At 39.5% G+C, this 72089-nt stretch overlaps 2 protein-coding genes across 4 annotated transcripts; one reads left to right on the forward strand and one right to left on the reverse strand.

Moving 5' to 3' along the window:
• Positions 1-4653: 4653 nt before the first annotated feature.
• On the reverse strand, positions 4654-27203 carry pnpla3 (patatin-like phospholipase domain containing 3). The gene is made up of 9 exons (XM_012876784.3): positions 26904-27203; positions 26131-26363; positions 25986-26051; positions 15638-15847; positions 9503-9563; positions 9237-9407; positions 8951-9083; positions 7845-7952; positions 4654-6623 (listed from the first exon to the last, which is right to left on the reverse strand). The coding sequence occupies exons 1-9, from the start codon at positions 27088-27090 to the stop codon at positions 6377-6379; spliced, it is 1416 nt and encodes a 471-aa protein (XP_012732238.2). The 5' UTR covers positions 27091-27203; the 3' UTR covers positions 4654-6376.
• Positions 27204-32272: 5069 nt separating this feature from the next.
• On the forward strand, positions 32273-58859 carry sult4a1 (sulfotransferase family 4A, member 1). Of its 3 annotated transcripts, XR_001166840.3 has the most exons (8): positions 32273-32669; positions 46179-46309; positions 49091-49171; positions 49779-49905; positions 50021-50115; positions 52114-52252; positions 57607-57667; positions 58358-58443. XR_001166840.3 is itself a non-coding variant. In XM_012876794.3 (7 exons), exons 1-7 carry the CDS (start codon positions 32501-32503, stop codon positions 58468-58470), a joined length of 855 nt encoding a protein of 284 aa, XP_012732248.2. In that variant the 5' UTR covers positions 32273-32500; the 3' UTR covers positions 58471-58859. The 3 variants fall into 3 exon arrangements, 2 of the variants coding, with proteins under 2 accessions (XP_012732248.2, XP_036004967.1); XM_012876794.3 differs by lacking the exon at positions 57607-57667 and having other exon boundaries at positions 58358-58859; XM_036149074.1 differs by lacking the exon at positions 58358-58443 and having other exon boundaries at positions 57607-57789.
• The last annotated feature ends 13230 nt before the right edge of the window (positions 58860-72089 follow it).

Genomic DNA, 72089 nt, shown 5'->3' on the forward strand with positions numbered 1-72089 from the left:
ATGTTTCATGATTTGGCGCTCTATAAATAAAATTGAATTGAATTGAATTGAAGTAGGAGAGTAAAAGAAAAACAAGAAGAGAAAAAAAAGAAAGAAGAGGTGAAATAAAGAAGAGATAAAAGGAAGAGAATGATAAAACGTCCTCTGTCTGCTCCATCACCTGGAAAGAGACACAAAAAGAACAGCACAACCAACAGACATAAAGCAACAGATACAATCGAGTAACACCTTGATACCATTGCTAAATCATATGTATTATTATTTAAGCTGACGTGTGTAATGTGATACCTAAAAAAGAAAGTAAAAGAAAATAAATAAATAAATTATAGCCTTTCTGTATATAAGTGAACATTTAATACCTGGGACCCAGCACCTGTGGGAGATGTGAGAGTGCAAGGAAAAATCTGACACAAAATATACCTGAAATAAAAGGTGCTCTTTTGTGCTTAAGACATATAAATCTGTAAATTAAAAATGTGACAATCCCAAAAACAAAAGCTTGTATTGTGACTATAAAATCAACTGACCAGTCGCAGCTACATATTCAGAGCATCTCCAAAATATTTCTGTTGCTCTTTAGGTGCTGGGAAACTTTAAAGAAACATTTTTTTTCTGTCATATGGGATTTAGCAAAAGAAGACGCCAGTCTCAACAGTTCTATGGCTGATTTAATTAAAGTTCCCCTCGGTCGGTGTGTGTGTGTGTGTGTGTGTGCGTGTGTGTGTGTGTGTGTGGGGGGGGGTTGACACACGGAGTTTACAAGAGTTGCACTGGATAACTTTTTAGGTGGAACAAATTAGTGCTACTGCTACCTTTTGTGGCAATGGTGTTACGGCATGTTTTGCAAATTACCGCGTTTTGTTCAACCTCCTTCTTGTGAAATCCAAACCACTGCCTGAAACGCCCGCTCGTTGTTGTGTGCGCTTTCTTGCACGGAGGCGGAACCAATGATGCGTTCACAGAATGTGGAAGAAACTAAACTCACAGTGAATTAAATACGGCGGCTCAATCTTGCCGTGAAAATTTGCACGCAATGGTCATTTTCAACATCGCGGCAAGGAAAACTCGAGATACATCAAGTATATTTGATATATTGCCCACCCCTAACATCAGGGTAATTGACTCTGGACGCAGGCACACCAAGGCCGCTTGGACTTTTCCCCATATCTTCATCCTGACCATCTCCAAGCACAGGTCCCCACCACGCTCTCACGCTACCACAACCTGGGGGACAAACGTCATAGTGTTTACACTGAAAAACGCACATTGCTTTTTTCTTAGCAGAAAAAGCAGACATTATTGCTACTGCTGCTAACACAATATAATGTATTAAACATTAGAGTAATATAGCATTCATCATTTGACCTTTATTACACGCTTGCTACTTGTAGTCGTGTGGCACTTGCATGTGGGTTTCTGACAGTGTTGCCTTAATGAGAGCGATGGCAGGGGCCCTTTAGTTTGCACACTCTCTAACTTTTCCTGAGCCCGATCGTTTCCACATAGTTTGTTGTTCTTGTTTTGACCCAAGGAGGTGCACTTCAGCCTCCTTTCTACCAGATGACCAGTGGTGGGAAGCAGTACGTCAGAAATGGATATCGCCACATTACTTGCTCCATACAGCTGGAGAAAACGGCGGTCCCTGCTTCTCTGGCCGTCTCATTCTAAGGACTGGTGTCCAATCTTATAGATGCATACGTTGATGAATGCCATAACAGTTAACTTGCAGACACTGTAGACGTGGCCCTTGAGGTGAAACTGGGGCTCATGTGCTTGATTAAGGAAACCATGACAATATTCACTCTAAAACGCTGCACGCTTTCCCTACACGGGTCGCGTGGTGTGCTGCTGCTTCTCCAGCAGTCACTGGGCGACAGGCGGGATACACCCTGGACAGGTCACCAGTCTATCGCAGGGCAACACAGAGACAAACTGGAAACGAACATCTATTTATAATACTCAGATCAGTCACTAGTGCCAGATTATTACGAGCCACCGGTGAGTCGAATCCAATGTTCTGAATCCTGTCTGTTTGCCTGCCTGCTAGTCTGTTACCTGACCTGTTTCTGCCTTCTGACCCTCTGTGCCTGCCAAGCCCGTCGGCCCTAATTATTGTGTTTCTGTGCCCTGACTCTGTCCACAGATTCTGCTTTGGACTGTCTCTGGATTTCTGATCAGCCGGCACTGACTCTAGACCTGTTCTCGGATTTCGGATCATCCTGCCTGACTCTGCTATCACGGTACTTACCTTGTGCCTGATTCTCAACCACCGACTTCCTGCCAGTCCCAGGAGTAAAACCCTGGGAACTTCCCTGACCGGACTCCGGATCGCATTAGGGCATCACCAGCAACATACTCCAACATCAGGAGCCTGCACTCACCATCCCAGTCTGCTCTCAGATTGTGAGAAGTGGTTCCTGTCGCTGACGCTGGTGATTCACCCGCAACCTGCAGCGGTTTACTTCTCAACAAACTGTTTTCTTAAAATTATCTGATTTTGTGTGTCTGAATTCTGGGTCCTTTGTTTTTGGTCATTACAAGATTAGGGACTTTTGATTTATTCTTTTCTTAGATTTTCACAAAGCATTTGATTCTGTTTAACATACATTCATCTTTTAAAATACTCATTTAGGATTTGGAGAAAAAAATCAGTAATTTTATTAAGATGCTTTATACAGACACAGGCTCCTCTCCTGTGGAACCAACTCCCAGTTTTGGTCCGTGAGGCAGACACCCTGTCTACTTTTAAGACTAGGCTTAAAACTTTTCTTTTTGACAAAAATTATAACTAGTGACTCATGTTACTCTCAGCTACCTTTATAGTTTTACTGCTATAGGCTTAGGTTACTGGAGTATATCAGGATCTAATTTTCTCACTACATTGAGTTCTACTGTTCTTCAATTATGCATTATGTGTTGTCATTTCTGCTTTAACTTTCTGTTCTCTCTCTTTTCTCTTCATAGTAGGTACACCTGGTCTGGCGTTCTGTTAACTGTGACATCATCCAGAGAAGACGGCTCACCCACTACTACCATCTAATGTAGAACAGATTACTAGATCAATGTGTGCTTCTGTGCTTTTTTGTTTCTCTTGTTGTGTCTCTGTTCTGTCTTCTGTAACCCCAGTCGGTCGAGGCAGATGACCGTTCATACTGAGCCCGGTTCTGCCGGAGGTTTTTTTAAGATGCTTTATACAGACATAAATAGTTTTATAGCCCTAAGTCATGGAACGTGACTTAACATTAATAGCGGAATGCTGTGGACGTTTACCATTACTATTCAAAATGGTTGCAGAGATGCTGTCCATTCTAATTTAAAAAAGTTTATTAACTGGAATTGATGTAATGGGCAAGCAAATAAGTTGGTTGGCCGATGATACAACTTTTTTCTTGAAAAGGGAAAATCAAATCCCTTTAGCTCTTCAAACCATACATTTTTTTTCTAGGGCCACTGGGCTTCAACTAAATTTGAATAACTGAGCTTTTTTCCCCGAAAGATTACCCGGTACAATCAATTTTTATTCATAAACGTTAAAAAAGAAGCAAAATATTTGGGAGTAGTAATAAAGGATAAAGGTATTTCTGAGAACATAAATATTTGGAACAATATTTACAAATGTAAGTTGATTTTGAATAGGTGGCTACAGAGGGAGATGTAAATCTTTGGTAGGATTTTGTTAATGAAAATGGATAGTTTCCCTAGATTCATCTTCCCGGCGTATTCCCTCCCTGCATCACCAAGACGATTAAAGCTAACAACAAACTAAATTTTAATTCCATCTGGAGGAATAAGAACCACTATATACAGAAAGATGGTGGAAGAAATGCAAAAGATTTTGAAATTAAGAATGGTGTTTTGAAACTAAAATGGTTAAAGTTTTTTTCTTTTTTATAAATAATCTTTCAATTTGGTCATGTATACCCAATTTGGTATTTAATAAGATAGGACTTGATGTTGTTTTATGGTGTGATTTTGAGTTAAAGATTCAATTACCTGCTTTGACTTCAAAAGAAGTCCAATTTGGGATATTTAATAAGATTGCTTGATAGTGAATGAGGTGTCAATAATCTAATTATACTGGGAAAATATTATTTACATGAATGTTGTTTCTTTACCTGTAGAGCGAATATGACCCACTGGAAAAAATGATCTAAAGTCTTATGCACATTTCCTATATAATGCTTTACATAACACTGGCCCTTGTTTTTTTTTAAGTATTCTATATATTATTTTATTTTTAACTTTTGTCCCCCTTTTAATATGTTATAAATTGCCCTTTGTAATGCAAGGTTTTCATTGTAAATGGTTGGCACTTATTTGTACTGTAAAATGTTAAATAAAGGTTATATTAGGAAAAAAGATTCTTATAGGATTTCTCTGTCCAACTTCAAATTCAGTTACAATGCACAAATACTTTAGATTCAAATTTACCTTCATAGCTCCTTCCTGCCCGCAGCACACCTGTATAATATGAGTAATATTTAATTTCCCGTTGGGATTATTACTTGAATAAATTGAACGTAATTGAATTTAATGACGGAACTGAGTTCAGACCCTTAACTGACTGTGGAATAAATCCTTAAAGGGTCAAATGGAAAGGAAGAAAAGTTAAATTAGTGCTTGTTTCAAATAAGACGCACAATCATTCCCAACTCATAGGAAGACAGTATTGCAGAATTTTAATAGATTAAGGGAAATAATGCAATACAGCATTGTTAAATTGAAAAGTAGAAACAAATAAACCTAATTTATGAAAAGGTTTGACATTCTACTTCTCAGCCATCAGTATTTCAGACCGTAAAACCAGCTCTGATAAAACCTTTGCTCATTGTTCGGCTCATTCATAGCAGGGCCAGGCCAATGTTGCAGCCCTGCAGCTGCAAAATCATCAAGGTCAAACTATTTAACTTGATATTGTTATGCTGTGTTCTATCTAGTTAAATGTGCTGGGATCCCATCAGTTGTTTATTTGACATTTTTTAAAGGAGCACTTTTATCTTGTAGGCTGGGAATTTGATCAGCAATGGAAAGGCCGGGATGACAGGCACCAATGAGCTATAATCAATCACAAACAAATGTAACTATCTTACTTGGTATTTCTGAAACACAAAATTATTACTCATCAAGCACAATCTAATTGGCAAACAGCCATGTGGCCCATATAAAAAAACGCCCACTGAATTGAATGACATTGTATTGAAATGGTAATGCATTTGTGTGTGGGCTGGATGGGAATCGACTATAAGCAAACTGAAAAAAGACTGGATGGAAAACTCCAGTCTTACAGACTTTTGAGCCTTCAACAGCAAGTTTACAAATTCAAATAAAATAATAGGAATGAATACTGTGCCCTTATTTTAATAAAACAATAAGTAACGATGAGACCTGGTGTTTCAAATGGGAATAACAGCCTGCCACAGTCGGCCGTTTCCTCAGCGGTCCGTTGCTGCTATGAAAGTCCACAGAAGTTTAACTTACACAGAATAGGTATAAGATGATGTTCTGTTTCTGGCCCGCTTCTCTTACTGGCTTCCACGTTTGTAGGCTGCTGCTCTATTGCCAAGATAAAATACCAAATGCTGCGCTCTGTTTTGGGAACCCTTATATGATTGGCTCAGGGACCAGAAAGGAGAAGAACATGTGAAATACATTGTTGATAGAGAAGTCTGATAGTTTATAGGGAATGTTACTTCAATGCCAGGTGACAAATGAGAATGAATTAGGTTGATTTTACAGTCAATTTCTTACTTATTGCTCCTTTAAAGTAACTACAAAAACAAGCAGTGTTTAGTAACCAGCTTTAGAAATCCAGATCTGTTTTACATTTCAGAAAATGCAATGCAGTGGGGACACCAAACTATTTTCCCGTGTTTTTTTCCACACACAAAGTTGAAAACCACTGAAAGCAAACTTCCTATTTACCACATTTTTAAAGATTACAATCCACCTGGAACTTTCTATCACCTCCAAAACTTACACGGAAGCCATCTTAAGGCACCTGCTGAAATCTCATCACAGTGAAACCCTGTCTTGATGGAGAGACGGATCAGGTTATGGCCAGAGAAATAAAAGTCTTGATCGATAGAAGCACCGAAATAAATAGAACATAGCTGCAAATATACAGCTAACAGGTAGTTTTGCTTTCCTGACACCCTGGATGACACACACACACGTATGTTCCCCAGAGGGCTGTGCCAGGTCTTGCTGATTGCTCATAGAAATATATTTCCCGCAGTGCAGCTTGAGGTGTTCACTCTAACTGTGACCAACCGTGTTGGTTAGAATTTTTTTACCACCCATCAGTCCACCTTAACGTCATCCAGAGGGAGCAGAGTGTTAATGAAATCCAGACCATAGTCCAGGTTCTGAATGTCTTTCACTGCTGTGCTGGGCTCTGAGGTTCATCCTGCGAGCCCACAAAGAAGCAGACTTGCTGTGGAGAGGACGGGGCAGTGAGAGAGGGGTGGTGGGAGGAGGAGGAAGAGGAGGAGGTAGATGATGGGACTTCCCAGTAGTGGCTGTGGAGGTCAAGAGAAGAAAGAGCAGGCACAAAGGTCTGTCTGGGAGTTTCAGTCTCTGAAGGCAGCGGCGGGACACTCAAGCACTTCCTCAGGCACCGCTCACTGTAAAAGGCAGCACAAGGTCTATGAGAGACTTTCTTCAAACATTAGTCAAGCAATGTTTGGGGGGGGGGGGAGTGGTGGCCTAGTGGTAAGACAGTTGAAACAGTTGAAAGCAGATATTTACACTGCGTACAAAGACAGAGAACCTTTAATTCTCACGGTCTGGCCTTCAATCAGACTAACCCTTCTCTGTTTTAGCTCAGTTGGGATTGGCAAAATCATTTAAACACCAGAATAATGAGAGAACTTTCTTTAATGTCAGAAGTTTACATACCCTAAAATGACTATGCCTCTTGACAATTTGGGAAAACCCATATGGCCATACCGCCAGATGAGTTGATGAGCTGAAGGACAACAAAGCCTTGACCTCAGTCCTGTAGAACATTTGTAGTCAGAGCTAAAAAAGGTGTGTGTAAACAAGACGACCTCTGAACATGACCCAGAGACACTGGATCTGTGTGGACGCATGGACCAGAATTCCAGCAAATTGTTGTGAGAAGCTTCCTAAAGGAAACCTAAACCCATTTTGGGTAAAGCCAGGCAGTTTAAAAGGCAGTACAAATATTTTTGTAATTCCCAACGGAGCTTTAACAGGAAAGCTTTGGATCGATTTCATTTCAGATGGGGAGAAAAAAAGAAGTAGATTTTTTTTTTACAGTACAATCATATTCAATAAATTAGAATGTCGTTGAAAAGTTGTTCAATCTCAGTATCTTTATCATTAAATAAAACATCATATAAATTGTTTTAACACAGCTTAATGTTTTCAGACATTTCTTTTAATTATAATTTTCTTCTTGCAGCTTTTAAAAACACGACTTTTAAGACTATAAGACAGAAATTTGGGCTTAATAAAAAGCACATTTAAAATCTATTAAGTGGTTGTTATTCTCAAAAGGTACTTTTAATCTGACAAACGAGCCTCATCAGAATGCATTCTAATTTATTAAATATGACTGTAGATACAACTCTGCAGATATATAAATAGCACCAAAATTTTGTGTTTTTGTCAAAGTTGGTTTAATAACTACTCAAGCTTTAACTGGGTGAAAACCAGATGCAAGGAAATAATAAAAACACAGTCTGAGCAGCACAGATAAAATAGACTAATCAATAAAGGTGCATTAAACCTGGAGTTGGGAAAAAAGGACCTAATATGTATTTACTACAAAGTTTTACAGTTATTGAAATAATAATTTATGAGTAAATGTCCTCTTTCACCTGGTAGAGCCGGCTGGGTTAGTTTTCCAGGCCTGTCTATACACGTCACCTGCTACCCCAAACAGCCAGCGCACATCAGCAGGCACCTCTGGGATCCACTCCACAAACCTGACCAGGACAGAGCACAGTGTTTATCTTACACGCACAAATATTTAAGCATTGATATCCACTGGACTGATCACATTTTAAATTACAAATCTGTGTATTTAATGTGGATTTTAGGTCATAAGGTAGAGCATAAATCTGAATGTGAAGGAAAATCATATTTGTATTTCAAAGCTTTTATGATTTATAATGTTTTAATATATGTTTTAATATTTGTGTGTTTTACTCTTCTATATTTTTAACTGATTTATTTCTGCCTGTTTATATATACACATATAAAATTAAGCAATAAGATATTTTTATATTTATTGTTCTTATTTTTTACCTATTGTTAAGGCCTAGGAAGCCACAAATAGAAGCCTCTAGACCACAGGTGTCAAACTCAAGGGACGCGGGCTAAAACTGGCCCATCAAGGCAATTTATCTGGCCCTCAAGAGCCAATAAAGGCATATCGTGTCATAAAGTAGAGGCACATATCCTTTTTAAAGTGTATAAAGTGGCTAAAACTGTGCCTCCTGTAGCGAATGTTGATTTTTGTCTTAACTGTGTAGTAACAGCATCCTGCCACTAGATGTCAGTTTTCCCAAAACACATTCAAACAACCCAGAAATATCCAAAAAGAGAAAAAGTGATGCAGAATGATGAGTTTAAAGTGTAACTCACCACAATATCAACTTTTTTTTTCATATAAACCTGCATAAACTGGGCCTTTTGGTGCTACTTTTATGTTACTGTGCATTTTCTTTATACTTCTATGTGAACCGGAATGAAATTATGAAATTTAAAAGTATCATCTATACAGGTGCAACTGGCCCTTTTAATGACTCCATTATGCCAAAGTGGCCCCATAAAGAAATGAGTTTGACGCCCCTAGACCCATGGGTAGCTGACCACTGGTCTGTCTAATGAAATCCTACTAAATTACCCTGAAGGTTTTGGTTTTAACAGGATTAAATGAGAAAACAGTTCAGGTGCCTGGCTGAAGATAGGTCCACCTTACCTCTGGGCCGCGGAGTATGCAGACTGGACAGGAAGCGTGTATGGCATGAGCATGTAGGAAGCAACTCTTAATGGCAGCAACCCCGACACCTTGGCGTAAAGGCCTGATTTGTCTTGGCAGGCCTCACAGAACACTGTCAGACACAGTGAATGGGAGTATTTAGCTGCATGACATGTCCGTAGATACACCACCAACACACTTTGGAAGAGGCACCATGTTATCAGTAAAAAAAATCAACTTCAAACAGTTAGTATGAACTGTGAAAAAGTCGGAGAAAATGCCCCACCTTTCTTTATCTGGGTGGGCAGAACAATTTGTTCATCCAGCCACCAGTGCTTGTTGTGCAGCAGGCGGAGTCTGCGCAGCACCCACTCTTTAGTCGTTTCGGCAGGCTCTGAGCAGCAGCTGATGGAGCCGTCTGACAGGGTGGGACTGGGACACTCCGGGATCAGCAGGTCTGGGACCACAGAAACAAACGGGCCAGGGTCCCACATGAGAGGGATATGAATGATAGGATTTGAGCCAACAACATCAGAGCAATGAAGTACTCACTGTTGTCTTCGAGGAAGCGTAGAGCATCCTTATAACCACTCTGACACAGCTCTGCCAGGACCTGTGGAAAGGCATCATCACTAAATCTCGCTTTGCTTGGCTACATCAGTCTTTATTCACTGCACAGTTTATATCTTATGTCACCTATGTTTACCCTGGCGGTACTATTTCTGAGTACCCATAGGAAGCCAATTGCATTTGAAGCTTAAAACATATAAGACTTCAAGAAAAATATAAGTTTGTAATATAGATAATGTTATATAATTAACTTACTGGATCAGTTTGATAATGCTGAGCTTTCTGGCCATTTCACTTGTTAACAATTCACATTATGGCTCTCATTTATAAAGCTTGTGTAAGCACAAAATGGGGCCTGAATCGTGCGTACATTTCTTTCCACGCAAAAGTTGGGATCTAGAAAAAAAATTAATAAAAAAATTGGAGACAGGGAAACTTGTGACACAGTTGGTAAAGTGCTGAATCGCAGCCAAACTGCATCATGATTCCTTTCAAACTTCCATATCAGACTTTAATCATAGATCCACTTCATCATAAGGATTCAAAACCGCGGTGTTATGCATCCTGGAGCTGGTGATGCATAACCTAAAACATAAAAGGACCTTTGAAATAAATAAAAGTACATAAGCCATCTGAAATATTAAATATAAATATTAAGTCCACACATTTTATCAGGGTTTTCCACTATCACGTCTCCCGATGATCACCAGGGTGATGTGATCGACACATTAACAGATTACTTTAACTTCTGTTAACGGTCAAATAGGCTGAAAGACCTTGTGGGGGAAATTAGCAGGAAATGTGGTTTCAGGAAATCAAAGTATTTCCTGGCCAACGATGGCCAATATGCTGCTTCAGACTCCGAGCATTACGTTCTGCTATAACCAGCAGGGGAGGCCACGTGCTGAAAGGCCGCTCTCCAACCCCCAGAGCATAGATAAGACGTGAATTCAAAGTAGATAAACATGAATGATGAGGAAGAATAATGGCAAATCAAAACAATATCCCAATATGATTTTTTTAATAAAAATATTAAATGTATCAGGAACTTAACACAAAAAAGGATGTGCTGCAGGTTTCTTGAGAGAGGAATTAATTTCTGAACAAAAACTAAGAAATTACATGATTAGGCAGACACCCTATCTATTTTTAAGACTAATGTTAAAACTTTCCTTTTTGACAAAGCTTATAGTTAGAGTGGCTCATACCCTGAGCTATCTCTATAGTTGTGCTGTGATAGGCCTAGGCTGCTGGAGGACATCAGGGTCTAATTTTCTCACTCTACTGATTTCTACTGTTCTTCAGTCTACTGTTCTCCAGTTTTGCATTGTATTACATTGAAATGACTGTCGTCATTTCAGCTTTTAACTTTTTGCTCTCTCTCTTTCTCTTCATAGTAGGTACACCTGGTCTGGCGTTCTGTTAACTGTGACATCATCCAGAGAAGACGGCTCACCCGCTACTACCATCTAATGTAGAACAGATTACTAGATCAATGTGTGCTTCTGTGCTTGTTTGTCTGTCTTGTTGTGTCTCTGTTCTGTCTTCTGTAACCCCAGTCGGTCGAGGCAGATGACCGTTCATACTGAGCCCGGTTCTGCCGGAGGTTTTTCCTTCCCGTTAATGGGTGGTTTTTCTTCCCACTGTCGCTTCATGCTTGCTCAGTATGAGGGATTGCAGCAAAGCCATGTACAATGCAGACGACTCTCCCTGTGGCTCTACGCTTCCCCAGGAGTGAATGCTGCTTGTCGGGACTTTGATGCAATCAACTGGTTTCCTTATATAGGACATTTTTGACCAATCTGTATAATCTGACCCAATCTGTATAATATGATTGAACTTGACTTTGTAAAGTGCCTTGAGATGACATGTTTCATGATTTGGCGCTATATAAATAAATTGAATTGAATTGAATTGAATCCGCATTCATCAAACAAAGCCTGATCTGATTTTTGAAAATTTAAAGCAAAAAAAAAAATCCCAACATATCTCTTGATGGATCTAAGTACCAGTAAATGTGTCCATTTTTGGTTTCATCTAATGAACAGGAGGGAAAAAATTAGATATTTGAACATAGCCTGTTTTAAAGAATTCTGTGTACTAATGTCGGGTGGTTAAATGTCCCGACAAAGCACCCCACTTAGAGTTTACACAAAGATGTCACTAAGGTTTTGTAATCGATAAAAAAAAACAGCCAGCTCAGAGAGGTCAGAATGTTACCAAAGATCAGCTTCGTCATTCCAGCCCTGACCCGACATCAGCACATCCACTGCCAGCCAGTGGACTGCCAGGAATGATCGGACCACAGAGGTCATGGACACCAAACCGATGCGTCTGCACGGCGTGTTGGACAGAGACGGCCAGGCCAAGGTGAGCTGGACTTAGTTTTCAGACCGTGTTGTAAAATCCACTCCAACCTGTAGGGATGTGCTGTGTACAGACACGGCCCGGCCCGGACAGAAGGGCGTCCCAGCTCAGTGACGTCATTTATAGTGTACAGATAAAACACCTTGCTGGAGAACGCTGATAAAGGTAAAAGGTCAGCCAATGCTAAAAATCATCAGAAAAGCTTCATTGTTGCAGGGAAGGGTTTTACAAATTAACGTCTCCTTGTGGTTTGGGTCCCAATGAGCGAATGGGTTCTGTCAGCGCTGCATGGATCAAGGCCTGTAGATGGTGGAACTTTGACTCAGTCTTGGAATCATTAATTTCTATTCAAACACTAATCCTTCAAATCTCCATATGTTAAATAATTTTTTTTTAAATTAAACAACACACAGAAGTTTACAGCAAATATATTCCCCACATTAGGCTTTTAGCAACAATATACTACCAAAAATATCAGATTTGCTCAGACCCTCCAAAGGAAATAAATGATGAAGACTTTAATGAATGGGATAAACTACTTTTGCACTATATATGGCAAGGGAAAAAAAATCCAGGCTAATATTTTAAATACTTTAGTAAGCAAAGCATAATGGAGGATTAGCACTTCTTAGAAGGGTTATTAAATGTTAGCTCAACTGAGAACCTCATATTGTTAGTGCAGGCTGAATTACAGGGCAGGAAGGCAGAAAATGCAACAGAACCTAGAACTGGACAGCTCAATACAAGCATGATGCAAGCATGGTTAGGGTAGGAGATTAATTCAAAATATACTACATACTGGCACCAAAATGTACATGGCGGAATGAAAGCTGGTATTATCTTTCTTTATACCTCTTTATAAGGTTAGGCAGCCTTATGTTTGACTGCATATTGAATGTTTTTAAAACAAGACTCTGAGAACTTTTTTGACACTGAAAAAAAACTGATATTACTGTCATTTGAAAGGGCATTCACCTTCAGACCTGTCATCAGATAAATCATTTAGCATCAGGCGATGGAGAGAAATTTGAAAATGACCTTCTGAAAATGTCAGTGAGTTTAGGGTCGTTTCCAAAAGCGGGCGGAAATGAATAGAGTGAGGACTGTGAACATCAAGCCCGATAAGGGGAGAGGAAGGTGGATGACACACTTTGGATGAATTGTGGACAAAGTTTTGTATGTTTCATCATGTTTGGCCTCATGGACAACTTTAGGCTGGAAACGTCTCTATAGTTTTTTTTTTACTTAAGTTTGGTCAGAGGACGCAACTTCTACACATCCGGCTGATGTTTGGAAGGGTTCTATTAGGTTTTTCAGTTTACTCCTGTGTTCTTTGTAGACTGGTGGTTTCTGGTGTTTTCTATCAGTTCCATTCATGCTATTAGGCTTCCTCCTCTTGTTTCCCACACTCTGCCCCCTTGTAATCCGGCTCCTTCAGTCCGCCTGTTAAAGCCCATTGTCTCACACCCATCCCCTGATTTCCCCTCTGCTTTAACTCTGGTTGTGTTCGTCTCATTGCTGGATTGTTTTCTGTTTCTGTTTGTGCCTCGCCTGTCCTTTTAAAGTTTTTGCCCTTGTTCCATTCCTCACACTCCTCTGCTCTGTAGGTTTTGCTTTTGGTTCATTAGATAACTCTGTTCGCATGTTGCCAGCCTGTCTGCCCTTTGGTCTAGCTACAACCAGGTGATCATGACACATCCAGCTTCTGGAGAAACTGTCAATCATTTTCGTGTATTTCGGTCCAGCCCAAACGCACAGACATGTTGGCGGGCCATTCCAGCTGGACTGGGACTCTCATTAGAACTAAGTGTAGGTTCTAACTGAGAAGAGCTACTTTTTGGGTTGTATCATTAGGCAAACAGAAATAATAAAATGAAATAGCTGTTTGGAAGGTTAAGCTTTGCAGCTAGAAAAGCCATCAAAAGAAAATGGCTGAAGACAGATGCTCCAGCTGCACAAGACTGGTATGAAATAGTTTACAACATTTTGCCTTATTGAGACTAAATGGACAATGGATGGAAGATTCAAGTAAATATGAACTGAATATATCATGACGACTTGTTTGGTTATTCAACAGGAGTAATTTTTAACAGGACTAATCACGTTTTCTGTTTTTTCTTAAACGTGCTCACTGGTCTATTCACATTTTTTTTGTTTGGTATAAATACAAAAGACTTTACTTATTCAAACAGTCACAGTCTATCTAAAAATAAAAGTATGGCAGGTTTTCTAGGCGCAGCCAAGGTGTTGAGGGGATCCGTTTTGGTGGCCTTAGGATTGCGTCTCTGCTTTTCGTAGATGACCTGGTTCTATTGGCTTCATCAGGGCGTGATCTACAGCTCTCACTGGAGCGGTTCGCAGCCGAGTGTGAAGCGACCGGGATGAGGATCAGTGCCTCCAAATCCGAGACCATGGTCTTGAGCCAGAAAAGGGTAGAGTGCCTTCTCCAGGTTGGGGAGGATGTGCTGCCCCTAGTGGAGGAATTTAAGTATCTTGGGGTCTTGTTCACGAATGAGGGGAAGATGAAGCGGGAGATCGACAGGCGGATTGTTGCGACATCTGCTATGAAGCGGGCGCTGTACCGATCTGTTGTGGTGAAGAGAGAGCTGAGCCAAAAGGCAAAGCTCTTGATTTACCGGTCAATCTACGTTCCTACCCTCATCTATGGTCACGAGCTTTGGGTCGTGACCAAAAGAACGAGGTCCCGTATACAAGCGGCTGAAATGAGTTTTCTCCGTAGTGTGTCTGGGCTCTCCCTTAGAGATAGGGTGAGGAGCTCAGTCATCCGGGGAGGACTCAGAGTAGAGCCGCTGCTCCTCCACGTCGAGAGGAGCCAGTTGAGGTGGCTCAGGAATCTGGTCAGGATGCCTCCTGGATGCCTCCCTGGTGAGGTGTTCCGGGCACGTCCCACCGGGAGGAGACCCAGGGGAAGACCCAGGACACGCTGGAGGGACTATGTCTCTCTGCTGGCCTGGGAACGCCTTGGGATTCCTCCAGAGGAGCTGGCCCAAGTGGCTGGGGAGAGGGACGTCTGGGCCTCCCTATTGAGTTAGCTACCCCCACGACCCGACCCCGGATAAGAGGAAGACGATGGATGGATGGATGGATGGATGGATGGATGGATGGATGGATGGATGGATGGATGGATGGATGGATGGCAGGTTTTGGGAAGACACTCACTCCACATTTACTGCCGTTACACTGGATGTATATGGAGGACCAAAACTGGCATTATTAAAAAAATTATATATCTATATATTTATATCTATATTTATTTTTTTTCCTTATACATGCGTTTTCATCAAGAAATGTATAGTTGCTCAGTCATAGTGCACCCAGAAAAAAGTCAGTCTGACTTCTGATGGGCGGCAGTATTAACTGTGGAAACATGACGAAAGTGTCCCTTACAAAATTGTCCTTTTCTCAGATCCAGAAAATCTGCTACTATAATGCACTAAGCAGAGCCTGGGAACGCTGATGTTCTGAACCCCTAACCTTACAAGTGCTAAAAGTAATACGATTGTCTCTAAACAGGAACCTCAGCGCTGCTATGTTAACTGTTCACTGCTGGACAAAGGGTCATGTTAAAGGTGGTCAGTTTTAAGTGACCACCAGAGGGCAGAAAAGTTAGCATATTTTCAAGTTGTTCTCAGCTCTAGGGCCAAAAAACGAACAATGACCGGCTACCAAGTTCTAAGGAATTTTATCATGATCCGCAGAACATCCCAGTAAAACATGACCGTCGCCTACCTTAGGCTCTGGGGGAAACAGAGCTCTGCTGAGGCGGTACAGGTTCCCCATGTTCATCTGGATGCTGGTGTTAGTGAAGCGCAGCTCATGAAAGCTGGTGGAGTTATCCCGAGGACAGATGTCGCTTTCACCGGAGAAGGGAGAGATGGTGATGGTGTTCTTCAGCTCTGACTGAGGCAGGTTATCGCTGATTCCACCGTCAACGTACCGCTGCACATACAGACACAGGGGAAAGCAAACGTTCAGCCTCTAGTTTCGTTTCACATGCATACAGTATCCGCAGGCTAAGTCAGGCGCACAATGTTACCTAAAGGCCTGTGTGGAAGGGGGTGTGATGGACTGAGACTAGTAACCTTTCACCATCCTACTATCCCACTGATTGCCACCCGCACCAGCTCCTGCTGCAGTACCACGGTAATGACGTCAAGCCTTCTGGGATCCTTTTGAACACACAGACCATGTTTTGTTCTTCCAGTGATTGCTTGTTTAGTTTGTTGGGCTTCAACCTCCAATACGTTCTGTATGTTAAAAGGAGCAATAAGTAACAAATTTACCAAATCATTCTCATTTGTCACCTGGGATGGAAGTAACATTCCCCATAAACAATCAGTCCTCTCCATCAACAATGTCTTTGTCACGTTTTTCTCCTTTCAAACCTAGAGATACGGTTCAGGACTACTTCGGTTCAGTGTGTACCCCGTGTTTACTTCCTGGTTCCTGAGCCAATCATAAGAGGGTTCCCAGGATTCCCAAAGCAGAGTCTAGCATTTGGTATTTTATGTTGGCAAAAGAGTACAACATCATAAACCTATCCCGTGTCAGTAGGTATACTGGTGTCAGTATTACTTATTGCTCCTTTAAGTTAGTTCCACTGATCAGCATTTTCTGAATGAACCTCAGGATTTTATCAGCATCGAGCCTGTTCCTTGCAGTGAACTTTGTTTCAGCTTTTGATCCTCCCACTTCACTCCACTCCTACATACGTACTGAGTGTGTTTGTGTTTTTCAGGGATCCAGTGTGAAGAGTTGTGACAGACTGATTGAATTTGACTTTGGAAAGTGCCTTGAGATGACATGTTACATGAATTGGCGCTATATAAATAAAATAAATAATATATTGGCTATATAATATAAATAAAACTGAATTGGATTAGAGGAAACGCAAATACCTAAGCATTTATTACATGAAAATGCTGGAGCCTACTATCACAAAACCGTTATGTCATGTACTCTGATGAACACAGCCACTGTCTTTGTAGATCTTTCTTCAAATGGTAGAAAAGTATGTCAAACAGAGTTTTCTGTTGGAAGCTGGAGCAATAGCTACTGGAACCTTTAAACCACTGTCAGCCTTCTGACTTGAAATTAAGTTTAAAGTGGAACATGGGATTTGATTCCAGCTTTAATTGCCACAAGAAGCTCTTTCAATACTTAAATTGGGCCGTGTAAAGTTCCTATCCAGCAGAAAGCTTCACAGCCAGCTTTTTCTACAGGTTTCTACAGGTTTAGTCTAGCATTGCTCCCACTATCCCCTCCATCTGACTTCTCTTTGCACTGTGCAGCATGTTCTCCAAATATGTTCCCCTTCAAGCACACACTCTAAAGTCCACAGCCCTGCTCAGTGACGGAAACAGGACTGACTGTTCTTCATAGAACATAGAGGCTCACTAGGCAATCCACTGTCTTTTGTGGCCCGCGTTAGATTAAAATAAGGGTTTCTATAACAGTGAGCGCTCAGAGGGGGACAGTTGTAAACTCCTAGCTGGTCAGTGAAAAAGAGCAGAAAGTGAAGTAATTGTGTTACAGAAAGTAGGACAGTGAAGGAATGCAGGTCACAGTGTGCACTGGGCACACATACACATGCCATGACTTAGTAGTGGCGTAATGCAGGATTTACTGCCAGCAGACCTACTTTATATTAAATCCAGGGTCTTGATCATTTAGCCAAAGGACTGTGCTGAGGGAAATACACCGAAGGGGCTCGGATTTGTGTAAAATCAGCGACTGTAACATTTCAGTCAAGAGAGGAACAAGAAGATTCTGTTAGAAATATCAATATGGTGTACATCAGGTCAAGGTGAGACTTTGAGGAGACTTCTTAGAAATGTGTTTGTACGTGTTTGTGTTTCTCTTGATGTTTTCACAAATGGAGATCCACAAGAATCCAAGCGACAAATAAGACGTTTACACTACAACAGTTCCAGCGCCGTAGGGCCATGAAAAATGATTTGTCGCTTCAAAGATTAATTTTATCACACATGTTTAAGACCATTAAATACATTTTAAATACATTTTACATTTTACATTTTAAATATCATTTTACATTTTAAATACATTTTGGGATGTTTTCAGGATTCTCTGCCAGAGAGCAGAATTCGTCAGTTAGGGTAAATTGTCTGAGCCCTAACGCAGCCAACTCCTCTCTAAGGAAAACTAGGTCGACTGTGACGCAACAGCTGCTCCGCAAAATAGATTAATACAATTATACAATTATATAGAGTCATAAGCCAGGACTAGGATAGCAGTTTTCCACAACAAAGATGCGAGGCAAAAATAGCCCCAAGCCAAAAGTACTGCTGAGGAAAAAACCCACAAAAAAAAAACGTCTCACATTTATCAACCTAATGTTCCACATGATTGGACTGGTGAAAGAAAAAGGTTTGTTTTGGGAAGTTCTGTGTCATGTTACATCTGGGCCTCGTTTCAGAAAGAATGGCTGATCTACCCTGAGTAGAAAGCTGCTGTTCTGAGTAGTTCTACCTCACCCTGTCATACTCAGTGTTTTCGGTTTCAGAACAGGTGATATCAATCAGGTAACTAAACTCGGCATCCTATCAACTCTGAGTTAAGCACAAGCATGAAAGAAGCCCTCATTAATGGAACGCAGATAACGCGATTCACCATGGCAACGGCAGGAAATAAGATGCCTGGAAGTTGCATTTCCATGAGAAACAATGCTGTTGTTGCTGAAAAAAAGTGAGTTAGCGACTGAGAATTGCTGAAAAAGTCAATGCAGGAGTGATATGAGAGTTATTTGATGGAGAATTAAAGCCGTTTTCTCACACTAAACCCATTCAACATCCCAAAAAAAGGGGGGAGGGGGGCATTGATTATGGTGAGGTGAAATATAAAACTACAGTTTAATCTGGTATGGTTAAGTTATTCTTATTTTTAACCTTAACCAACATAAGCATTAATTGGCTATATTCAACATGAAATTAATGATGGGATGGTGTGAGTTATTGAAATAACTGATATGTTCATTCATTTTTTGCCAGAATTTGGCTTTACCCATCCTTCTAAAAATGAGTTGACACAGATTTTCTTGTATAATTTGTGCCAACCTCTCAATATGTTAATTATATAGGCTATACTTTAAGTTGAAGTAAAGCTGGCGTTATTTAAGAAAATAAATGTAGCCCTTACAGTGTTGGGGGACGAACGGAATCTAAAATATATGAATGGAAAATTTGATACAGACTAAATTATTGCTTTAATTCTGTGCAGTTCTTTTATTAATCTTGTGGGTCTCTGACTATAGAACACCATTAAACTCGTTTATAGCTGAGTGCACAGTAACATTCCCGACAGTCTGACATACAGCTGCCTCTGAAAGATTTTCTGCATCTCCTACGTTATTAAAAAGCTGCAGTTGGCATAAAAACGAAGTATAGCTCAAAGAAATTGTTCAGAATGGAGACTGTCTCCTTATTGTGTTAGAAAAGCGATGTGCGGGCTGAGAATATTGAGATTGATCATTGACAGAGGCAAGAAAAAAATGGTAATGTTTTAAAATATACTAATCCAGAAATGATAAGACATTTAATCGTAGTCTGATCAGCCTTTCCTGACAGAGATTTATGTGGAATATTTGCACTCCAGCATACAGGCTCCTCCAGAAAAGGACAGGACTTTTCCAACACGTCTGTTGAATAGTGTTATATGTGTGCTGGGTTTACACAAGATTCAGAGACTTCACAAAGGGTCTTTAATGAACTCCACAGTAAGGGCACAATAATCAGCTTGGGCCTGTTATATTTGGCTGGAAATATCTGGGTGTATGTGTCTATTTGTGTGGTTATCTTCAAAGAACAAAAATAAATTAAATTAGAATGAATAATATCAGCAATAATGCTACATTAGAGTACAAAAACTGAACAATAACAATGTAATAAATTACAGATAAGAACATTAATATACAATTCTATTTGCACACTACTGAAAATACCAAATTGCAGTATCCTTGTGGTAACTGTCCACAGAACTATTGTGAAGAAATTAACAAAATTTGGCATATTTACAGATGCATTTACACACAACAGTAACAGTTGGAATCGGAAATGTCTGATGCATGCCACCTCCCTCTGCGACCTGACCACCGGAGACTTCCGGGAAGATGACGGAGGGAGCAAATGTAAGCTAATCCCCCTCCAGGACAAATCCCTGAAATATATAAACTAGAACAAACACAAAAATGATACCACTTCTCTTCTGATCACAGAAGACTCTAAGTCACCTAACGGGACTTTTCTAAGTAATACGGACAGCCTCTAATAACTTCTGCTGCACACGTGTCTAAAGCTAACCCGGAAGCTAATGCTAAAGCTAAAGTGCTCCAGCCATATGACTACTGTGTGTCAGAAGTTAAGGAGACTGTCATATTCTGGGTTTTGTTTTGTTTTATGTTTATTTGATTAGTCAGTATACCTTTCTTTCTTGGGTTCCGTCTTGTTTGATTTGTGTTATAGCTTGTGTATTTTAGTTTACCCTGGCATATTATTTAGTCTTGGTGGTTATTTATGTTCTTAGTCCTGTCTTAGTAGTAGTTCTGGTTCTCTATTTACCTTATTTAGATTCTGTTCCCTTCCACTAGTCCTGTCAGCTCCCTCAGTCACTCCCCCGTCCTTGATCACTTCCACCTGTTCTGATTAATTAGTTGTTCACTCTGCTCACTTGTTCCTCTGCCTATTTATACCTGCCTCAGTTCTCTGCTCCCTGCCAGAACGTCCCACATGTTTCATTTCATCTATCCACTGGTAAGAACCATCCTGCTTTTTTTGTATCTGCCTGTGCATCTGGTTGTCTGATCTGTTTTTGAGTCTGCCCCAGTTTTTATTTTTACCTTGGATGTCTGCTCTGAACCTTTTGTGGATTGTTTTTTTTTGTCAGCTTGGCTGACCCATCATCCCTTCAATAAATCCTGTTTAAGCTTACCTCAAGTGTCTAGCTGAATACCGGGTTCATATCCTCCTAAATCATTACAGAGACTGACGTTAAAGGCTCCAAAAACGTTCTGTCATCTCCAATTAAAGCTTCGCAGCGACCAAAAAGACTCAAGCCAGCAGAGAAGGAAACGTCTAACACTGAAACAACCTCGTAACCTAATGCTGCGATTCCTCCAGCAGTTAATTCACTTCAGACATTGATGACCGACTTCAAACAGGAATTACAACAAAACACGTGGGCCATCACTAACATCCCCAAGGCTGTGGATTTCAACAAAGAAGGAATAAAAGAATCAAAACACAGCAATAAGAAATGGGAGAAGGAAGTGAGAGGTCTGCAGGAGCGAAACATGAAGCTGGAGCAAAGCAGTAGAGTTGGAAAGAAAAACGTCTGAGAAGGAACGACACAAAATAAGGTGGAACTTAAGACTGAACGGACTCAAGGAGATGCAAGATGAAAACATCCAGGAGCTTACTGTTGACCTCCTGCTGAAATTATCATACAGTTCACGGCTAGAATCTACAGGAATGAACTATGGAGAGGAACAAAACGGCATCCTATCTGCAAGGATCCTCACCTTCGCTTCACAGAAGATCCTACCAAAGGGGACCGTGAGGCAAGACAAGCTCTTTGGCCCAAGGTGGAGTAGGCAAGAAAAGAGGGTGTATGGTCAGAGAGTGATTCCCTAAATTAGATTGTTGAACTTTTAGAAATGTACATTTTTATATTGTTCTCAGGGGTTTGTTCTCATATTTTTGGTAACTCATTAGGGAGTAATAATGAGCAATTTTATTTATTGTTTACATTTCTATTTATTTTCTTATAAAATCTATAATAACATTAATGAAAATGAAAGGCTTCTAGATGAGATTATTTTACACAGAGTGTGTGAAATCTACATACTCAACTGACAATATTATATTAGGTCAAAGAACTTAGTCAAAGATGACTTTTATGACAAATATCCTTCAAGTTATCTCTTAAGTCCTCCTAATACTGTTTTTAAATATTTTTTGCAACAAAATCAGTCTAACTGATGTTTGGTGACATCTCAATCCTAAAGTCATTCCATATTCTTGGTTTAGTTCAAAGTACATTTCGACAATCGACCATTGGATAATTTCTAACCATTTATTAGATTAAGACATCAATTCCACTATTTCTGCAGCTCCTCTAACTGATCATTGCTTTATTAGTATATATATTAAATCCAAAACTAAAACTTGATCAAATAAGTGCTGGAAGTTTAACTCCAGTCTACTAAAAAAACAAAACATATTACAAAAATATTAGATTACTAATAAATTTAATCACATTTTCCAGAGGATTTAGTCCTCCAATTAAGAAATAGGAATTTCTTAAAATACAAAATCTGAAAAAACACACAATATCTTTTAGCAAGAATTTGAGGAAGAATGGGGGGGGGGGTGGAATTGGACATTGTAAATAAATTAAATCTATATTGTAGCAAATACATCCTAAGTGATGATAATAATAAACAAAACATTCTGAGGTTGCAGCTAGAATTAGACCAAATTTATTCCCATAAAGCTCAAGGAGCATTTGTAAGATCTAGGGCCAGATGGATAGAAGAGGGAGAGAAGAATTCTGCATATTTCTGTGGCCTAGAAAAAACAAGACAAGGCACAAAATAGCCTTAAGTCATTGTTAATTAATAATATAGAAACAACTGATGAACAAATTCTATCCTCTGAAATTTTTATAGTTCTAAATTTTGTAAAACAGATTGTGATTCCTTTTTACCAAACTGATGAACTTATTCTGGAAATTGATGCTAATTATAAAGAAACGTGCGATGATCAACTTCTAATTAGAGAACTTGATGCAGTTATTAATCAGTTATCTCTATAGCTCCAGGTTCTGATGGGCTTGTTATGGATTTAACTGAATACAGAGACCTAATTGAAGATGACGGCTTTATTTTCTTTTTTGGACTTTTACAAGGCCTCTGATTCAGTAGAATTTGTTGTCAGAATTTGCCTCAGGGTCAAGGCTTCTGAGCTTTCTGCCATGGTACGCAGGAATTCAGCTCAGAAATTGTTCTGAATCTCCACTTAGCTTTCTGAAATGGGGCCCTGGTGTAAAACCGACAGCATTTCAGAAACTAAAAAGATCCAGAGAGTCAAACATGGTGGCGGCCGTGTGACGATCAGGGGCTACTTTGCCTGTGAAGGTCATTGCTGGAGAGAAGGTGATTAAAAGGCTTAAAAGGTTTAAATGTTTTTTTTTTGTTTTTTGTTAAAACAGACCAGACCTTCTTCTGGGAAAGATGTCCCGTTCTGTAATCTGTTCCATTCTTGGAGAAATGTATCAAATGATGGCTTGGATGAAAATCCCTGAGCTCCTTGTTGAACAATGAACTCTGACTTTAACTGAGGCCCTGAGGCCTGCAGAGCTTCAGATGTTTTTCAGTTAAAACTGACCTTCAGCCCAACATGATGTAATTCAGTATAGACCTGCTGTCTGAAAAGCAAAACTTCTCCATTAAATGTATTCATGTTAATTTTATAGTTTACTATCTGGGGGGCTTATACCCCACATAAACACTGAGAACAGATAAGTAACCCTGGACCTCACTCTGAGTCTGCAGGCGATGTGCGCTGTGGAAAGTACACGCTGTACCCAATCTATAGATAACCTAGGAGGAGACTTCCTGCACATAAAGCCTAAACAGATAACTTTGTCACTAATAATCCATAAACTGTCCTTTATGTGGCATTTTGATATTCAGGAAACAGAATATGAGAATAGAATTTCCATCCAGGGTGAAACGCTGCCTGTGAGACGGTCAAAAAGAGTAAAGGCTGCTGGTGGGATTTGGTCTTTTAAATATTAATCTGTCTGACTAAGAGGGTAGATTCTTATTTGGAGATTTCTGCATGAAGTGAGTCCTCCTTCTGCTTACTTTCATCTGCAATCCCAGCATCTCCCAGTAGTTTCATTCTAGTGATCTCGGGTTCATCTTCTCCTACCAGCTGGACTGGGGCTTTTTTTAAGCCTTTTTTATTTCTCTTTTAACCGCTGCCTCACTTTTACACTAATCTGCACCAGAGCTGCTTTTAATATTTCCCCTTTCAATCTGTTTTATAACAAGTATATTTTTGCACTATGTTCTTTAAATTTAAACTGCTCTCTGTTTTTATATATATATATAAAAAAAGATCCATTTACAGTTTTTTTCTTAACTTGGACCGGTTTCCCGCCAACAATTCCAGGACTCAAGAGTTGACGAGTTTGCAAATAAACAAAGAAAAAAAACAGAAGCAGAAAGAGAAACTGGGGCAGACTTTGTAAAGAACAACTCTGAGGGCACTGACCTGGAACTGGAGCGTCAACCTTTAGCTAGTTCCAGGCTAGCCTGATACCACAAGTTTAGGACATGAGCAGGAAATCAAAGTGTTTTGCCTTCATGACTCCACAGTTTCACCAGCAGGATGGTTAGTTCCGCTTTCTTTGCTTCTGATTAAAGGTGCAACAAAGAATCAGCTCTCCAACATCCTGAGCTTCTGGTTTGTGTTTTGCACATTAAATGCCAATGATTCCCTGGGAATTCAGTCTGCAGCTCTTCTTCTCACTAACCCGTTATATCCAGCGAGGGTTTAGAAACAGCTCAATGCCTCCAGCATCATTTTCACCAACATGTTACTTATGCAGCCATTTTTAACTGTCATAAAAGAGTTTTTCTATAGTCAGTATTGAAAAAGTCTCTATTTTCCAACTAGAATTCTTTCATTTTTTCTAAACCTATTCTCTGAATGGGCGCTACATCAACTAAAGTTCCCAAGTCATCCTTTGGCCATCACGTTTCTCCCTTCTTTACCAGTTTCCTCTTTATGTATATATATGATGTGGCTATCTATATACCTTTAAAATGTTCAGATCGCTGCTTATTTCATTTCTCTGAGTCGTTATCCTTCCTCACTTTATGGCTTCCTGCAGGACAGTCGGCATTCTGAAGCTATCTGCCACCTCGCCATCTTTCAGGGAAAAAAACATTTTCTTCTCGATATTTTGGAATCACTCTCTACTTGTATGCTCCGCTTATCTGGAACAAACTTCCAGAAAACTGTAAACGTGCGGAAAGCCTGAGTTCTTTTTAAATCGAGATTAAAAAACACATTTGTTTAGAATTGCCTTTGACTGCTCTAGTTAAACTGTTTTACTGTTTTTAATGTTCTTTTTTGTTTCTACATTTTATTCCTACTTGCTTTCATTCTGTTTTATTTTCCTATATTTTAATCATGTAAAGCACTTTGCATTGTCTCTGTACTGACTTGTGCTATATAAATAAAAAGGGGCTTATCGGCAGCATCAAGCTAAACTAAGCCAGCCAAAACACTGTTTGAACGTTGCCCAAACAATTGTGTTATCTCCCAGTTTAAACTCCTCCAAAGGTCATATTTTCTGTTAACTATGTATATTATGATAAAACTAATCTATATTATGTTAAAGAATTCTAATCCTGTCACTGATGCTGAAAATCAAAGTGTGTTAAGGCAGCTACCGACGCTGAAACTCATTATTAAAATCCCCCTTATGTTCCTCTGTTAGCTGAAAATCCATAGCCTGTATGCGCTGTCGGGTTTTATTTGTGTCAAAGTGAAACTTTGAACAGATCGAACTGCACTTTGTTTCCTTAACAGGACATTCATTTATCTGCTGGCTTATCACCTACTTCCTGTGCAGCGCACTTCACTTTACGGCCCTGTCGCCCGTGTGTTTTAGGATCAGATCTGTCTGGGAGAATACGCTGGAGCTGAACTGAATGACACCGACAGCAGCCACTGGAAATCAATCGCTGACATCAGCTCAGAACGCTGGGAGGGTTGCAAAGCAAAAGGGGCGAAGCAGCTGTTGAACAGCTGGGACGTTACATTTGTTTTATTGGAATTAAGAAGAAATGGATGACTTCTCATAAAACGAAGTTATTCTGTTTCAAAGCTGAAAATGATTTCTGTTGTTTCAAGGATTTGTGGAGTTATAAAAATGAACTGTGGCTCATATTTAGCATAAACCAAACACTGCTTCTTCTTCTTTTTTACCATTTTGGAACATTTGTTGCATTGCACTCTTGTTTAATGAGGCATAATAATAGACCTACCACTCCTCTGAAGGATGGCGGGATCAGTCCACAGTAGATGGGGATGAAGCAGCTACAGACCAGCGCCTGCGGGCAGAGCACAGGGTTAAACCAGGGCCGGTCGGAGCGCCGGAACATTTCCAGGGGTTTACACACACACGCAGACCTGTATGAGCTCCTCCTTGGAGCTGAACTCTGACACCAGCACGTTCTCCCCGTCCGCCACTCTGGTCAGGGAAACGCACAGCCGGCCCGAGGCCAGGACGTGCGCGTCGGAGGGCAGGTCACGGTTCAGGCCAGACCTCAGGACCTTCACCAGGTTGAAGGTTGGGTGGAGCGGGCCCAGGTTTCTCTTCCTGGCTTCCTTCGCCACTTCAATGACGTCCTCGCAGCATTTAGCTGGGAAAAGACAGAGGTTGAGATCGGTCAACTTTATGAGCCGCATGAACGATTTTCTCATGACAGAGGTCACCGCGTCGTCTTTATCTGTCGATACAGACAAGCGCTTGTTTGTTGTTATCGCTTCACTTCCTACAGTTTTGCTTATTCGTGAAAACGGATGTCATATTGGCAAGCGACTCGTGCAAAACGAGAAGTAAACTTCTCCAAACCACCAGTTCCCCAACAGAAATCAATGCAGGACATCATCAGCCGGTTCCATTGCAACAGCAGACAGGCTTAAATCGGAGGCAACTGGACTTTTGTTCAGTTCTTACCTATTCAGGAGTCTTTCTAGATTCTGGTGGCTCACACTGCAGATAACTGAGACTTTGCACAGGCTGTTTTATGCACCATTTCAACATTAACCCAAGTTTATCTGCTTTACATATCAGCAATAAGCTATAAATACGTTGTAGTTATTTTACCCAATCAGCCAGTAAAGGGTCTATTGCATTTTAAGCCACTGTTTTTGGATGAAGTGAGCTTTGTTTTTCTTACCTATGCATGCCTGGCTCGCGAGCACTGAGGCAGTGAGAGCCCCGGCCGAGGCCCCGTACAGCTTGGTGGCCCCCTTCACAAGGTAGGGGGCTTTCTCCAGCAGGCAGCTGGCGACTCCGATGTGGTAGATCCCCAGGAAGCCGCAGCCGGCAAAAGACAGGTTCCAGCCGCCCTTTAGGTCGAACATGGCGGGACATACCCCGGCTGGGGAACCCTGAGCTGGAACAGAACGGAGAGTACAGGACGCGGGCTGGAGCAGCTGGCCGGGACACAGAGAGAAACGACTGGTTTATAAACAACCCGTGATGCGTTCACGGACTGTCTGAATTATTATGGCCTAGCTGTTATAACAGCAAACGTGCTTCCACTTTTTTGAATTACTATGTACTATATATTTTTTTATTTTCTGTAGGTGTATCCCCAGGCTGTTTTTCTCTGTTTTACAGGAGGCTCAGAGCCCGAGGGAGCACAAAGTTTGAGTCACACCCTCATTACCTGTAAGCACTGAACAAAACAAAAACTAAACTATGGTCTAGCGCGAACAAACACTTCGTTGCTTCGACCATGCCTGTTATTGTTTGCAGGTGGCCACCAGGTTTATTGGACTCTATGGAGGAGGTTGACGAAGGGCTTCCAACTCCTCCTGGTTGGTTTGTTTTCTCCCAGAGTTCGGGAAATCCGACAGTCGCGGTGAACCGGAACACACCACTGTGTTTTATGTCAGTTTGTGTCATGTGACAGTGACGTCACGGGCTGCGCTGTCGAAGCGCGTGTGGGTCTGCTCTGCTCCGACGCTATAGACCCTTTTCACATGACGTCACTCAACTTCCGTTTTGAAGCGGAGCAGGGTATCTTTACTTCCGGCTACATGCTTTTACATAGAAAATTCGGGAGGTGAAGAGGTGTTTCACTGATAATCAGCGCGATTTCATAAGGTAAGACTGAGACCACAATGTGTCGCATTGACTATCTTTATTTTCCTTAGTATTGGTAGCGATCATTGCTGTTATATAGATGCTTTGATCGGGACAGTAACATGAAGATCAAAGCTAACATGCAGCAGCTTGTTAGCTTAGTTTACCTATCATTAATCTGATGTAGATGTTAGAAAATGATTACTGTAGCTTTGCTATTATAGAAATAAATCTTGTTCACTGAGTGAAAAAAGAGACATTTATCTGCTACATTGTTCCCTTTACTTGATTATGGTGACGTGTTATATATATAATTGCAGTCACTGAATTAAAAAGATCTTATTCCATTTGAATCTTTTTGTTCATTCCTAAAAAAAATTACCGTGGGTCTATTGGACAGTACTTCTGTTTCTGAATTTTCTGTGTATTATAATGAATTTTCTTCATAATATTATTTGCACTTATATTAATGCACTTTTTTTTAGTTTTTGTGCAAAATACTGTATATTTTAAGTAGAAGCCTGAAATTGTTTTTATTATACTGTATTAGTAATGACATGTGCTGCTGACCTCTTAGTCAGATCAACCTTTAAAAAAGAGATCTTAATCTCAATGGGAGTTTATCTGGTTAAATAAAGGTTTTAAAAAGTATTATAATTAATCTATTTTTTCTCCCCTTGTGTCCATCTCTCAGCAGCATCATATCCACCAAGCATGGCACAATCACAGAGAAACCGCTACTGCAGTGTCCCACAGTGTTCGAACAACAAAAAAAACTTTCCATATCTCAGTTTTCACGACTTCCCGGCTCATGCTGAGACTGGAGCCCGTTGGGTGACGGCAATAAGAAGAGACGAGGGGCCAAATTTTAGAATCCTTCGTGGCAGCACTTATGCCTGCAGTCAGCACTTCTCTTCCGAGGAGACCTATGTTTCTGCAAGTGGTCTTTAACAAATTAAACTCCATCTTTCTTTCTTAAAGATAATTGAGTTATAAGTTTATTTAGCTATTCCCAAGATAATTTCAGTGGCTCACCACGTAAAATTTTATTAGAGCTGTCAAAATCAATTTGTTAATGAAAGGAAATTAATCTGAGAAATTAATTAATTTCTGCACATACAAATGGTTTTTAAAAATACTCACCTGTACACTGTGATCGCACACTGTCTCTTTCTCCTGCATTGTTTACATTTCAATTGTTTACTGTTAAATCACTGCTGTAATTTACTGTAATTCTCAAGCTGTATGCAAACAGAATTTCGTTCTGTACGCACTCTGTGCATACATAATGACAAATAAAGTTGTCTAAATCTAATTTGTCCATGGATGAACCCAGAACCACACACAAGGGACTTAAAATGAAAGTCTTTATTGAAGGTTTGATGGGATGGAGGGTGATGTAACCAGCGAGGTAGAACTGCACGGGAACAGGGTGATGGTGTTGGCAGGAGCTGACGGCCCGGAGAGAGACTTCTTGGAACCAGGAACAGGCAGCAGGGTCCACAGCTCGGCAGAGAATTGACAGTTCAGGGGAGAACTCACCAGAGCTCGGCAGCAGGCTCTTCTGTAAGGCAGAGGGGAACCGAAGCAAGGCAGCACGATAAACAGGACAGGTAAAAGGTAAAATGGACAGAGCTGCTATGAAGTATCTATGTAATAAATAACTAAAATATATGAAGTGTGATGTCTGAAGTTTTTTTAAATCCATGTTTTTTTGGTCAGTTCCTGAAAAATAACAGTATAGGACACAAGGGGTTTGCCCCGACAGCAGCATAATCCATAAATACTATAGTGAACTGATTATTAGTGTGCATGCAGTGTGCTTGCAACATTATTGACAGCGTCTTTCTCAGTCTATGATGTCCTAAACTATCGCAGTTTTAACAGGAATGGGCAGAATTATTTTATTAATTGAGGCTCCAGATCTACTGACGAGACTGAGAAACACACTGAACCCACAGAGGAATTTTGAGGGATACTGCAAAAGTCTGCAACCTCAGTAAAATACTACACAAAAAAAAAAAAAAACGGGAGGGAATGAGGCTCCTCATTTTTATTCATAGAGCTGTGACCAAGTGGCCAACAGCATTGACACTGTTTCAAAACAAAGTATGAAAAGGCTCAACATTATACATCAACTATATCCCTGGTGTGACTCATTGACTAAAAGCTGTGAAACAGAATAGCTGATATAGCAATAAAGCTAGCGTAGCAATATAATGGAGAAATAGAAAACTAATAAATGACAAAAGTCCTGTTGGTAGCATAGCTACCATTATCCTAGCATCTATGCTAACAACAGAGCTAAGAAGACAAAGCTCTTACCTTCATAATCGAAAAGGTACTGTTCCACAAAGAAGTTGTCATCTTTGTCGAGTCTGGAGGCTGGTGTGGCCGGAAGCTTTTGTGCCAGTCTGTGCACGTCTCCCAAACGAAATTTGGGTAGATTGGTGAGGGACTGTGTGAATTCCCTATGTAAAAACACTGCTCGCGGAGAAAGCGGAAGTAAAGATACCCTGCTTCACCGCAGAACGGAAGTTGCATGACGTCACTGTGAAAAGGGTCTATTGGCTAAATTTCCCTCACATTTCTCCGAACTTTAACAGAACTCTTGGCTCAGGAGACCAGCTTCAACAAAAGGAACCGTGCTTGTCAGAACCGTGCTTGGTTTTCAGCCTCTGGGTCTTGCTGGCCAGACTTTTCACCAACTGCAGCAATGAGAAAACAAACTCCGCTTTAGTGCACTGGAACGCAGCTGGCATTCCTTCCTGCAGGCTGACAAGCTTTCTGTCAGGATTCACATTCTGAATGTCTTTGGCTGCGAGGTGAAGACGTTCCACAGTCTCTGTCTCTCAGACCTTATGCACATCTTAACACGCTGAGATACTACAGCTCTCTGACATTGTTCTGGAAATTCTAATGATGGAAAGTAAATGGTGTAAATATGAGTCATATTTACCCAATTACATATTATATGACACATGAACGTGCTGTGGCCACACACCCCTGACCATAATGAATCATTTCAAAACCTTTTAAACATATAATATCCCGTACAATTGAAGGGAAAATTAATTTACAAGAGGAATGGTGATGTAAAAAAAAAAAAAAAAAAAAAAATTACAATCACCTGTTGGCATAAGTATACACACCCTGAAAACAATGCCTAGTGATTCATTTTCAGCATTCAGTCTAGTGGAATTCACACAACTGTCATCAGTTATAGGAAATGCCATGGATTTGATTTCATTTGCATCCTTTAGCTAAGCAATACCTTGGTGAAATGTTAAGCATCAAAACTGTCTCACAGCACAAAGATATCAACTAGGAGAACTTTCTAGACTAAGGAGTTTAGGGCTATATAAGTCAGAACTCTTTATTCCAGAATAAAGCACATGTCAGACAGAACATGTTTTGCTTGGAGAAGGTGGAGAGGATTCAGAACAACTCTGAATGTCTGTTTTTGTCTCACACTTTCAGGTGTGTGCTAAAACTCTGAAGGTAAGGGAATTGTATTTTCCAGCATGTGTCCAAGCATACATTCAAATCAGCAAAAGAACGATTTGAAGATAGAAAAAAAAAACAAAAAAAACTCATGTAGTACAATCAATGTCCAGAACCGCATCTGACAAACAGGGAGAGAGGCTGTGAATGGGAACATCTTTTGCAAGACAGAGATGGCAGACGTTAGAAAGTCAACATGCGGGATGCTGATGGACTCCAAGCAGGCTGGATGCTGAAAGTCAATCCAAGGGTTCTTCAAGAGAGAACTAGTTTAAAGACGTGCACACTCATGAAATCGAGTCATCGCAGCTTTTCAGAATGTATTAGATTTTCTATTTGTTCTGTTGAATTGTACACAATGATCGCCACATTATACGTGGACCAGGGCCGGATTATCCATAAGGGCCAGTGGGCCAGTGCCCAGGGGCACCAACCATAAGGGGGCACCACATGACACATGCTTTAAAAATATATTTTTCATAAATTGTTATATTATTTACTTGAAATTGTTGAAAGACCATGCATTATTCGTTTTGTGAACACTGATGTCACAATAATAATAAATGATAAATAAATCAAGATTTTTTTGATTTCAACATTTTAAAATTAGATATTTGAATATTGCTCTCTGCTCATATGCCTACATGTAGTTGTGTAAGTTAGTAAATAGTAAATTACATTACAGAAATCCCCTTGATTATGTCTGATGTTTTTGACCGGAGGACAGCACGGGTAAGGGGGGGGGGGGGGGGCTTTGAGGTATAATACGGGCCTGACGTGGACAAAGATTCGAGAAGTGGAAAACGCGTATTTTAATCGGGAAGCGGATACCTTTGAGATCCACTGTGGCTGATAAAACTTCAGCTATGTTCCGGTGTGTTTCGTGCTGAGAGCCATCCCTCCGCTGCGGGCGCGCGCATCCTGACTCTGACAGTGGTCCTGATGCTGGCTCTCGGGGGCGCGCATTACGTCACTTCTCCTCCTCATGATTTGCTGCGTGGGTCACCTCGCTGCCCGTATCCAGCCTCTGCATCCTGTAAGGCTGGTCCTGCCACCGCCATCACCATCTTCATCGTCACCTTCGCCACGGACGGCTGATCCGCGTCTCTTCTTCTAGGGGAAACCGCTGGTTGGGGTGAGCGCGCCTTCCCCACCTTGCACTGGCGGACAGTTTCGAGGATGGCGGAGAGCGAGGCTGACACGCCGAGCACACCGATCGAGTTTGAGAGTAAATACTTCGAGTTTGACGGAGTGCGGCTGCCGCCCTTCTGCAGAGGGAAGATGGAGGAGATCTCCAACTTCTCCCTGAGAAGTAGCGACATATGGATTGTCACCTACCCGAAATCAGGTAAACGAGCCTCCGCGTGCCTCCTGCACGGCGCAGGGCGGTGTGGGGCGCTGGATGTAAACATTTAGCAGCAAGATTTATGATCACATTTATGCTTTTATAACGAACTTTCTTCACGTTTAGCAGATTTTTCCCTCACATTTAGGGGAAAATGCTAGATCTAAATGTTGAATTATATATATATATATTATATTGCTATTTATATGAAAAACACCCTATATCTATATATAAACACAGGCTTGCCAGATGCGTTAACCTACTGCTGTGATGGCTCTGCAGCTTATGAAAGATTGTCAAAGTTTAAAAAATGACAAGTGCACATACATGGGCGTAATGAACAAAACTCAAATCATAAGCTGCATGAGCCTATCTCTTATTTACAATAATTCTGTTTTATCAGCATGTGCAGGAGATACAGGTTTTAGAGGCCTCTGACAGGATGGTACAAGCAGCCTGCAGGTTGTTTCAGTCACCTGACAGCAGGAGAATGAGTCAGATCACATAAATGGATTAAACCCAACGCATTACCTCAGCCCACACAGTCTCCTCTGGTCTGTATCATCCAGTTCAGCCACAGGCACAGTTGTGGTGGTGTTTACGTCTCGAGCTGTGTAGGGTGTGGGCTGCAGACGATGAGGTACCCTACACTGGTCTGCTCATTTAATAGCTATGGGGCTGAAGGAACTGTCAATGCCTACTTAAGCAACAAGGGAGCTTGATGCTCTGTTGCAGAACCTTGTTAGAGTGCAGGTCATCCTGGAGCCCTAGAAATACTGGGAAATTTTAATTACAAATCGGCTGGAATCTGACAGATATTCTAAAGACAATGATCTAAAGCAGGGGTGTCAAACTCATTTCTATATGGGGCCACTTTGGCGTCACGAAGTCATGAAAAGGTCCGGTTGCACGTGTATAGACGATACTTTTCATTTCATAATTTCATTCCAGTTCAGATAGAAGTATAAAAAATGCACAGTAAAAGTAGCAACCTTAGGCCCAGTTTATACAGTTTATCTGCAAAAGAAGTTGATATTGGGGTGAGTTACTCTTACAGGAGGCTCAGTTTTAGCCACTTTATACACTTTAAAAGGATATATGCCTCTACTTTATGACATGATATGCTTTTTTCTTGGCTCTTGAGGGCCTGATAACTTACCTTGACGGGCCGGATTTGGCCCGCGGGCTTTGAGTTTGACACCTGTGATCTAAAGCATATGGGCAAATCGACACAGAAACAAAAAATCTACCGTTCACCACGACCATTTTAGTCCCAGACTGAAAACTGAAGAGTTCCAACTTCAGCACACCTTGTTTTTCTGTCCTGGAATTCAGATAACTTGTCATCCAAATAAAAGGTACGCCCCCATCAGGCTAACAATCCAACCCTAATAAAATCAGGCTCAAAGTCTTTATGGAAATTAACTGGCCAAAGTTCTATATGATAGTGTTCAAATGTAAGGAGCTCAAAACTATGTTTGACTCTTGGCAGATGGCCGGCCAATAAAAACATTAATTAATGTTTTTATTGTCAATGCGAATACATATATATATATAGCAAGAACAACAGAATAATGATTGGAGTGGTTAGAAAAAAAACACAAAAGGGATTCCAGTAAAATAATTAATTAGTTTAAAAAGAAATAACAGCAAAAAAAACTAGGTAAGCTCTAATAAAGGCTAAGGAGTAAAGTTGGTTTTTAAAAGCACCTTAAAGTCTTGAGCTTTTGTATTGGTCGGTAGATTACCCCACTGTTATGAATAGGGATGGAGAACCTGATATTAGCCATACACAGAGTTTAGTTCTAAAGGTTTATTGCAATAATGAATAGTGGATGAAGAGGCAGGCAGACAGTAATGAGCAGGAGACCAGAGGATGATCGTGGGCTGACTGGCAGAACCAGAAATGAAGGCAGAAGCTGAGCAGAACAGGTGATGCAGAGCGAGGAACCACCAGAACGGGCAGAGCGAGTGGCTGGAACTCACGGGGAGACAGGGCAGACCTGTGCAGCACGCAGACACTGGCAGCATACAGTAGTGAGGGCTAAACACAAATAAAAACAGAAGAGTCTAGCTAGCTGGGCAAACAGAAACTGATATAGGCATGGCCACAGAGCACATGAAGGAAGCCGAGACGTTCTGGCATTGAGTGGATGACTGAGGCAGGCCAAAAACAGTTAAAAAACAAACTGAGACTGAGACCAACTGAGAATCTTCACCAGCAGACCGAGGCAGGTATATGTAGGCAGGGGAGCAGGTGAGCAGAGTTGACTCTAATTAGTGCAGCAGGTGGGTCTGATTAAGAGCAGAGTGTTGGCTGAGAGGAGACTGAGCTTACTGGATGATGGATGAGAGATGACCACTGAGCTATATAATACACTGGAGTGCTAATCACCGTCTGTTTGAACAAGTCGCTTTGAAGCCACCAGCCGCCATATTGGTACTCCCTATTTCCCCCCAGTAACTAGGGAATATGTGCGCTGCAGCATCGAATAACGAGGATTTTATCATGTTCAGGGGGGGCTTAAGACTTTTAAAATGTCAAATTTCATATATAGTTTTATGTTATGTTCTAAAACTATCAAGTACTGAGAAAGTCATGTGCTGAAATATTTAGCATTTTATTTATTTAAATATATATGTTTAACATTTATAAATATATAAATAACAATATACAAAAACATATATTTACATATGTGTATACATATATATACACATATATACACATACTTATATATACATATATTAGGGCTGGGCAAGTTAACGCGTTAATTTCGTGTTAATTCGTTACACTATTAACGGCGATATTTATTTTATCGCGCATTAACGCATGTTGCTCACATGCTTTCAGTCAGTGTCAGTCAGCAGGCGCGCTGACTGCAGCGCGCTGTCACGGCAGCACTCTCCCCCCCCCCCCCCCCCCCCCCCCCCCCCCTCCCCCTCTCGTACATGGCTCAGCGGCGCCAGCCAATCAGCACGCAGGCTCAGCCTGGCCCGCCCACTCAGCTCTCACACAAACTTAACACACAAACAGCTGAGAGAGACCGCAGCAGCGAAAAAACATGAACAGAGGAAGTAGCACCGTTTGGCTTTATTTTAATACCGTAAATGAAATCAAGCTGTATGTTTTGTAAAAAGCCGGTTCATTTCAGTGGAAACACAACAAATTCATCTAAGCACGTGAAAAAACATGAAAACGTCGAGCCCCAGAAACGGAGAGAGAAGACGAAACTTCTGTCATTGCCCCGACAGACGTCTCTGACTGAGGCGTTTCAGTCCTCCAGGGAACATCCAGGTAGATCAGTGGATGGATGGATGGATGGATGGATGTTACTGGAGCCCACACATAACATGTAATTAAGACCTTGAAAGAACCCAGTACATATATTAAAAAGTGTTATTTAAGATAAGATAACATTAGCTAATCCTTTTTTTATCCCACGACGGGGAAATTTATAGGATTAAAGCAACAGGCAGGTGCACACAACACAGACAAAATTACATAAGGATTGAAATATATAAGAGGTGGATTAGCGAAAAAACACTGAACATAACATTATTATTATTATTATTATTATTATTATTATTATTATTATTATTATTTAATTGTAATAATAAAATAAAAACCACAAAACCCAAAAGGTCTCATGATACATCAAGCTTAGGGACTGGCTAATATACAGCAGGTCAAAAAAGGCCATATTTTGGCTGCAGTGCTTGCTGTTCTCTTATGAAGAAAAGATCAAGTAGTGCACTAAATTCAATAGATGGGTTGAAAATATCCAGTATAAAATAAGTGCTACAAATGTTACAACACTTTTGTTCATATGGCAGCAGAACATTAAAATAAAAGTGCTCTTTACACTACTTTTGAATTCATTCTTGGAGTTTGTAAATACAATGCGATTAATCGCGATTAATCAGGGCGATTAATCGCGATTAAATATTTTAATCGTTGCCCAGCCCTAACATATATATATTTAATATAAATAACATGTAAAATATTTCAGCGCCTAATTTCCTAGTAGTTAATAGTGTTAGTACATCCACAGACTGAAGAATTACCTGTGAAACGTTTTCACACAGCCAGAAAACTGCTTGTTGTTGCAACCAAATCTATGGGATTCTGTGAGAGTAGGGAGTAGCAAGATGGCGGCCAGTGACTTCAGTTTTTCGGCTAAATCAGCACTCCAGTGTATTATATAGCTCAGTGGAGATGACAGGCTCATCATGATACTAGATGACCCAAAAAACAAAATAAGACAGGATGGGTGCGAGGGGTTGGGGGGTCGGGGGGGGGGGGGCAGAAGGTAGGCAAAAAGCTTAAAATCAGCATGGCAGGATCTCTGGAGGCCTTCCCTGGCGTGGCAGAGTTTCAGGCGGATGGCCTTCCCAGGAGTAGTTGGGTCTCTGGAGGCCTTCCTCTACAAAGCTGGGGCTCAGATGGGTGACACAAAGGACCCATGAGACGGAACAGGACCCACGAAGGCCTGGGACGGAGCAGGACCCTTGACGAGACGTTCTGGCAGTGAGTTGATGACTGAGGCAGGTATAAGTAGGCATGTAAACAGGTGAGCAGAGTTGACTCTAATTAGGGCAGCAGGTGGGTCTGATTAAGAGCAGAGTGTTGGCTGAGAGGAGACTGAGCTGATTCTCGAAAAATTCCAGAACAAACAAACAAAAACCTAAATCATGACACTCAGAGTTTTGGTCAGCAAGAGAGAAGGCATGACCCTCTCAACAGTTCTGATTGAATCTCAAAATATATAAGAATGATTGGATGTATGATTAGTGTTGCGCCATCACACATGTTTTTAAGTTATGTAATGTTTAATACATAGCTTGGTCTGTTAGGTATTGTCCAATGAATATCAGCCCAAACAGCTGACAACAATAGTTGAACTATATACACACAAAAGAATAAAAGGACAAATAAAAATAATTGAAAATATCCAGTGAATCTTGGGTTCACTGAAGGTTTAAGTTAGAGAACCAAATTTCTTCCTAAAGAATGTGGAATGAGGTTAAATTTGCTTAACTAATTTAGAACATTCGGCATGGGTTTAACCCATTCACATGGCATCTCGAGGTTAAATAAAAACATTATTTGAGGAAATAACATTTTAAAGAATGATTTGCTAAATATAAATCAATAACCTTTTGGACACTTGATTTTTATTAATGTAATTATTTTTCCTGGATGTAATTCAGACTCAAATCTGTCAGTTAGGAAGTTAGAGGGTTAGCTTGCCATTAAGCGAATAATAACTACTACAGAAGAGTATCATAAATGTGACAATGTAAACATGTCCACCATTTATTAACTACTGCTAATAGCTAATAGCTTACGGTCATTGTGTGAAAGGGTTTTTGGCATTTTAGCCACTGTTGTCTTCCTCTTCTCTCGCTGGACAATCAGTATGAATGGTTTTCCATTTCAACAGAAAATGGCAAATAGAATGATCTACAGTCATCTTTGCTTGTTTTCTACTCTTCCTCCACCAACAGTGCGTCTTCATATCGAAGACAGATTGGTAAAACACGTAAGGCTGACAGTTTGTCCCCTTTCGGCTTCTGAAATCAGAAATAGCGATGCAACATGGTGCCTCCCAGTGGGTGCACTGGCACCTATGTATTTATAAACTACTCATTCTAAGCTATGAGAACGCTTTCATTTTTGATGTGAGGTTATTAAACTTAGCCAGAATGTGTGTTTATAAAAGCAGTACTTGATTTTTGGTAATTAAAAGCCAAATTAGTTACACACTGTCCCATTAAGTTACACAAAAACACCATTAAATCAACATTAATGTTCCCTATTAATGCTGTACTAAAGCTCGTAGCACTATTGAATGAAGGCAGAGCTAAACCAGAACCAGCATTATATTTAAAACAACGTAGTTATGTTTAGTAGAGTTAGTAGAAGTAAATTATCTAGCTAATAGCGACTAATGCTTGCGGACATTTGGCTCTAATTCAAAAAGACTTTTAAGATCTATTTGGTTGTAATAAGCGGACCAGACAACACAAACATTAATTTCCCATCAGTGTATAAAATGTATAAAATGAAATTTGTCATAACCGTAAAACACTCCCAAAACACATCAGAAAAGCTTTGTTTCAGAATCGCTAGTGGGAGCTTAGCCTGTAAGCTTAGTTTTTTTTTTTTTACCTTGGTCAAACCTTACAACAAAACAGTAAAACCACATTAAAAGTAAACGGTTAAAATAATTAATCCCATCATCATCATCATCATCATTTCTCGGCCAAACCTCTGCCTTTGTCTCAGAGGACGTTGAGAGGTCTCCCCTGTGCTGCCTAAGTCCTATGGTTTTAGCAGGCACCCTGCTGTGAGAACAGTGACTCTGCAACAGTTGCATATTTCTTCTGGCTTCCAACTTACAGTCTGATCTTATCTTCTCTCTTCTGATTTCACAACATTAGAGTTCTTGTGGATGGATGATGTTCTAGAAGATCTTTGAACTATGATGGGGCAAGAGCATTAGAACCCTTAAAAACCAGTGGTAAACTTTTTAAATCCTAAAACAAGTAGGAAGCCAGAGGAGGTCTAAGTTCCTGTTAACGGCTCAGCAGAAACGTGTGAAACAAGCTGCAAGTGGCAAAGGGAGGGCTGATCTGATCTTGTGGTTTGAGGAAGAACATGGATCAGTCGTCCGAAGTCCTTAAAAAAACTAAGACTTCAGCTCAACAAGAAGTCGTGGCTGAAAAGTTATCTTCTTGATAACTGAACTGATTTGCTTATTTAACCTTTAAGTTTTCCTGAAGCATATTTCTTGTACGCTTCCACTAAATACAGACAACAGGTAGGCAGGTTGTCTTGGTCTTTTCTCCCTGTTCTCTCTCAGTAATTAAAGTTCTGATAAAAAATATAGTAACTACATCAGTATAGTAGTAGTTTTTGCACCTTACTGATGTAAGAATGAGAAACAGCTGAAGAACCAACCCGTAGCATGCCTCTTCCTCTTCCTCTTTTTATTTTATTTTATTTTGCACATATACCAACCCTTCATCCTTCCAAATGGAGCAAGATTATGCTGCACCTGTAATTTCATGGTAGTTTTTGATTGTGAACACCATGGAGACAGGTGTCATTCTTTGATATTCTCTTTTTAGGATATTGACCTATTGTTAAAGCTGATTATTTCCTGTGTTCTTTTATCATTGAATTTTGGTTTGTTCTCTTATGTTAGTTTAATTTTTTACCCTCTGGGTTTGTAGATCTTTTTGAACATTAGTTCAGCTCCCTGTGTGTTAATTGGTCTCCCTCCCTCAGTTTCCTTGCTTCCATTCTGCTAAAGATGTTCCACATCCTCCCTTATAAGCTCACCTGGTTCCTTTGTCATCAAAGGAACCCATACCTCAGTATTTAGGCTCCTGGCGTTTCGTTGTTTCTTGCTTGATTTTTCCATTATGCTGCCTGTGTTCATTGACCTGCTCTTCCTGTAAGTTATCCTTATTTCATTATCAATTAACTGCTTCACCACAGTCAGTCTCAGAACTTAAATGCTTTATAAACCCCATCATGACAAAAGCACACAAAATCAATAGATACAAAAAGAAGCAAAAACTTTAGATATATGGTCTTGTTTCTTTTAATAGCAGTTAGAAGACAAGCTGCCACATTCCCATCCCACTTTATAGGTGCTGGAGAGAAGACTGGTTAATATATTAAAGTTTCAATTTAATACAAAGAAGTATTAAAACCGTTTACTGTCCAAGTGTTTGAATGATGTATTTCTCACATCTTTGGTCAATCTTCTAATCAGGACATTGCTTTGTTTTGATTGACCTCTCTCTTCAGTTTGAAGCTATTGGACAGGAGCTATTTTTGCAGCCTGGAACCAGTAACTACCAATATGGACATTTTGAGTTAATATTTAGTGTTAGTGTCAGTATTAGTGTCAGTATATTGTATAAATGCCCAGAAATGAAGAAACACAAACCAGCACTCGGTTATACAAGCAAGCGAGACAGAGAATTCTAAGAAATCTTATCAGTTGTTTTTCTCAGTCTCAGTTATTTGTGACATCTATTTAGGTCACTGGGACTAAAGCAGTGTGCAGATCATTCTTAGCAGAGATTCCAAAAACTCTTTCATAAGTTTTATACATCTGGGTTATAGTTCAAGATATTCTGGGGGCTTGGACAGAACTTGTTGGCCTTTCTGCACTTTTCTATCCACTCTGTTACAGTTATTTGACGACCTTCTGAGCTTGTTTATAACCTATCATGGTTATGTGACATTTTGTTTGTACATCCCTTGTGCTTTTTATGTCTCTGGCACGGGGTCTGTTTTACATCTTGTGGTGGAAATAAATAGAGAACACATGACAAGTCCCCATGTTTGGAATACTGCAGAGCTTTCTGTGATGGGAAAACTGTAGCTCACTTGTGTCAAGAAATAACCTTAATAGAACCTGTCTTACAACCAAAGTAGGGTAAAATATGTCAGAAAGCACATCACAGCCTGTGTCATGTCCTGACCCCAGCTGACTGTTCTCTCACACACCCTGTATTCTGCTATCAAGAATATCGGCCGCACCAGCATTCCTCCTGTTCAATTCAATTCAATACAATTCAGTTTTATTTATATAGCGTCTGTCATGATCCATGTCATTTCAAATACAGTTTGGTCAAAAAGTTTTCTGTCCAAGGAAACCCAGCAGGTTGCATCAAGTCTCTCCAAGCAGCATTCACTCCTCCTGAAAGAGCGTAGAGCCACAGTGGACAGTCATCTGCATTGTTGATGGCTTTGCAGCAATCCCTCATACTGAGCATGCATGAAGAGACAGTGGAGAGGAAAACTCCCCTTTAACGGGAAGGGAAACCTGTTAAAGGGGTTGTTTTTAAGTGTTTTAATGACCTTGCCCCGCCGTACCTCTCAGAGCTTCTTTATCCGTACTTGCCCTCTCAGGTCCTCAGGTCAGCTGGACTGCATCTCCTGGAGGTACTGAGGTCTAAGAGGAAGCTCAGAGAGGGTGGGGCCTTTTCTATTGTTGGTCCTCAATTGTGGAATAACCTGTCCCTGCACATAAGAGAGGCTCCTTCACTGCCCACTTTTAAAACTTACCTTAAAACCCACTACTATTCTTTAGCTTTTACCACTAGCAGGACTTAATTTTCATTTTAAATTGTTTTTTTATGGATTATCTTTTTTTTTTTATGGATGTGTTTAAGTTAGCACAGCACGTTGTTTCAGCTGTTGGCTGTTTTTAAGTGCTTTATAAATAAAGATAGAGTATGGTATGGTTAAGACCAGAGTTCATGATTCAACAATGAGAAAAAGGCTGGGCAAAAAGGTCTCCATGGGGGACTTCCAAGTACAGGACTGCAGCTGTTTTTTTTTTTCTGGAAATGGGGCTTTAGACAAAAAAAAAAACAATCCATTTAAACCAGACAGAAGCAGCAAACAGAACTAAACCACAGCTTTTCACATATTAAATAAAATGATCACCCTTTGTCCTAAAACTTGAAGCTTCATACTACTGTTCTGCCAAAAAATAAACACCCAAAACAGCTAAACCACTAAACCATGTCAAACCGAACTTTACAATTCACAGCACCAGTTCATAATATCACTAACTTTTGGTTGTGGGACATTGGATTCTTTTTACTGACTCAAGTCTTTATGAGTCAAAATGACTGGAGTTTTTCAGTCACCGAGCCAGTTACTTAGTATTAATTAAGATTTTGTTTGATAGATGACAAAACTTGCTTTTTGCATTGATGCAAGCAAACTGTAGTGATGCATATCCTGAAGTTGTACTTTATCTCCACAATAACTGCATGTTATTTATATATATATATATATATATATATATATATATATATATATATATATATATATATATATATATATATATATTTATATATATATATATATATATATATATATATAAATAAATATATATATATATATAAATAAATAAATATATAAATATATATTTATATATATACTATATATATATATATATATATAAATAAATATATAAATATATATGTGTGTGTGTGTGTGTGTATAAACAACATGCAAAATATTTCAGCACATAACTTTCTCAGTACTTGATAGTTTTAGTACATAACATAAAAGTATATGGCATTTGCCATCTTAAAAGTCTTAAGCCTCCCCTGAACATGAGAAAATCATTGTTTTTCAATGCTGTAGTGCACATATTGCCTAGTTTCTGGAGGATAATACGAAGTACCAATATGGCGGCTGGTGGCTTTACAGCGACGTGTACTACCAAAGGCGAATCAGCAATCCAGTGAATAAATAGAGATCAGTGAACCAAATCCAGGAAATCTTCTCATGCATGTGTAAACTTGAAAAAATAGAACACAAAACCTTTTCATGCCATAACTGAGAAGTGAAAAGGCTCTCTCTTTTTAATAGAATGTTAATTGCCTCTCACATCCCCCTTTTATTGCAGCCCTGAGACACTGGCCATGTTGTCCATTTCAAAACCCATCTCTGCCTACCAGCAGGAAGAATCCTGTTACTACACAGTTTGCCATAATACCTTCAATGCGCGACTCATTTCAAGCTTTAACCAAATCAAACTTCATTTCATTGAGATTTCTGGGGATTTGTTTCTCCATCAGGTTCAGCATTGGACAGAGTGACACCTTGATTCTATATGGCTTTCTAGTAATTTTGTCTTAGATTACTTCTGTCCCTAGGATCAGTGTTCTGTTGCATGATTCAGTTTAGTCCAAGACCCTTCAGTTGGCCAGATGGTCTCAAATTTAACTAACTTGGTATTCATTAAAATTCATGAGTTCACCAAGTGACTGCAAGGTGTCCAGGGCCTGTGGCCACAAAACAAGCCTTAATCATCACCCCTCCATTACTATGCTTAACATTTGGCGTGCTACTTCACAAACATCAGATGTTCTGTCCAACTTTTTAACCTTCTCAACAAATCAAATCCTTTTCTAAATATACTGTGAGAAACTAACAAATGCCTGTAGATTATGGCATGTGTTTAAACCACTTGTAACAATAACAGCAACAAATATACAAATCATTAACATTCACTTACTAAAACAAAAGTAAAGGCTTGGATTTCATTTAGTGTTCCTCCATTGAGTCAACAGGCAAACTTGGTAGATAAGAAATCTTAGGCTGGTGATTTATTTTAGAAATTGTTTTTCAATTAATTTTTTAACCCTGGAAATTCAAACTCTTGATGTTTAAACCACTTTTACCAGGCATCCTGTCCATCAGCAAGTTAGTTACATCACACTTACATTTGGCAAAAATGTTAAATTCCAGATTATTTGGGGTTTAAAAGAGTAAGTATTGCTAAAAGCTATATATAATAATTTTACAACTTTCTGTTTTCAGTTTTTGGGCTTGTATCTGAAAATGGGTATATTCAATAATTATATTTTCATTACTGAAATAGTGCACACACCAGCTAAGAACACATCTGAAAATTGCCAAAGAGCGATTATGTTAAATTGAAACTTCAGATTTTTGACATCAGTGTAGAACAGAGGCCAAGACAGATGAAGGTGTTGATGTAGTACGTCCTCCTTAAGAGGAGTACGTCAGTAAAGATATTGTTAGACAAAGAACCTGGAGATAAAAAAGAAAAAAAAGATAAAACAGCAACAGAAATTTAAAGCACAAAGTGAATCCAGTTTGCTTCTATTTCTCCACTGGGATGAATGCCTATTATAAAACCATGTATGGCTGTGTTATCCACACTAAAGTTCTGGCCATGCTTTTATACACATAATCATTCCCTCCCTTTTTTACTCTGGAGGGTTTAACTGGACTTCAGTTATTGTCAAAAGGTTCCCTTTGAGACACGGTTCTACCAAGCCTCTCATCCTCCATAGGTCCGTTGCAGTAAGTGTTCTCCGCAACAGCAGATGTGGTGGAAGGAAGGGAAGGTAAAATACTGATAAACAATCAGACAGCAGTGAGGTGGAGCTGAAGCTATCATGACTAAACAGTTACTCATTTAATGTGGTCTATCTTAATCTGTAATGAACTTCACTACTACTGTTGTTCCTGCCAGTGTCTTTCAGGCTTCTTCCATGCTCATTTGCCAAAAACATGAATGTTTACACACAGGAGCTAAAGCAGCTTGGTTTTCTCTCCTGCTCAGCTTCACCTTTAGCACTGCCATTATAACCCCTATCTGTACATGAACAATCATTTCATGGCAACCTATGAATATCAGTCCTCAGGAACAGATAATTACAGAAGCAGTATCTGTAAGAATGGGAGAGAATTTATTTAGGGGCTGATAGGAGGCCCTTATCTTTAGCCTGTTATTTATGAACTGCTGGATTTCTTCCCACATTAAACTTACTGAGATCACATTTTCGTTTATCATATCTACTTTGCACATGAGGAAACTCATTCAACCTTTGGAATAAGTCTGACTCCGTGTGTAGATCTCGCATTGTTTACTTAAGGAATTAATTTTGCTGCGTTGCAATAAAATCAACAGTAATGTTCTAAGTGGACGTTTGTGAATGCGCTGTTTAGGCCATACTCTAGACCAGGGGTGTCAAACTCATTTTGGTTGAGGGGCCGCATACAGTTTAATCTGATCTCAAGAGGGCCACATGAGTAAACTCATTGAAAGATTAAATAGAACTAAAAAAAGTGGACTTGTTGTTTTTATATTAAATTAATTTCACTTTTACACGATATATTATGAATAACCTCAGCGTCTTTAAGAAAAGTATGTGCAATTTCAACAATACTTTTACTCAGTTAAACATTTACTTGTGCATTATGCATAAAAACTGATCACAGTGATTATACAATGTTGAAAAACATTTATTCACATTTTTTGAAACTTAAAAACACTGTCCTACATGACAAAATACATCAAACAGATAAAATTTAAGAAATTATTTAAATTTTTCCACACCTGAAGCTTAATCTGCAAATTAAAACACAGCGCCCCTCGTGGACAATATAGGAACTGCAGATTTTCAATTAAAGGAAGGACATGTTTTTTTTCCAATAATTGTTTTATCATTCTCTTCCTTTTATCTCCTCTCTTTCGCCTTTTTTTCTTTTTTTCTTGTTCTTCCTTTCATCTCCTACTTTCCCATTGTAGTGTCCATATCATTTGAGATATTCCCCGCATGAATCATAATAAAACTATTCACATTCATAAATCAAGCGGAGCACTATGGCAAAAGCAGTACTGCTCCACTTGTGAAAGTCAAATCTGATGAGCTCTTTTTGGCATTAAGACAACAGTTCTTATTGCCACATTGCCAGACAGGACACTGGAAAAAAAAATATTTTTTTTCCCTTTTTTTTTTTTTTTATAATGATAATGCATTTAGCCACCGGGCCGGACTAAATTGTTCGGCGGGCCAGATCCGGCCGCATGATGCCCAACCAACAGCAACTTAGATGGGGTTTTAGGACATGTAACAAGGTGAGCTCCTTTATGCTAAAAGCCCTGTCTGAATTCCCTTATTGTCCTGGCTCTTCTCTCTCTCTTCATGCAGGAACCAGTCTGCTGCAGGAAGTTGTGTTTCTAGTGAGTCAGGGAGCAGATCCCGATGAGATTGGCCTTATGAACATCGATGAACAGCTCCCTGTCATAGAATACCCCCAACCTGGGCTGGATGTTATACAGGTACAACTACCATCTGATCAGCATGTGTTAGTGTGACTAGTGCTCCACCCATCTGATTGAAAGTGGAGCAGATAAAGGAGTGTGTGTGTGACATGATCAGGAATGTTTGTCAGAGCTCTGGTGATCGTGCCTCTGTTGTTTCAGATCGACTATATCCTGCTGTCCTTTGGGTCGGTTTTGTTTTTGTTAGTCCGCCCGCCCAGCCTTGCATGGACTGCAGACCAAAAGATCTCGAAGTGTGTCTTGTAAGGCCGAACCAACAACTTTTTTTTATTTATTTTGTTTTGTCTTTAGGGCCACCTCCCTATTTTTAGAGAAGCCAGCATTGATAGCCACTTGCCCTTATGTCTAGGAGACCTGACTCTGATTGGTGTGATCCATGTGTGAAGTTATTTGGGATCTTGAAGTTTTCCGTGTTAGCTGAGGTGTGTTGAATATTAACTTATCCATGAATATACATGGATAAGTTAATTTGCTGAGGGGAATCACCAAGATTTATATCAAGGTCTCCATTGATTTTCAGGGTTTTGTGAAGTAAATTAATCATGCTGCCTGGAGCAACTGGGGCTTTATGTCCCATATTTCAGTACCTATAAATATTCTAGATTCATTTCATTGAGTGACTTGACTTTTTGTTGAACTTTCCTCTGCAACATTATTAAAGTTTTTGTTCTGCCAGTCTCAAACACTATTAACAACCCAGGGAATATTGTTTCAGTTGAAAATATTTCTTCACCTACTAGCAGGACAATAACTCGAAGCACACTGCTAAAGTGACTGGTGTAGTAAAAGTCCAGACGTCGATCCAATTCAGAATCTGTGGTTAGACTTAGATCAATGTTCACAAGCGAAAATCATCCAACATGGGGGAGCGGGAGCAGTTTAGCCCTGAGGAAAGGGCAGAAATCCTAGAGGCCAGATGTGACGAGCTCAAATGCCAGATGTGGCTGATCCAAAGACACTTCCAGCTGGAATGGCTGCAAATCTGTCATGTACAATGTACTGACTTTAAGGGGGTGATCAGCCTCGAACGCTGAAGTTTGCTGTTGTTTTGTCTTTGTCTTGCTTGTTGTGTTCTTCACAATAAATAAAAAATGTATATCTGCAAAGTTTTAGACGTTTCCTGTAAATTAAATGGTTCAGTCTTTCAAACAATCAGTTTTAATTCCAGGTTGTGGGGCAACAAAACGTTAAAAATACTTTTGCTTGCAAGGTACTGGAAGTCCATGACCCTCTTTTTCCCCCCCCGCCTGTTGTGGCTTTCCAGGCATACGGTACTGGTTGCCTACATGTGCCAGGACATGGATCCTAATGGCTTGATTGATTGTATGAAATCAACAGTAACCTGTGTTTGGATGGTTTTCAACCATCTGTATTATTTATGTATGAGTGCATGGTTATGGTTAGGGTTAGGGTGAACGTACGCGTAGAACTAAGTGTGTTTGTGTTGAACTGCTTTATGTACCTGGAGGTGCAAAGTTGTTAGAATACTGAGAAGAGTAGACAGCCAGCAGCACTGCACCCAAGAGCAGCAAAGGGCATGTAGACTCAGTGGTGGAACCGGCAGCAGCCCCCAGGCCAGAGAGGCACAGGGGGACACTTTGTGTCCTAGATGTGTTCAGAAACCTCAGTTCAAACACACAGTTTAAAAAAAAACACTTATTTTTAACGTCATGAAAAAAATGCTATAAAAAATGCTATAAAAAAATGCTAATTTCAGAAAGTGACACATATTACATAGATACGTTACACATTGAGTAAAATATTACAAGTCTTGTAATTTTGATGATCATGGCTTACAGTTAGGACCTGCCTAGAGGTGGCCAGACCACAACATGGTGATTGATCCTCGTCACACCTCAAGAATTTAGAATGATTTATTTACAATGTGTTATTTGTTTAATGGGTTACATGGAGAGAAGGAGCAGGGTTTAAATACAGGGTGAGCTTCACACCAAAAAATAAAACAAAGGAAAATATCTGAAATATTAACCAACCTGTCCCAGTTCAAATAAATAAAATGAACTGACAACAATTTACCTCCCTACCTATATCAAACAGGAGATGACTGGGACCAAACTAAAATATCAGCTTGTCCCTATAGACTGCTCAATGCAACAGAAATCCAGTGTTTACAAGTGTGCACAGACAAAGGTGTGTCTGGTTGGGATGAGCCTGCGAAAATCTACCGCAGAGTCATTTTACACCTCATCTCCACCCAGGTAACCAATCGGCATTCATCAGTCTTCTAGATCCACCAATCACGGACGGGCACATGCATGCTGAAATTTGCATATTGAAAAAAAGTTGATTGTGCTTGTGTGCAATAAAAATCTAAATTAAGCGTTTAATAAAAGCCCATTTATTGCTTTTTTTTCTTCCATGTGCTTAACAACAAATAGTTCAATGGAAAAGTGTCTCATATTTGCAGAGAAAGGATCTGTGAATCATTGCGGATCTGAAGGGTTTTTCATATTTGCGGTGTTAGAAGAAAGGTGGAGAATTTTCATATTTCTATGTGCCATTTGTTTGCTTATTTTCTTTGCTTAGAACAATAATTGAGTCTGTTCTCAGCAACATGAACAGGGTTTAGGTCATGTAATGCACCTGCTTAATGTGGAATTTAAATAAAAACAAAACAGTATCAGAGAAACGGCCTCTAATGGCCCCCCGGGACCTACTTTGGGCACACTGCCTTAACCAACAACAAAGGTTTGCAAACCTAAAAACTTAAGTATTGATTATAGATTGCTGAGGTGATTTTTTTGTGTCCTTCTGCAGGAGCTGACATCACCTCGCTTGATAAAAAGCCATCTTCCCTACAGATTCCTCCCTACAGCTATGCACAACGGAGAGGCCAAGGTCAGTGCATGCGAAATGACGTCTAGTAGGGAGTTTAGAAGATTTCTGTTGGAATTTTTTTTAGACATGTTAGATCATAACTCTGCTTCAGGATTTTGAACTTCCAAAGGACACTAGAGCGCATCCTTATTCCCAAAAATTGTCATTGTCCTTTGCTGTTTGATTTTTTTATTTTGTAATTTCCTGGATCATGCTTCCCTTAGTTATTTTTTCCTTAAAGTATTTATATTAGTTCTTTGGTATGTGTACTGGGTAGTATATTAGTTATTTAATAGGTCTTATATTTTTGGTTTGATTTCTTCCTGTCTATTTTTGCCATCCCTGCTTTTATTGCTCTCAGCGTTACTTAATTATCCATCAGATTACTTACACCTGTCTTCTCACTCATCTCCCCACTCTACTCCTAAAGGGCTACATAAATAAAAGTTGATTAAACCATTTCCATTACTATATCTGGAATTCACAACTGGGTCCTTCACTATCTGAGATATGACAACAGTGTTGTGACTCAGTCCAACTACATCATCCCACAGAGGTTTATTTTAATAACAGCGTCATGATAAACCAAATTTTATCATCTAGGTAAGACTGTTTATTTCTCCCTCAGGTTATCTACATGGCCAGGAACCCTAAAGACCTGGTGGTATCCTACTATCAGTTCCACCGCTCTCTCAGGACTATGAGCTACCGTGGAACTTTTCAAGAGTTCTGTCGGCGCTTCATGAATGATAAATGTGAGATTTCATTACTAAAAAAATAATTACAATGACTTTCTGTATGCTTGGCTTCGTTAATTATTTTGTTTAGTCCACCTCTGTTATGACACGTTTTCCTTCTTTTGTCTTGCAGTGGCATATGGTTCCTGGTTTGAACATGTTCAGGAATTCTGGGAGCATCGTATGGACTCCAATGTCCTCTTCTTGAAATATGAAGACATGTTCAAGGTAACATCTGTCTCACAATAAATCTCTACTCATTGGCTCGTTTTTCCTGAACGTTCACATGTTTGAACCTTCTCAAGATAATTGCTTTGAAGGAGATTTATTTATTACTCTTTTAATGCTGTGGTATTGATGGTATGCAAATTATGCAGCCAGTGTGGGTATGCTGGTTAAAATCTCATTATTTATGATAATAAAACCACGTACCACATTAATAAAGCAGTTGTATTTGGCATATTTATCATTCTCACTGTCTTTGAACTCTGTCTGCTTTCTGTTTAGTTTTTGTCTACTAGCCTTCAACTGCCCTAACATGGGCTGCTCCATGTCTCAGGGGCATAATTTATTTAGACTGCCACTCCTTCGCACAGCCATCTGAGGTTCAGTTATGAGCCTCAGCCATTTACTCTCTTCTTCTTGTTCCTTCCTAACAACTGCACAATTAAAACCTCTAGTGCCACTAACCATTGAAAAGAAAAATGAACAATAACTGTGGTACTATCAATCTTGTCATCAGCCTGCTAAATCAACCTGTGTTTTCTGCCTCTGGAGCTGGAGCCCATTTACGTAAAATGACTAAAGATGGCATCAAATATGCAAACATACAGCATAATCAAGATGGTACCACTGTGTATTGTTCACATCTAATCCTCCCTTATCCATACTGCTTAAACCTCCTGTGACCTTGGCTGTTTTTCCAACCTCTCCTTTCAGATCTACTGCACAATTATGCCACACACTGGCTAAATATTAGAGCAGCATAAAACATTAGAACTATTGCCAGCATCCAGTAAACAAGGACCTAAATCTCCACATTGCTTTTAGTGGATAATTCTAGCCAAATCTGGGCCTACAGCCTTCTGAAAATGAACTACAAAACGTGGGCTCTCAGTAGACGATGCCGAAAGGATTTCAAGGGCAAAAGGAGAAACACCTGAAGCTAGGAGAACTAAGAAAGCTCAACCACAGAAACCAAAGTGAAGAATCTGTTGGGGAGTCCTGCAGATCCTTTCATGCTGTGGGTTGGTGATTTGGTTGGAGGAGCCCTTATTATGGAGAGTACAGTAATGGAAGGGAAGAGATGAGAAGAAAATATAACATGAAAAGGATCAAAAAAGACTCTTTAGCCTACACCACCATTTGTTATCTATTTAACTTTCCCCCAGTCCAGAGACTTTAACATTTCCACAGAGGACAAGGTGAGAGGTGGATTAAAACAACCCATTAAAGTCCTTCCATTAAAAGTTCTGATACCACCTTAACGCTAATCTGTCCATGTTATGTAATGGGGTGTGAGTGTTTTATGTATGACTCACACATAACTGTGAAACAGCAATGAACCAATTGACCTTTTATTGCTCCAAATCACTCCTAGCCTAGTGAAACTTCTTCCTGGTGATTTTAAGTGTAAAGGTCTTACAGCTGCATCTGTGGCTGAGCAGGGAGGAGAGACAGTGATGTTTTCACACACACACACACACACACACACACACACACACACACACACACACACACACACACACACACACACACACTTATTTAACGAGGGAAAATTCTGTCTTAAATTCAAATGTAAAAAAAATAAATAACGTGATACTCATTCATTAATGTTATTAAATTCTAATTTAGTTTAGTTTACTGTTAACAGCTTCTTTAGGAGAGAATTTATCATCAGCAGTAACAAAGTAAATCCAAGGCAAAATTTGCTTTTTACAGTACAGTGTACATGTATGTACAAACCTAAATTATAATGTATAATAGGGTCATATTTATATACTGTACAAACCCAACATGACAGATTTGTTCCTACCAAACTCTATATTTAGTAACTTGGTGCACAGTAAAATATTTTCATCTTAATTACAGAGACAGCTACATTTAGTGTTTCCAGAGTGAAACTATCTGGTTGTTAGAATGTATGGAGGCTACAGTTAGCTCCATGTACAGAATGTGTTTATTATAGTTCACTGTGCCAACATTTGATTTCTGTTTGGTTTCTAGGATCTGGGGATGATGGTGGAGCAGCTGGCCAGGTTCCTCGGTGTTTCCTGTGACAAAGCTCAGCTGGAGGTTCTGGTGGAGAACTGCAACCAACTGATTGAGCAATGCTGCAAATCTGAGGCACTGTCCATCTCTAGCTGTGAGTGAACTTGTAAGAGAAGGGCTCCTGAAGTCCTCTAATCTGCCTAACATTAGTTATAAAAAAAAATATTCATATTTGTGTTTAAGAGCTTCTGTAGAAGCTCTTAAACACAAATGTAGCATACAATCCTCTCACATCATTTTTTTTTAAGATTCCACTGCTTATCTTTTGTTCTTTTTAAATTTACATTTGGTTCATCATGATTTCACCACGTTTGTGTTCACATTTCCCCCATTTTCTTAAGTCTTTGCAGGTTTTTATTGTGTAAATCTGTAATACCTAAAGCTAATGACTCTCGCTTTAGTTCGTCAAGATCGTCAGCAGACAATTTTTGTCAAACCCTAAAAGAGCACTACAGACAAGTTTCTGGAAGCTGGTTCCTTCATGGCACTCTATAAATTCAAATGGCACTTTGGCTTCAAGTAATCATTACACTCCTCCTGCTATAGCAATAAATAACCCCATTAATAACAAGACAAACAGTCAACTTTAAAATCCCCAGACAGAACAGATGAAAGTACAGCTAAAATGTATTTGGAAAGCACAGCGACTTTGTATTATGATGTTCCACAATACTGGATGTTTGGAGGACCTAAATGAAGGCAAGATTTAGGCACAGGTGAATTAAGAAATAAATATATTAAATAATTCAAATAGAAACATGCATAACAAAGCCCAAGGTCCAAAATCTAAAACTGTGAACAGAACAGGGAAGAGTTAAGAAGCATTGAACAGATGAACCAGCGGTGACTGAAGAACCAAAGGGATGAAATGCTGAGGAGAACTGAAGACATGAAGATGAGGAGAGAACGGAGAACAGAGGAAATCAAATCAAATGAATGGCAGAACAGTAACGGAATGCACAGATCAATAATTGCTAAACAAAACCCAACTAGATGTGAAGGACTCAAAACCAACCCGAGACTGGGAAGCTAAAAAAAACCCCAAGAAAACAGAAAGTAAAGAGGATGCAGAATGCAAAGGGCCAGATCTATCAAAATGTAACAGGGACATACCAATAAAGACATCTCTAAATGCAACAAGTAAGAAAACGTCAAAAAGATGACAAAATGTGGAACGCTACAATCAAAATAAAATCCCAGCTAAACCTTAGTGTCATGCTACTTTTACTCACTATGTTCAATAAAAAAATAGGTGATATAGCAGTGCCACTGCTTGACCAGTGGTGTAACAATCCATTGCTCTCCCTGTGGTGTAACATTTCAGACGCTTTAGGTGTGATATCCCATCGCACCACCTGTGGGGTAGCATCTGATCACTCTACCTGTGGACTGGGAAAGGGTAAAGATATTTGAGGTCCGCCATTGTGCCACGGAATCAAAGAGTTTTTGTGGAACTGCTGCTCCACACAGTTAAGAACAGCATGTTGTTGAGAAATAAACATCCTTAAGATTACAAACACTGATCTTTCTACTTGTGGTGTAACATCCCACTCCTTTAATTTGAATAAACTCCCATAACTTTACTAGGTTTGTTTTTTTTGGGATTGTTTTCATCTAGCTTCCCTGCAGGTTTAGCTAACTGATACATGCACTCAACTGACTCTAGTGTTGTGTGGGTAAATGCTTTTCAGTTATCTAATGTTTAATAAAAAAAAACCTTCGGTCCGTCAGGTGATGTCCTGTGAATATCAACCAGTTTGGCTTGGATAGCAGGACAATAGTGTGACAGGAAACTGGGCAGGCAGGACTCAAATGACAACTTAGCCAGTTTTCAAAATTCTGTGGTTTAATGACAGTCCAAAGGTCAGTACATGGAGAATCAGTCAAGAGAGCAGAGGTATCAAAAAACAAAGAACACACTGGGCTGAGGCAGAGTTGAAGCACAAAATTGGCCCAAAAGTCACTAAAGGCTAGATATCTTGGGTATAAAAGGGCAGGAACGCTTGCTGGAAGAAACAAAGATGAACTGGCATGGAAGGAAGGGAACAGCCTGAGTAAATACGCACAGGAGGAGATGACTGAGAGCAGGTGTGTTCAATCAGGCTGGCTGGGGAAGTGTGGGCAGAGGTGGAGCAAATCAAAGCTGCCACGTCACAAAGAGTGACTCCAGCAAACTCTGGAATAAACGAGTGACAGCTTCTCTTCAAATACAAGAATTTATTAACAGAACTTATTCACACCCATCCAACGCCTGAGTGAAATATATAATCTACTCTTCTTTACTAGGCTAATGAACAGTGGCGGCCCGAGCCTCTTGGAGGCCCTAAGCAGAATTTGATTTGGGGGCCCCCCTCTCACCACGCAGAATCACCTATGCTAAAAGATTATTGACACAAATGTCACACTATAATGTTATAGCGACTTTTATAAACGAATACAGTGAGGTTATGCATTAATACAAAATAAATAAATAAACAATAGTAAAATATTTGACTGTTTTATTAAAACATCTGAATATAATAAATTGTGTGTGTTACTGGCAGTTTGTGTGTGGCTGTAAAAGAAAGATGAAGTTCTAAGTAATGGAGTTGGAGGTAATAATGATAATAATTATTTAAAAGATAATATAATAATGATAATTAATATTACTTGTAATGCATTTGAAGTGTCTCAAAGAGCAACAAAAAAGTAACAAAAATATATAAAAAGATAAAAATAAAAGTTACATTTAAAGGATTGAAATCTTTCATAAAACCACGAATAGATGACTTTTTTAAGCTCTTCCTCAACTCTCTCTGACAGAGTTAGTCTGGGAAGGAGACGTATGGTCAGACTTACAGTAAGATTAATCTCTAAACAGCTGGATTTACCTCCACCAACATGCTCTGTTCTTTCACAGTTACAAGCTCAAGCAGAGATTTTGTTCAACCCATGTTTGATAGATACACATTTTATCAAACAAACACGCAAATATCTAAAACAATACTCTTCACATATTCCACATTTTTAAGTTCTGCCCCTGCTAAAACCAAGAACTCTACAGGGAAGAAGCTCAAATTTTGGAAAAAAACAAAACAAAACAAACAAAAAAAACATTATAAGGCTGGGACTACCCTGGAAAGCTGAAACGTTTTGGTAATCAGTTCCCAGTCTTACATAAGAACATTCTTTGTGGAGTGAATTTAACTGAGATATTTTGGTCTCGGGACACATGACACAACAGTTTTAACAGGCTTGACAACTTCTAGTGCATTTCAAACAGACAGTTCTGAGAAAATGCGATTTTTCTAGGGCATGGTGTACTTCAAATTTCCAACTGAAATAAATTCCTACTGAAGAACTGAACCAATAGATTATGCTGAATGTTTAAAGTTATTAGAAAGGACAGGATTCATGGTATAAAATTCCAGCTAACAACGAGTGGTCAAGTTTTCATGCTGTTGAAACACAATATAAAACATAACGTCACGCTGTTTTTTTTTTTCTTTTTATGTACAGCAGGTAAAATAAGTGTTGACTAGATCTCCAGTTTTCTTATTCAAAATAGTTTCAACATTTTCGCACCTTCCTTCTGACTCAACACTAGTAGAGGAGCTGACCCAACCAAGTGCAGATGAAATTAAAATCAAGCGTATGGAGGCCTCAGTCCTCGACGCCGCAGTCCAGTGTTTGAGTCCCGGCCTGTGGACCTTGGTGCTGCCTATCCACCATCTCTCAACCCCATTTCTCATAGCTTACTGTCAAATAAAGGCCATTTGTGGAAAATAAATAAATAAATTGCTTAGATATATAGTCTTGGAAACAGAGAAGAAAGTATTAGGGTAAATTAAATTAAAAAAACAAGATAAATACATGGGATGATATGAAATATCTTTTTTTTTAATTCATTGGTACATTTTAGGTATTGGTTTATTTATTCCATTTATGTAGGTCTGCTTTTATTTTTAAATCTTTCAGTTTCAGTCCTCCATAGTTTCACAAACCTTTAGGAAAAAACTGTAAGATTGTTATAATTAAGACTTTACGTAGAGGCTTAGACTGAATAGTCTCAACACCCTTAGCCCACATAGAGGTCTGACAACACTAAAGCAAACTGTCCAACTGTATCAAAGTTAAAAAATTTTTCTGCTTTTTCCTTCCCCACAGATCTTAGTATAGTGGGGTTTAGTTAGTCCGGTACTTTCCGTTTTTCTGTATCTCCTTTATTGGAGTTTCTGTGTCTCCTTTCATGGTCTAATGAAAGGTCTAATGATGAGTTGGGTTCCATATTGTAATTGTTCTTTCTGTTCTGTTTTTCTTTGGTTTGTGTTTAGCCATGTTTTCCTTTAGATTCTCTTTGTTGCCCTCTGGTTCCTTACTCTGCTAACTTGTCTCTTACCTCGCTCTTTTTCCACTGATCTCCTCTTCTCGCTATATATTTCCTGTTTCATTAAGGCCCTATTCAGAGGAAAATGAGACTGGGTGTATCTGTAAAAGCATTTTGTCGTTTAGACGTGTGTGCGGGCCAACTGACAGCTTTGCCTCTCATCATTTCAGTTTATTTTGTAAAATTATTCAAGCTAATTCAACAATCTTGTATTAGAAATAGATTGTAATCCTTTAACTGTGATTTCCTTAACTGTCCTATTTTCTTTGTGTTTACAAAGGCTTACTTTTGTAATTGTTTTTCTAATACAGTACCAAATATTTTATATTTGTAGACTATATTTTATGACAATCCAGAATTATAATTTGGTTGGAAAAAATGACAACAGGATTCAACTAATCCAGTCATAAATAATTAGATAGTGTGGACAAATACTAAAACCTACGTTTTGCTCTCTCTCTTCTATTGCTGCACTCACTAAACCCCCTGGGACCCAATTAAAAAAAGTACTACTTATAAATAAATATGGATAAAAAGGTTTTATTAACTAAAATAATACATATTTATTTTTTGGGAGATGATAATTTTTGAAACCCAGTCCCAAAGTGGATCTTTCATGTTTCCGTGTGTGCATGCCGGCCGCATCTTTTCTGAAACGATGACGATCTCTCTGTAACCCGCATGTGAAGGCAAATAGAAAGGAAGACTCCAAAGATGCTACAAAAGTAATAAAAATAGGCCGTAACAAGTCCGCTCTGCACGGCGTGTCCCCTTACAACCACATAAAGATCACGTTGAATACACCTAAATGCGTCTAATTCAACTCTATGTTGCGTGTAGCAGTGATGCAAACCTCTGTTTTAAGATATCTTTTAAGCCAACTTCATTTAATTCCCTAATATGTTCTTTCCCACTCCCTTTGAGAATAATGCACCCCCCTGAGGCCACATGTAGTACTTGCACCAAGTCTGTCTGTTTTAGTTTAAGCCATTCGTCATATCATTTCTTTTAATTTTCTGTTGCCATTCATTTTACTTATTCTTTTGCTGTTTTCCTATTGTTTTCTCATTTGTTTCATTCAGTGAGTTGAAATCTGGTGTCTGACCTGTTCTGCTCTGATCTGTGTCATACACATCACGGCAGGTAAGCTCAGTAACTGTCAAGGATCTCATGATTTGGAGGTGTTTGGTTATGTTTTTAGTTTAGATTCGTGTTTTTCTTTTCATTTATTTATGTTCTTTAGGCCTTGGCATATTCAGTTATTTAGTTTTGGGTTGTACCATAGCGTTCACTCCATGTTTTAGATTTGTTAGATGTTTTTCCTAGTTACTAGTTCTAGTTGTTAATTTTTACTTAAGGTCTTGCTTTTGTATTTTCAGTCATTATGTCCTTGTATATCTATTTATCTCCATTCATGGTTGTTTCAGTTTATCAGCTTCTGCCATAGCCCCAACCAATTAAGCTTATTCAGTTCACAAGTTGTCATGCTTGCAGCCTGTTTTCTTTGCTATTTATCCTCCCATTTTTTTGGTTACTCCCTGCCGGGTTATTCCGTTTGCTTTACCCGAGTCTGTTTTGTCCATGCCATGCCAAGCCAATTTGTATTCATGCTGGGTTTTGTTTCACTGCTGTCATCAGTAAGCTTTTGCTTTTAGATTTTTCATTAAATTCTTCAAGTCACCTGGTTGCTTCTGCCAGCCTTTCTACACCTGGGTCCATCTTTAGAACTGTTCCTGACAAAGGAAGGCTGTGTCCACCCTGTGGCTAAAATCTGATCACACACTCCTGTGAATTCATCCGTGCCGATCCTAACCCCCTTTCCTCTCTCTGCAGGCCGTGTGGGTGTGTGGAGAGATGTCTTCACAGTGTCTATGAATGAAACATTTGATGCTTATTACAGACAGAAGATGGCCAAATCTGACCTAACCTTTGACTTCTGTCTGTGAGGACTGTGGCCCCCCCCCCCCCCCTGACCCCACTGATCTCTACAAGTGCTCATATCTTAGAAGAAATCCACGCTTCTGCAACGCTTCTCCATCGGCTCAAGTCTAACTGTGCAGTCATAGGATGACTTGAATATTTTTTTTTCCAATAATGCAATCTGTTTTGCTGAAATCACACAGTTGCAGCCAGCTAGAAATCACTGTGCAACTTCTAAAATATCCTTGAACAAACAAACTGCCCAAATCTACACTACCAGTCAAAAGTTTGGACTCATCTCTCATTCAATGGATTTTCCTTATGTTTATTACTTTCGACACTGCAGATGCATAATGAAGGCATCAAAACTCAAACTCAAGTATATAGAATTATTGATCAAAAACAAAATTGTGAAATGACTTTATCTCATGACATGAAGCTCACCTCTAGACGAGCTTCATGAGGTTAGTCACCTCTTGAAGGAGTTCCCAGAGGTAGTAATAAAAATAAAGAATAAGCCATTGAATGAGAAGGTCTGTCCACACTTTTGACTAGTAGTGTAATATATACTAGCTTTTGAAGCTGCTGTGTGCATTACCCACCAGGGCTTCAGGGCATATCTGGAAAGGAGCTTACTGTTGAAACACGGAGGCTTCTGCAATCTACAAAAGCAAGAGGTATTTGGGCCATCCAGTATTTGGATTCATTTTATTTTTCAGTTTGGAAGCAAATATTTTCAAGCCTCTGCCCTTGTTCTGGAGAGTACCTGGTCCTTGAATCATTAGCTGAATCATGTTGAGCTTGACATTCACAAAAATGGTTACAGCGTTTCAATATTTATATTATCATTGCATCTTTGAAGTACACACATGAATGTGTTAGTGCACTGACATGTTTAGCTCATGTGACTCAACATTGACTGATACCTCAGGAATCTGACAGATGTGAGCTCTCCTCTGAGTGCTGATTTGGTCTCCATTCAAATTCTCTCAACAAATATCTTCCAGTAAACGTTAGGTGAACTGCGCTGTGCAAAATAATGCCTGCTGGTTAGAGTCTAGCACATTACAAAGAAGAATAGAAAACACAAAATAAGGACATTTACTTGGTTGATTGTTTCTAATCTGAAATGATGCTTATTGGCAATAAATCTTGCACCACTGGAAAGCCTTTTTATTTCTCTTTAAATGGTTTCTTGTCTTGAAGGAAAACACATTTTTGGGTTGAGCAGCAGAGCTTAGTAAGTGGAAAAACTGGTCAGATTCTCTCTGCTGATGCCAAACGGCTTGTTCTGCTATTGGTTGGTGTTGTTCTAGAAAACTGTTCTTATTGGATGATTGTAAAATAAGAGGCAAGACATCTTGGTTGCTCAAGAGTTTACCAAACAGGGGCCTAAGGAATATGTGGGAGAACTTTAGACAACCACCGTAACCTGGTACCTCCTCCTCCTCCTCATGTAGGTGCAAGCTGAGCCTGTATGTGCAGACAGACCATCACATGCTCCCCGCTACCAAATTCTGGAGGTAGTCTTTTGGCCCCTAAGAGTTCAGATATGGGATTGCTACTGGCTGCAGTAGCAATAAATATCTATGGGAAATGTATCTTCCATACATATGTGCCAGAGTACAAAGGGAAATAAATAGGCTTTCAAGCAGTATAAGACTGATTGCCAAGAAGCATTTTTACAACAAAGAAGATTCAACCCACAAGTTTAGCCTGCAATCATTGAGCATTCTGTGGTGGAGATGTTTTTATAGATATCACAACGAGGAACTACTTTCACACTATAACTGTCGCTTTACCACCAAACAGCTTTTAATTATTTATCATTCTAACTTTAAAGGTAAAGTTATGATTAGCAGTTTTAGTAATAAGTGAAGATAGCACTGCCTTTAGGCTCCACCCCCCAACATTTTTGCTTTTTTGTGCTGGAATACCATACTTTGGTATTAAGTACTAAAGTATACTACTTTAGTACATTAGTAGTATGTAAATATCAACATCAGAAGCAACACTGTCTTAATTCTTTATGCTGTAACAGATTCATATAAAGCAGTGCCTTGGTAAAGTATTCACACTACTTGAATGTTTTCACATTTTTGTCAAGTTGCAACCACAAACTACAACGTTTTTATTGATTGTAGGCGATATATGGTTTTAAATATTTTGCACAACCTATTTTCAGAGGTCACTTATTTTGTGAATGCAAGTCTCTCTGTGTCACAGAACCTGAGTATCCAGTCCTGTTACACAGATAGCTGTTTTGTTTCTGGTCTCAGAGGTTTGTTGGAGCACATCGGAGAATAAACAGCATCACGGGGATCAGGGAACACAGCAGAGAGGTCAGGGAGAAAGCTGTGGTTCAGTTTAAAGCACAGTTCGATTAGAAAACAATCTCCCTGGGCTCTGTTCAATCCATCATACAAAGATGGAGAGATTATGGAGCAACTGCAGACCTACCATGAAATGGACCTCCACCTAGCCTGACAGGCTGGACAATGACAATTAATCAGAGAAGCTCCCAAGAGGACCATGGTAACCTCAGGTGTGCCAGAAAACTAACACTACACAGCTATAATAGAATGGTTGAATCAAAACGCATTGTTGTTAGAATTGGCCTAGTCAAAGCCCACTCCTAAATTGAATTGAGAATCTCTGGCAAGATTTTAAAATTGACTTCCACAGATACTTCCTTCCAATCCAATCTGACTGAGTTTGTGGGGTTAGGATTTTGCAAAGAGGAACAAGATACTGGCTTTTAGTAGAAAAAAATATGTTGTAAACCATGTAGGCTGTCATTTCCCTTCCAGGACAAAATTATACCATACCTTGTGCTGCTCGGTCACATAAAATCCCCAACCCCTCCCAAATAATTTTTTTTTTGTGGTAGGTTTCCAAAAATGTGAGTGCAATGAATACTTTTGCAAGGCACTGCCACTGCATGTTTAAGTGAAATGTTTGTGAATCATTTTACACCAGCAGCTCGATTTAACAGAAGGCAGTGAATGGGATGTCTGTGAATGGGATGTCTGTTTACCAGTAGGTCAGAAAATCTATCTGTACAAATGTTTCCTTTTACCCTGCTGGTTGTATAGGTCTATAAGTGACAAATTTGTGTTTAATTTTGGTTTGTTAATTTTTTTGCCCAATGACCTGAAGTACTTAAGTTAATTAAAGTGTGACAAACAATAAGACAGGGCTCACATTCTTCAAGCAACAAAAATACAAATATTCAGAAATTTTCCTTTGCATAAACAAAATTCTGATCTCTGAAGGAAGCACCCTATAAATGCTTTGTTCCAGAAAGCTTTTTTTAATTTTGCTTTTGAATCCTTTTGTTTAAAGCTACAGTAATGATGTTCATTGATTTTCCTGCTAATTTAACCACATTTAAGCACATTACTTTAATTATAACATGAGGGACATAAACAAAAGTCTGTACAATTATTTCACAACCTGTTGACTTGGTGAAGCTGTGGAAATCTTGAGAACAGAGATTCTGGAGCCCTTGGTAAACCATGGTGTCCCTCAGCAGTATGAGCTTTACTACATAGCTGCAGTGTGACAGTACTGTACTTCAGAGTCAGTTATTTATTTACTTATCTAAGCAACATTAAACCATCTTTTATTGTTATTTTTGATTATGTAATGTCATTAGCAGAGCTTCAATCAGCCCATTCCCAACAGCCCTGTGTTCAGGTGTTATTTGCTTCCATTTTTTTCTTTCCCTTTAGCTCTTTCAGATGGGTGCAGTCAGGGGTTAGGTGGAATGCAATATGTTTTGTAAGGTACTGAGGCTTCACCAAGGACTTACCAACATGTTTTTTGTAAATGTTGTTTGTCTGTTGCCCAAATAAACTTATAAGCTACAAGACAGTAACTTTTGAAAGTGGAAATAAAACTTAACTGTTCCAATTAATTATGTGTGACCAGTCACTGTTAAATGTTGGCAAAGTGCAGAGTTTCTAACCAAGAAATTGACTGTTTAGTTATCAAATGGAAACATTTTGTTAAACTGACCTTCATTTATTTCTTATAACAGTCATTGGTAAAAAATACATCTTCTTTAAACTCCAGAGTTATTAAGTGACTACCATGGGGTTCAGCGCTTGGGCAAATTACTCTTTACTACATACATGCTAGTAAAATTATCAGATGGCATCGGTCATACGTCAACAGTGATATTCGTCCGTAGAAACCTAATATGTGGAGGTGAAAAGAAGAAACAGTACTTGGAGGTCAGCTGTTTATATCAAATCTCCCAAACCGATACGGAAAGACTATGAGGTTGTTTTGAAGCATTCTGATTGGCTGACAAAAGTTTCAGCTTTTTTTGTGTCCTGTCTAGCAACGTAGCAATAATAATTGTTGTCTTCATGCGAGAACAGCCCAACAAATTTTACTTTCACAAGTGGAGCCATAATGCTTTCGCCATAGTGCTCCGCTTGATTTATGAAGCAGCCGCCAGGGGGGGACCACCACAACCCGGCCTACCCTGTCCAAACTCCGGTCCAAACCCCCCACCCCGATCCCAGACCAGACATCCCACAGGCCCATCCACCTGCAGTCCGGGCCAACATGAACCGATCAGAGCCCACCCCTTAAACCCTGAGGTGATTCCTCCCCCACACCCTGCCCTCCATACCTAAGCCCCCCAATTTTGCAGGGTAGAGCAAAAACACCAGCCCCAGCCGATCCCCAGGACCCAACATCCACACCTGGCCATGTGGCCCACTCCTCCTCCAGGCCCCAGATTCCAGGTATCAATCTGAGAACGGGGTGTGAGAACAACCCCGAGCCTGCCTCCACCTGGTCAAATGTTGTGTTGTTGCATTTTGGTCTCAAGTGCATTTAAAACTGGGAGGGCCAAAAAGGGGGGTGGCACAGCCCACACCCTCCCGGAAGGTAGCATGTGCCTGCGCAGGCCCCCTGCACCCCACCCAGAACCCTCAATGTTTAAATGCGAATGGTACAAAGAAAGCCACCATTATAAATGCAAGTGTCTAAGATGTATAATAAAATTGCGTTCAAGGGCGTCACCAGACAACAGGGCTGGGAAATCCTTCCCGCTCCCCGGCGACACCCCCCCCCCCCCCCCCCCCAAAGTCCTACATGTGTGGCAGTGTAATGGAGCAGGCAGAGGGAGGTGTCAAGGGATGGGGAGGAATTACTGGGGAGCAACAGGCCATCCCAGGAAGCCAGCTCCCTCGCTCACACCCTTTCTCCGAAAATCCACCCATAGAGGGAGGCTCCGCTAGCCGCACCACCATAGTACGCCACATACGACAATAGACACTAATTGCTAAATCAGACATTCCGCTTTCTGAGAGTACCATTAACAATTAAATAGATGTTGTATATTGAAGAAGCAATGTCTGTTTGGTATGAAACCAGTCTGATCTCAGTGAACCAGTTTACTAATTAGTGAGCTCACTCTTCTAGCCATAGTTTTGGGAAGAATCTTTTGGTCATATGTCAACGGCGATATTGATCTGTAGATACCTACTTCTTCAGTGTCCTTACCCCTTTTGAGTATAAATATTATAGAGGCTTCTCTCATGGTGGGAAGCAGTATTATCTAACTTTAATAGGGTTTACATTTGTAACAAATAAGGTGACAGAAGGTCACCAAATAATAATAAATTTATATAATATAATAATAATAATATAATAAAATTCACTAAAATAGCCATCTGTTTCTTTTGCAGTAAAACATATGTCCTGGTGATACGAACTGACAGAGGTTGATTATATTTGTATCCCAAGGAGAGACATTTTTGTGTTTTTGTAGAAGGGCGTTTGGAATTTCCTATATCCAAAAAAATAATGTAATGCTCTAAATTCAACAACTCTTTCCAGTTCGACTAATATCCTTCATTTAACCAGAAGAAAAACAAATTGGGTCTTAAAGCTCTTTTCCAAGAGTCACCTGGCAAAAACAGCAGTGAAAAACATGCAACGTGTAACATACAACAGAAGACCAAATACAAAGACATAAAGAACGGTTTCACATTTCAAGAAAAAAAAAATACCATGATGTTATCAATCTACATTTAACATTGGCCAATTGAGCTAATATCTCTGTCAAAATTGACTGAAATTCACCCAAAGTTGTAAGAAATTAAAATTTTAAATCCTTTTGTATTTTATTCCAGGAAGAGGGAGCAGAACATTTAAAGGCCTTTTTACCCAGTTCAGTTGTTACTTTTGGGACCTGCATGAAAATAATGTCCTCAGAGCACAGATCAGAACAGGGGAGGTTCCAAAGAGCATAAGTATGTAGCAAGAAGCCCAAGAATGCATTTATAGTTGCGCAATTTAAGTCTGGAGTCTAACTCACAAGTGGATGTTGCAGTCTGTTGTCCTAATTTTACAATGATAATAAATGAAAAAGAAATGCTAATAATAATAGCAATGATTTTTCTTTGAGAAACTTACGGCATTACGAAGAGAGACCAGGCTGTGAGGAAAAGATTTCAGCAAGCTCTTGTAAGTTTCTTTATTTCTTAATCTTATACAAAATGGTTAATAGATTTTGTTGTCTATGTTCTGTTAACCAACATTCTACGTGTTCTCCAAGGATGTTAATGCTTTCTGGTGTCCTCTAGTTTATGCCTTGAGGCAGGCAGATGTTCAGTAGCAGAGCTAACAGACGTGCCAGACGAATATACAAGGGTACAGAAATTACACAAATGACAATACATTAAACCTATGCTAAAATCATCAGTTGCCATAAATTAACATTTACCAAATTATCTTCATCCAGCTGCCTAAAATTCAGATCCTGGTTCAGGGATCTCCTGAATGGAAATGATGAAGGCTCTGTCAGAGTGACTGCTGTAAAGGATTTTCAGTTTATGTTGTATGGCTACCAACCAGCAGATGGCAGTAGAAGATGACTTTTCCCAACCTGGTATAATACTGACATTAACAAAGGATGTTCTGAAGCTGTGGGGACTGGCCGGGGGAGAAATGAGTATGGAAGCTGTTGAAGAAGGTGTTAATTGTTGACACTCCTAAGTCAGAATGCATAATTTTTTCATTTGCTAAATGACACTGACTCATTTAACCAATGCACAAAACTGATGATAAAACCGTCTCTAAAGGGAGTTTTTCTGATAATAATCTTCAACACCCGGCGAGGACCAGATGATTCCCCCTCCCATGATTCAATGATTAACAGCCTTCAGAAACTACAGTAACCACAGTGAAGAGAGAAAAGGCAAAACAAGAACGGCTCCGAGAGACTGAGCTCCCATCTTTTCATCAACATTGACTATCACAAGTTTTATACGATAGAAACTCAATTCTATAAATGCACTGCTCAGGTTTTTTTCCTGACATGTATCAAATTTCAGGATTTCTTGCCTTCCGGTTCTGATTTTGACCCACTGTGATTTTCTTTTAAAATACAAGGTAATTAGGTAATAAAAAGAAAAAAAGAAAAGAAAAAAAAACGTACTGTACGTGTCATTTCCTCCAAGCCTGAGGCCATGTAAATTTGACCGGAAAAAAGATGTATTGCCCCCCCCCCACACACACACACTCCCTGGGTTGGGGGTCAGTCTGTGCATCAGGTGGAGGAGTTTAAGTATCTTGGAGTCTTGTTCACAAGTGATGGTAGGATGGAACGGTAGATGGACAGATGGATTGGGGCCACACCTGCGGTAATGTGGGCGCTGCTCTGGTGTATTATGGTGAAGAATGAGCTGAGCCAAACAGTAAAGCTCTTGATTTACCGGTCGGTCTATGTTCCGACCCTCAGCTATGGTCATGACGTATGGATAATGAACAAAAAGATACAAGCTGCCGAAATAAGCTTTATCCAGAGGATAGCTCAGTCTTAGAGATAGGATGAGAACCTCTGCTATCTGGAGGGAGCTCAAAGTAGAGCTTGTTCTGGAGACTGTAGTCTTTCCAGAACGTGCTGGAGAGACAGCCATATTCAATAAGTTCAAATATTATTGAAAAGTTCAAGTATTTCAGTAACTAAATTCACAAGGAGAAACACATAATATGTTAAATAGAGTACCAAGACTGATGACTTCTTAAAGCTGTTATTTCTGTTAATTATGATTTTTATTTTGTTTACTTTCAGCTAACAAAAACATGGCATTTAAGAATAGAATATTGCATCAGACCAATATAAAAAGCAAAGTGTTTCATGCAAAATGGGCGCTTAATGAACGGTATGTTTCATACCGGCTCAGAGGTTGTTGTATTTTTTTCTAAATTTACTTTTAATTTGACAAACAAGTCTCTTAGAAATGTATATTGTAATTTATTGAATTGGACTGTCTATATCCCGTCTGGCCTGGGAACATCTTGGGGTCCCCCAGAATGAGCTGGAGGATGTCTCTGAGGAGAGGGATGTCTGGGTTTCTCTCCTGAACCTGTTGCTCCGTCACCTGAGCTAGGATAAGCAACTGATGGATGGATGGATGTGCTGCAAGTTCTTTGATAGTGGTTTCAGTGATTGTATAAGATCACAAGATTATTCAAAATTATTTACCAAAACACATATCCCCAAACATTTCTCAGACTTATTATTTTACTTGTTCTTAGAAAGGCTTTTATAGACCAGAAATGTTAGGAGTTCTCACAAACAGACAAAAAAAAAAAAGAAAAAAAAATTGGATAGGTCCTCTGGATGGGTTCTTCTGTGTTAAATCCTTTCTTGTCCGAGAGATTTCGTCAATCTGTAGAGGTGTGGATAAACACCGAGACAAAATGTTTCAACAAAGAAGAACCCATCCAGAAGACCTATTCAATTTCTTTCTATTTTATTTTATTTTTTTGGATAATTGAGATGCATTTATTGAAATAGAGGAAAAACATTTTTTCAGTAATTTTTTCTCAGTAGATACTTTGAATGTGTCTGAAACCAATCTTTCGTAATTAGTTTATGCTTTCATATACTGGGGCAAATATTTTTCTTACAGCAAACACAATCCAAGAAAATCTGGACTCCATGTCATACTTTGATTAAAAAAAAAAAGAGGGAAAAGGAAATTTCATGACGGTTTCAAGTTTCAGTATGGTAAACTGAAGGTATAACAGCACTCTAACAGGTATGTAGAGCAGAGCTTTCCACCCACCCCTTTGGTGGTGGTGGTGGTGGGTGGGGCTCCTGTGTCTTATGCTCAGAGGATATGGTTAGCCGTGATAATTGGACAATGTGGTGTCTATAATAAGATTCAATACCAGGAGCGTCACTCGGGACCACTGCACTGGATTACACTATGGAAGGATGTAGGGCAAGACAACAGAGACTATAGTTTGATTATGAGCCATCTGAATAGGTATGTGGGAGCTTTCGTGAACCAAACCATTGTCTGTGTGAAAGTATTGTTCATTGTGTTTATGTATTTTCTTTTTAAAAACTAGTTTTATTTTTGGAAGTTTGAGGGATCGTTTTTCAAACCAGTTTCTTGAGCTCATTTACCCGTGTTAGAATTTTTTTGGAATTTCACAATAAAGTACAAGGTCAGAACAAAAGCATTGCCGTTTCATTTGCCCAGATGTAAACTGTTCTAATAAAGAGCACCCTCTGTATTCCCCCATGAGCCCCATCATGAAAATTACTGCTAAAGCTACCTGATGTCAGCCTCTGTTCCCCATGCAACTCCCAGTCCCCACAGAGACACCATTACATGTGCCATTATCCCTGATGCTGGAAAATGTAAGTTTAACATGAAAGAATTTTACCACTTTGTTTTGGGTTTTATTTTTGCTCCATGCTACATGTTTGTGGTTGCATGTAAAGAAAGACAATTATTACAATGGTAAACTCCAAGTACTTTTTTTGATAAGGTTCAGCTGAGCCCCAAGAGTCCAAACAGCCTGCTTTGGAAGACGCAAAACAAGAGGTCCTCAAAAGTCTCCGTAGTAATTTTAGCTTAATAAACCACAGTTATGTATTAGGCCCCAGCAGCAAAATGCTCTGAAGGCCAATTGTAATTATATTTGTAAAGTGTCAATTTTTGCAATTTTTCATTTTCATACATGTCGACTTTAACAAAATCCTCCTTACTGGGGACTAAAAGTTATCGAAATCTTGAGTTTTCGTGTATGTTGAAGGGCCAGGGCAATGCCTCAAAGTTGACCTTCTCAGCAGAAAATTCCAAACACTGTAACTTTTATAAGGAATCACCAAATTGAACCAAATTTGGTGTTATCATTATTTATTATCATATGTGGTCAAATGTTGACATCATCAAAGCCATGAAAGACAAAACTGTAACAACTTAAACATACAAGGTCGCAGCAGCACCAAACTTTCTGTGAGTCATATCACATAAGTTCTCCCTACAATCTTGTGCCTATTTGATTAATTCAATTCAATTCAGTTCAATTCAATTCATTTCATTTTTATTTATATAGCGCCAATTCATGAAACATGTCATCTCGAGGCACTTTACAAAGTCAAAATCAATCATATTATACAGATTGGTCAAAAATTTCCTATATAAGGGAACCAGTTGATTGCTTCAAAGTCCCGATAAGCAGCATTCACTCCTGGGGAAGCGTAGAGCTACAGGGAGAATCGTCTGCATTGTCCATGGCTTTGCTGCAATCCCTCATTACATTACTTTAGCCCTGTCCGACAAAAACAGGAAGTTGCAAGTTTCCCTGGTGGTTCCTTTTTTTGTTTTTTAAACGCTTACTCACAACTTTAAAACAAAGTGTGATCTAACAGAAAATGTTGATGTTGAATCCTGTTCAAAACAGTAAAAGTTGGCTGGACATTGTGGGCGTGGCTAAGCAGCGACTTTCCGAAGCAGCATTTTTTCATCCGATTGGCTCTAAATTACACATGCATGATCTGATTTGCTTCAAACTGGATGTGAATGATCTTTTTCAACCTACCAACATCTCCATTGGAATATATTACATTTCATTTTTACCAATGGTGCCCCCAGGACACTTACAAGGCTGGAATTCCCTTACATATCATTGGGACTTCAATAAATTTAGTAGGCTTGACCGTGGATCACTCTTTGAGATGTTGAGATGGTCAAATGATTACTTTAGCCATGCCTACCAAGCACTAAGTGAGTGACTTCATTGCAGATTACTCCTCATTGACAGTACTTGTCCGTTTCAAATATTAACCAACATCAGATAATAATTTAAGAAGACATTTTCAAAACACAAGAGGAAGTAACCCTTCATATTTCCTTCACAACCAAAACGAAAGTGACAAAGCTTCCAACAGGAACATCAGATTTCGGCCAAATTTTCAACACTTCTCACCTGAGCACATGGTGGAGAGCAATGTTCAGGCTAGTTCGTGGTACTACCTGGTGCCAACCTGCGGAAAAGCAGACGAGTCATTGGGAGGCACATAGGAGGCGATGCGGTGCTCCTGCAACACGGCGAGAGCTGCGGCTTTGATTTACGTTGTAATTTCCGGTGGTCACAGGGGAGCATTGGTTTACTGCATCTCCAGCACTTACACATCTCCTCAGATTTAACCTTTCACATACTTTATGTAATTATTCGAGGCCACGCCAAAATTTCTTCATTGGACCTTTAAATTTAAACAACTTTTTCAGCACTTTTTCCCAAATTCCATCCATCCATCCATGTTAGAGAAATAGCAATGTGCAACCAGCTTGGTTGATGGGTTCTTTTTTTTTTTACGATAATGGGTATGAAATATGTTGTCTTTTTATATTAAAAAGGGTGTTTTTGGGGACACAAAATAGAACTAATTTGTTTAATTGACTGTACAGTCAATTAAACAAATTAGTTCTTAAAAAAGTATTTTTAAGTTTTTAAAATAAAATGTATGTAATGTAAACATTCTTCAGATATTAAACTCCATTTAGTTAAAAAGCCAAGGAGTAGAGGTGGGTCTTTAAGAGCACCTTAACAGTCTTGAGAATATGAGCAGCTCTTCAAGAGCTCTTGTTATCATTAAAGCTATAGTTGGTAATCCTGTTCAGGTAGACTTTTAATTATACTGGGTGAAATGGTCCTTCCATCCTGACAGTAGTCAATACAATATGTGCTCAGAAAAAGGAGGTAAAAAAATTTAATCTCTGTAAAAGCTGCAGGCCTTTACAAACTCTGACCAACCCTCTCATTCGATCCAAATAAGAAGAACCAATCAGATGCCTTCACATCTCGTCATGCCAATGCCCCACTCCGTCCCTTGAGTTCCTTGGGTATCGCATTATCTATTGTTTGTCCCACATGCATACTTATTGTGTTTATGTACCTAGTTAGCTTTAGTGTTATACTTTTAAAATGGCTGAGTCACAAGAAGCAAACCATGTACAAGTGTATGAGAGGAAGAGGAAGGCCTTAGAAGAAAGAAATAAGACCAGAGTGGATTTGAGAGATTTTTTCACATGATTCCCCTGAGAAGCAAAAGAGAAGGTAAGACGGTCTTCTACTGTATATGTGCAGTTATTCGAAAAGGGACTTGCAATTTTTACTTGCATTTCTGGAAAAATCACAGACTCTACCTTTAAGTAACCATAATGAAATTTTGTTGAGACTTCAGCTCAGAATTCACATATATAACACAGACAGAAATCAAGACTTAATGTTCAAGTTTAATGCACCAGCAACACCTCTGAGAAGCTACAAATGTGTAAATAATCTGATAAGATTTAAATGTTAAAAAAGACAGATCGCAGTAACTTTACAGACCTATGTATACATGAATGCATTGGACAGACATTCGCAGATGGATGTCCAAACAAACACTCCCTGAGAAGCTAAAGTTAGGGTTAGACATTAGCATGTGAGATACAGTGTAAATAATTCTAAGTCGACTCAAAAACCCGTGGAATGAGTAGTATGTTGGTAACATGTAACTGACTAAACTAAACAAGTCAGGAACATTGAATAAAAAACAAATAGACTTGAAAACAGCTTATTTTCCAAAGCTGTGATGACTCTTGCTCCAGCTGATCCAAAATGCTGCAGCAAGAACTCTGAAGAAAATCAACAAGAGAGATCATATTTCTCCAATTTTAGCTTCCCTTCATTGGCTTCCTGTTAAATGAAGAATATAATATAAAAATCTCCTTCTCATGTATAAAGCCCTTAATAATCAAGCTCCATCATATATCAGAGCTCTGATTACCCCGTATGTTCCTAACAGAGCACTTCACTCTCAGACTGCAGGTCTGCTGGTGGTTCCTAGAGTCTCTAAAAGTAGAATGGGAGGCAGATCCTTTAGCTATCAGGCTCCTCTCCTGTGGAACCAACTCTCACATTTGGTCTGTCATGCAGACACCCTGTCTACTTTTAAGACTAGGCTTAAAACTTTCCTTTTTCACAAAGCTTATAGTTAGAGTGGCTCATGTTACCCTGATCTACCTCTATAGTTATGCTGCTATAGGCTTAGGCTGCTGGAGGACATCGGGGTCTATTTCTCTCACTCTGCTGAGTTCTCCTACTGTTCTCCAATTTGCATTGTTTGTTGTTATTAAAACTTTTCCCTTTTTGTCTGTCACTTTTTTATTTTCATAGTAGGTAAACCTAATCTGGCGTTTTGTTAACTGTGACACCATTCAGGGCCATTTCCAAATAACATAGAAAGGATTCCTGGATTAATGTGTGCTTCTGTGCTTTTTGTGTCTATGCTCTGTCTTCTCTAACCCCCAATCGGTCAAGGCAGATGAGA

Source organism: Fundulus heteroclitus, chromosome 17 (assembly GCF_011125445.2).
Source record: "Fundulus heteroclitus isolate FHET01 chromosome 17, MU-UCD_Fhet_4.1, whole genome shotgun sequence".
NCBI classification, from domain to species: domain Eukaryota; kingdom Metazoa; phylum Chordata; class Actinopteri; order Cyprinodontiformes; family Fundulidae; genus Fundulus; species Fundulus heteroclitus.

What these genes read in the sequence shown, in the direction of transcription:
- pnpla3 (XM_012876784.3), bottom strand. Translation starts at nt 27,090, where the DNA reads ATGTTCGACCTAAAGGGCGGCTGGAACCTGTCTTTTGCCGGCTGCGGC. An exon ending in CCAAGGAGGAGCTCATACAG is followed by an intron (nt 26,052 to 26,130) that starts GTCTGCGTGTGT and finishes CTCTGCCCGCAG; the next exon opens with GCGCTGGTCTGTAGCTGCTT. An exon ending in CGCCATCCTTCAGAGGAGTG is followed by an intron (nt 15,848 to 25,985) that starts GTAGGTCTATTA and finishes CTGTATGTGCAG; the next exon opens with CGGTACGTTGACGGTGGAAT.
- sult4a1 (XM_012876794.3), top strand. Translation starts at nt 32,501, where the DNA reads ATGGCGGAGAGCGAGGCTGACACGCCGAGCACACCGATCGAGTTTGAG. An exon ending in GCGCTTCATGAATGATAAAT is followed by an intron (nt 49,906 to 50,020) that starts GTGAGATTTCAT and finishes TTTGTCTTGCAG; the next exon opens with TGGCATATGGTTCCTGGTTT. An exon ending in GGCACTGTCCATCTCTAGCT is followed by an intron (nt 52,253 to 58,357) that starts GTGAGTGAACTT and finishes CTCTCTCTGCAG; the next exon opens with GCCGTGTGGGTGTGTGGAGA.